The following is a 72089-nucleotide window of genomic DNA, read 5'->3' as shown; positions in this document are numbered from 1 at the left end:
TCAACGCTGTCTCTACCTTTTCAGTTATAGGAATAGACGAAAAAAGTCTAATTATTGACATTACGCAAGTTTGCAACATGTGACAGATCACGATCTGCTTTCAAAATTGCAGGATGAAGTACAGAAAGGATCAGATTAAGAAAGCTGGAGGTGTCAGCAATGCTGCGACCATCAACGCTGTCTCTACCTTTTCAATTCTAGGAAAAGGCAAAAAAGTACAATTACTGACATTACCTTTGTTTTCAGTATGTGACACATCACGATCTGCTTCCAGAATAACAGGAGGAAGTACCGAGAGGATCAGATTATAAAAGCTGGAGGTATCAGCAAGGATGCGACCATCAACGCTGTCTCTACCTTTTCAGTTATAGGAATAGACGAAAAAAGTCTAATTATTGACATTACGCAAGTTTGCAACATGTGACAGATCACGATCTGCTTTCAAAATTGCAGGATGAAGTACAGAAAGGATCAGATTAAGAAAGCTGGAGGTGTCAGCAATGCTGCGACCATCAACGCTGTCTCTACCTTTTCAATTCTAGGAAAAGGCAAAAAAGTACAATTACTGACATTACCTTTGTTTTCAGTATGTGACACATCACGATCTGCTTCCAGAATAACAGGAGGAAGTACCGAGAGGATCAGATTATAAAAGCTGGAGGTATCAGCAAGGATGCGACCATCAACGCTGTCCCTACCTTTTCAGTTATAGGAATAGACGAAAAAAGTCTAATTATTGACATTACGCAAGTTTGCAACATGTGACAGATCACGATCTGCTTTCAAAATTGCAGGATGAAGTACAGAAAGGATCAGATTAAGAAAGCTGGAGGTGTCAGCAATGCTGCGACCATCAACGCTGTCTCTACCTTTTCAATTCTAGGAAAAGGCAAAAAAAGTACAATTACTGACATTACCTTTGTTTTCAGCATGTGACACATCACGATCTGCTTCCAGAGTAACAGGAGGAAGTACCGAGAGGATCAGATTATAAAAGCTGGAGGTATCAGCAAGGATGCGACCATCAACGCTGTCTCTACCTTTTCAGTTTTAGGAATAGACAAAAATAGTTTAATTATTGACATTACGCAAGTTTGCAACATGTGACAGATCACGATCTGCTTTCAAAATTGCAGGATGAAGTACAGAAAGGATCAGATTAAGAAAGCTGGAGGTGTCAGCAAGGCTACGACCATCAACGCTGTCTCTACCTTTTCAGTTTTAGGAATAGACAAAAATAGTTTAATTATTGACATTACGCAAGTTTGCAACATGTGACAGATCACGATCTGCTTTCAAAATTGCAGGATGAAGTACAGAAAGGATCAGATTAAGAAAGCTGGAGGTGTCTGCAATGCTGCGACCATCAACGCTGTCTCTACCTTTTCAATTCTAGGAAAAGGCAAAAAAAGTACAATTACTGACATTACCTTTGTTTTCAGCATGTGACACATCACGATCTGCTTCCAGAATAACAGGAGGAAGTACCGAGAGGATCAGATTATAAAAGCTGGAGGTATCAGCAAGGATGCGACCATCAACGCTGTCTCTACCTTTTCAGTTTTAGGAATAGACAAAAATAGTTTAATTATTGACATTACGCAAGTTTGCAACATGTGACAGATCACGATCTGCTTTCAAAATTGCAGGATGAAGTACAGAAAGGATCAGATTAAGAAAGCTGGAGGTGTCAGCAAGGCTGCGACCATCAACGCTGTCTCTACCTTTTCAGTTATAGGAATAGACAAAAAAAGTCTAATTATTGACATTACGCAAGTTTGCAACTTGTGACAGATCACGATCTGCTTTCAAAATTGTAGAATAAAGTACAGAAAGGATCAGATTAAGAAAGCTGGAGGTTTCAGCAATGCTGCGACCATCAACGCTGTCTCTACCTTTCCAGTTTTAGGAATAGACAAAAATAGTTTAATTATTGACATTACGCAAGTTTGCAACATGTGACAGATCACGATCTGCTTTCAAAATTGCAGGATGAAGTACAGAAAGGATCAGATTAAGAAAGCTGGAGGTGTCAGCAAGGCTGCGGCCATCAACGCTGTCTCTACCTTTTCAGTTATAGCAATAGAGAAAAAAAGTCTAATTATTGACATTACGCAAGTTTGCAACATGTGACAGATCACGATCTGCTTTCAAAATTGCAGGATGAAGTACAGAAAGGATCAGATTAAGAAAGCTGGAGGTTTCAGCAATGCTGCGACCATCAACGCTGTCTCTACCTTTTCAGTTTTAGGAATAGACAAAAATAGTTTAATTATTGACATTACGCTTGTTTTCAGCATGTGACACATCACGATCTGCTTCCAGAAGAACAGGAGGAAGTACCGAAAGGATCAGATTATAAAAGCTGGGGGTGTCAGCAAGCCTGCGACCATCAACGCTCTTTCTACCTCTAAAAGATGGTTACAGCATCGTCCGGGCATTGGAATACTGAAAACATCCGCATATTCAATAGTATCCAAAGTGGCGATCAACAGGCATTTGTTTCTCAGGGAACGAATTTCTATGTCGATCAAGGAGCGTATTAACCAACACAATAGGAACTTCTAAATCAATATTTGCTGCAAACATACGTACGTATACCAGCAATAATGTGAAAACTAATTACCAAAAGAAGAACATTCGTGCATAAGCACACACGCATGCGCGCTCATACAAGTAAGGAATGCTTATATTACTGATATGCAATACAGTTCAGGTGTTTATTGCGTAGAATAGCTTGCCTGTGTGTTATTCGAATGCGAATGTGCGATAATGAACATTACCAACTATGTATGATATGTGCACACATCTATTATATATGTGAAAAATATCCATCGAAACTCAAGCAAGACCATCTGCTACCATCTCGACCATTGCCGGCAGCAGTCGTTCATACGTTTCTCGAGAAACATTTACTACATCGATCAAGCAGTGTATTAGCCAACGTAATTGCCAAAATTCCCAAATCAATATTTACAATAAACATTCATTTATATTTATGGATTATCAGTAACAACATGAAAATTAATTACGAAAAGGTATTCGCGTGCGCGCGCAGACACACAAAGAACGGGACACTTATAAATAACGAAATTCACGTATGTATGCAGACAATAACGTGTGTTGCATCGTGATGTAAAAGATTCTTGGTCTGTCGTAAAGTCCCGCTTGATTGCAAATGGACGGCGAAACGACGTTTATTTATTTAATGTTACTATAGTTAATGTCACGTCACGCGCTCCACACGAGCCGTAACGTAAGACAGGAAAAGAAATATGTCGTAACTCGCGGATAACGCAAGCGACGACTCTAAGCAAATGGAATTAGAAACAGGAAGCTTACAGGAAATAGAAGATACGGCGCGTACGAATACTTTAGTATCGCAATAAATCAAGAAAAAATATAAAACAATATTATTGAACAAAATTAAAACCTGAACTAGGAATATCGAAATCGAGACAAGGAACAATGAGACACCCGCTGATTCTCACCACCTTGTGCGCGCTCTGGGTTTGATTGCGATTTCGACTTTAGTGCTGGCTGTGGGTGGTTTAAACGATTCAAGAATCGTTACTCGTCACATAATGTGAAAGTGAGTAGTGTCTATTTGTGATAATGTAAAGGCAGCTGAAGAATTTTTGGATGCTCTAAATAAACTGATTATAGACGAAAATTCTTTACTAAAGCAAATTTTCAATATGAATAAAACTGCCCTATATTGGAAACGCATGTCTGGAAGGACTTTCATCTATAAGGAGGCCATCTCAATTCCAGATTTTAAAACTTTTAAAGACCGAATATCAGTATCGCTTGTGGTTATTGTCGCAAGTCACAAACTAAAACCCTTTGTGATTTGGCATAGCGAGAATTCCACTGCCTTCAGGCATGTTAAGAAGGATACGTTGCCAAAGTAGTACAGGAACAATAAGAAGTCATGTATGTACCTTTACCATGATACTTTGTTAAATTGCTAGCGAAACGGATAAGTACTATTTGAAATACCGTCCAAAATTTTGCTTACTATTGATAATGCTTCTGATCATTCTCTTCTTATTGGTGATCTTTATTCAAATATCAAACTTATGTTTCTGCCTCTAAACACTACCTCTTTTATTCAACCGGTGAATCAAGGAGTTACAGCATTTTCTAAGGCTTACTACCTAAGGCTTACTTACCTAGAATATTCTTGCAACTGAGGAAGATACAGAGATGACACTGCTGCTGAGAGAATTTCAATATCTATGACTACATAAAGAATCTTGCTTGGCCTTGGAGTGATGCCAAATTTTGAAGGGATGATGTTAAAGGAATGTATGATTAGCATCTAGAAAAAGACACACAGAAGGTTCGTTCATGACTTCGCAGTATTTGCTCAGGATGTGGAAGTTGCGAGAATCAACAGTAGTGTGGTTGAAGCGGCAAATAACTTTAATTTAGATGTGGATAGGATGATTTCGAGGAGCTTCTAGATGTGGTTTCTTAGGAACTGACTGATGAAGAGAGCTCTTGCAATTGGAACAGCAACGCATGCATAAAGGACAGACAAGACAGAAGGAAGCTGCAAGAGAAAAAACAGGAGAAGAAAATTTATTTAGCAGAAGCTTTTATAGAGCCTTAAAAAATTTGAAAACATGGACTCCAATACCGAAAGGCTTTCATTAGTAGAAAGGAATGCTCGTGGTGCACTATCTGCTTTTAAGTAAATCTATGATGAAAAAAGGCAAACTAAGTAAACCAGCATGGAATGGTTTTTGTTGGAAGGCTTAGATAGCTTCTTCAGCACGCATTCTAAAAGTTATTAACTCTGAAGATCTTTCAGTTGAACGAAGTATGGAATTTAACGATATTAATGATCCTGTATCTGTATAGGCCTAGATTAATATGTTTGTATTTTATAATGTAATATTTGTCTTTTACTAATAAATTTAAAAAGTAAGAATAATACCTTTTTCTTTCTTATGCCCTATTTTTATTTTACTTTTTTGTGTGTCCTAGATATATGTTTATGTATATCATTAGAGAAAAAGTGCGATTAATTATTATAATAACAAAGTAACATAATTAAATAATTTAATTAGAAACAATAATTAATAAATAAATAATAGATAAATAATAAATGGCCGGATACACAATGAGTAATTAGGATTAATATTCAACTGTTGTTTTCTTCATACAAATTTTATTATTTTCTATTTCTAATAAAAAAGAAGTAATTATAAAAATTAAATTAACATAAACGACAGTAACTGTATGCGTAGAATCATAGTATTACAAAAAGTGGCATTGTCTAAAGACTCAAATAATAATATCAGGACAAAAATGAGTCATCGGATGAAAAAAGGTTATTTTTCTATTTCTTATTAAATAAATTAAAATTGCTTATCTATTAATGTTAATAAATGGGTAGCAATTATTTTATAAAATAGCGCAACATGTAAAATATGAATTAATACATTATTAATACATTAAAATATGAATTATTATACATTATTATTATATTATGAATTAATAGTATGAGAATATACATTATCTACAAACATATGATAATAATAAAATAAAATAATTTGAAATAAAACCAAAAGGGATGATATTTATGTTTAAATCATGGAAATCACAATTACGTAAATTACACCTGAACGATATCAAGCTGAAAAACGCACATATAAAGTGAGCACATCCAAGAGGTAAAGAGCGTATAGAATTAACAAAATGGTCATCGACCTAGTTATATTGGAAGGCGATTGGCTGTCCTTAAGAGAGCTGCTGCGATGATAAAATTATGGGATTATATAATGACGACCATGGTAACTGGCTAACGAATGTAACTGGCTAACGAAAATGGAACATTGATTTTATAACAAACCGGGCAATGTATATGGACAACGAGTATGGACCAACGATTTATGACGACTACGGCTATGAATCTGGACAATGCAAAAAAGATTAAAAACCAATATGGATAAGATGAATGAAGGTAAAAAGATTACGGCGCAGGGACTTTCGGAGCCCCCAGGCCCCGTCGGTGTTTCGAATAATTTTTCAGGCTCATCCCGACGGTTATCGTGCAACTGGAAAAACGACGGAAGAAAGGCCCCGTGGGTCAATAGCGATCGAGGATTATTCATTTCACGAGAGTGACGTGGATGCAGGACATAGCCGTTCCAGAATAATTAGACCCACTGGAAACACGTCAGACAAAAAAGCGAAGAAAGGGGAGAAAAAGATAGACCTTCAGACGGATAGTACGTTAGAGGAAATATCGATTATCCGGATAACTAGAAAGTATAATGTATAGGATGTGGAACCCAGTTGGAAAAACTAAAATGGGACACGAGAGCGAAATGGACGTTCACTCGCCGGCTGAGCTAACGGATCGATCAGAGTAGTTACCTTACTCCATACACAAAGAGAAACAAGAAATACTCTCAATTGACAAAATGGCACCGAAGAGGAAGGTGACATCGTCTCTGGGAGGGAAGAAGATAGTTCAAAGGAAAAAAGCCTAGATAGGGCGAGCCCATATGTGTTTGTGAGAGTGGTTCTCCAGGTTCACACCGATGGTTATCATACAATTGGAAAAACGACGGGAGGAAGGTCCTAGGGCCTCCTCTCGTACGGTAAAAGCGACCAGGCACCACTTACATGGAGATAGCGACATGGACCCAAATAAGTCTCGTAGTAGAGGAAGCAAACCTGCAGGAGATGTCAGAAAATATAAGCAAAAGGGCGATAGGCCTAGAAACGGAAAGTAAATTAGAAGAAATTTCGATAATACCTATAAGTAGAAAAGGTATTACGAGGATGGGAGACCCGTTCAAGTCGGGACGAAGGTTGGTGAGGAGTCCAATTGGGAGAGAAAAAAGGGGCAGAAAAGCGAAATGGAAGTAGATTCTCCAGCAGAATCAACGGGCTACCTGCTACCAGCTACCTGAACCCAGTTCGTCGCGTAACTCGGTAGATAACTCGTGATAACACTTGGATCGCTCGTTGGTACAGAAAGATGCTCGTAGATACTCGTGGAGCTAGGGATCATACGATCAAAAACTGCACCAATGAGCCTAGGTGCGCAATGTACGCGGAGGCAAATAGGACGAACCTACGGTACGTGACAGGATCGCTGACCTGCCCATTAATCAGAGATAAAATAAACGAAACCAAACAAAGAAGAACATATTAACCCAAATAAGAATAGGGTGGCACAAGAACTAATGTATCAGTATGCCTGCGAAACCAAAGTGGATGTGGTTTTCATCTCAAAAACATACCAACAGTAGGCATACTGGTACAACGACGATAAGAGAAATACGTGTATTTGGGTGATGTTATTCAAAGGGAAATATCCGGACGGAAACAACTTGGATAAAAGAAACGGGCTGATACGAATAGGTGTCAATGATAAATTTTGCATAAATGGATATTGTTCCCTAATATGAACATACAGCAATTTAATATATATCTAAACGAATTGGACTCTATGATAAAGACAACAAAGAGGATTCACCCTACGATAATGATCACAAGGGACTTCAATGCTAAGTCTACCGCATGGGGTGGTAATAAAACCGATCGCAGAGGAACATATCAATTAGATATTGTAGTAAAAAATGAAATGGTACCCAATAGGGTACATAAGAAATATACGTTTTACAAGAACGGGAGAACCAGCTTTCCAAATATAATTAGCACAAACAGAGGACTGACTAAGAAACACAAAGTAAGTAAGATACCGAATGTGTTTTTAGTCTCTGATCATTTGTACGTCTTACATGGATTTCAAAGAAATAAGACGAGACGCGCTATCGAAAATTTTAAATATTCAATGAAGGGAATAGATCCCGATAATTTTATTTTAGGGTTTGATGATAATTTTGATAAATTATTTATACAAAATTCGAATGACGAGAAGGCACATGGAAAACGTTTGCAAAAAGCTATGGAAATGACATGTGTCTCCAAATTGAGAAAGACATATCCCCCGACTGGAAAGAACAATACCAACTACTGGTGCAATGAAGAGCTAAAAAGGAATTGAAAAATCGGATCTTCAAAAATAAAGAGAAAGGATCTGAACCCTTGATGGAGGCCTTATCGGGTTATTATATCCAAAATAGCCCGAAAAATTTCAACAGACGGCCTTCAAAAGGCTAAAAGGATTCTGAACTAAACTCTGGACAACTCTTCCAGACTAAACCGATCAATCAAGTATAAGAACAACAAGCGAATTATATCCAAAATTATGGTGCCCGTAACGCTATAATATTAGACGAAGATCTGGAAGCAGCAATGATAAAGATAAACCCCAATAAAACCGTTGGGGTAGATAATACCATATACCGGGGACAATTGTAAAATTAATAGTGGAAAAGAGAACAAGGAGACTCCTTACCATAACGAAAGAAGTAAACAAAACAGATAAGATCACAGCGATATGGAAGATGGCGAGGGTAGTTCTCGTATCGAAACCGGGAAAAACCCGGGAGTGCTTTCAGCACTCAGCAGTCTGGGAGCACACATTTAACTCCTTAACTTACAACGTCGAGTTAGACTCGTGGTACGTCTTTCGGGCCAAACACAAAGAACATGTGCGAGAAACGTGGTACGTCCTTCGAGCCGATTATAAACAACACTTTTTTTGTCTTGGTCGCACTCGGACGTGCAAATATATTTTCTTGAAAAATATTAGAAAGATACCCTTAAAAATGTCTTCAATGTCGCGGCCGAGGATAGAAGGCTGCCTCATCAATTACTAGTACTACTGAGAAACTACCTTTTAAACAGGAGAATAACAATAAATAACAAAGGTGGAACAGTTAAAAGAGGAGTCTACGCTGGGTTCCCACAAGGATCAATTGTCGGTCAACTCCACTGGAATATAGTTTACGATGGCTTCTTACGTAAACTACAGACCATTAAGAATCTAAATGCGTCGACGAGCTTGCATTGAGCAGTAATACTGTAAGCAGTAATAGAGGCGGTAACCCGACGATGTAACGAGACGGGACTACATTTGGCCCACGATAAGACGGAGATTACCTTACTCACGGTGAAGCGAGCAACCAAAATATTCGATATAAATATTGGGGATTACTCGCTAACTACGAGAAAGGATATCACACATCTTGGAGTTCAATTGGGCAAATGGAAGAAGATACACTCGACATCTCGAAAAGGTTTGTGGTAAGGCAGCTGCCCTAGTGGAAACTTTGAGGACCTCTTTGCCGAACGTCAACGGGTCCACCGGCTCCATTACGGAACTTTATTACGGAGTGTGCGAGTCGGTGGTGCTTTATGCCGTGTCAATATGGGCCAGAGCCCTGGCGATAAAAAAAAAAAAAAAAAAAAAAAAAATAAAAATAAAAATATACTGAAGAGGACACAAAGAGTTGTGGTAATACGCACTTCTACCTCTTACAGAATCGTTTTCCACACAGCACTGTGTGTACTTACGGCCACAATGTCTTTACATCTAAAAGCAGAGCTGCGTACGGAAAATTATGAACTACAAAAGATAGGATACCAAGAGCGTTACAATACTTGCTCGAGAACAAGAGGTTCGACGAGTACGTCAACTGAGAGGGCTAGAAGAATCGAATACCTAATGGAAGAAAGATGGAAAGAAGAATGGCTCTATTACAGGGACGATAATTGGACAATGGGATTGATTGATAACCCCTGCATATACAAGGACAAGAGCGGCATGCAGATCACTATACCATACAAATCTTGAGTGGGCATGGTATCTTTAATTCATATCGTAAGACGATGAAGAAAGAGACCCACTCACGATGCTGGGTTTGTGATGCAGAATATGATGTAGAGCATGTTCTGTTCAATTGCCCAAGTAGACCTATGAAAGAACATTATTAGAAAATTACGTCAACGAGATATTGATAACCAACAACATTGTCGAAGTGGTTATCAATAAGGAGGAGTATTGGTCTAAATTCCAAGGACTATCCTAGAGAATTATGAAGGCCAGACAAGCTCAGAAGAACGCCGAGAGACAAAGAAGAGTACGAACAGGAAGATGAATATACAGGTAGATAAATATAAAACAGAGAGAAGACCCCGAAGTAATGCCGAGAGGTGGTTTCAGGATTGGTCTTCCAGTATCTGTGAAGGATCGGAAGAGAAGGGGTTTTTAGTGGGTAGAAACCTGAATACAACACCTCAATCTCTGCTGATGGGTATGTGTAAGTGCATTTTCCCTTCCTCGTACCAAAAAAGATATATGTTGATGTACACAAAAATATAAAGTGTCGATTGTGTTACTCATATACGTAAGTTGTGTTACATATTTAGTCTAAATTCACTCTGCGATGTTCGCTTAACGACGAACGTCTCCGAACTCATCGTTAAGAGATACATAATTGTATATACATAATATTATTTAATACGAAATGCCACCACGTTAGCTTCACTCAGACTATGTGAAAAGAAGAACCGAATTTCTATAATTAAATTTCTTGAACAGGAAATCGATCAAGGAAACAGCAGCAATCATTAAATGCAAAGTATCATCAGTTATTTAGAAAAGAAATATAGTATAACGGGTAACAGCGTATCTGAAAATTGTGTGCAGAAATATAAGATGTGTTACTTTTCATCAAATTAATGAGGTAGGCACAAAGCTCCCGCAATCACACCGTTAGTAATAAACTAAACGAGTGGGAGTTCTCCCAACACCTCTTAAAGTTATAAAAAATATGTTTTAACGAAAGTTGTTTTGAAGGAGGACATCATATGGTGCAAATTATTTTTTGGCAAATCCAGCAGCGAGGAAAATTTCAAGATCAACTTCATTTCTTTTTATGTTATTCCTTATTATGTTCATTTCTATTTATATTTTTTAATACATTAGTTAAGCCATCACGATATTCCTTATAGAAGGTCTTAATATATTAATGTCGAAAAACTATCAGTTTAGGAGATATTTTAACTTTCCTGTTCTGAATATAAACTATTAAGAAATAAAACATTTCCGTTCCCGATATTTTTTAAAATCAACAAGAAAAAAAACTAGTTTAGAAGGGATGCGTTAAACGATTGTAAAGTATTCAAAGTAATGAAGTATTCTATTATTTTTTATGCTCTATAAGAATTCTATTCTATTATTCCATTATATTGTGTTCTATGTGAATAAATATAATGGATTAAATAGTAAGTAAAGTATCATGCAAGCATGTTTTTTTTTATTTAGTTGTTTACATTAACGATTTGTCCGATTTGGACATTTGGTAGAATTTTTTGGCTGTTTGATTATCATGTGGGTGGCTACCCCCAGTGGGGTACCATCTCCGTGTTTGTTAGGTTATATCCTTTATGAGATCTGTTGGGTGTTTCCTTTTTAGTCTTCTTTCTATGCTTGAAGTGTTGATCGTTTCCACTGCCAGCCGGTTCGGGTGCGTTGCTATTCTTTCTCTGTACCTTCTTGCACATCTGCTAATCTCCTCCTTGACCGTTGGTATTCCCAGGTCTTTCGGAATGTCCTCGTTTCTAACGTACCATGGGGCGTTTACTATTATTCTAAGAATTTTAGCTTGCATTGTCTCTATTTTGCTTATGTGGCTCATTGCTGCTGTTCCCCATAGTGGTATTCCGTACGTCCAGATTGGTTTTATAATCGATTTGTTTATTTTTAATTTATTTTCTATACTTAGTTTGGATTTTCGACTTGTTAGCCAATGCATTTGTCTCCTTGCCGTCTATATTTTATCTGTTATTGATTTGATATGCTGTTTCCATGTGAGTTGTGTATCTATGTGGAGCCCTAGGTATTTCACTTGCCTTGTTTGTATCATGTGCGTGCCGTTAAGAAAGATGTTTGGTGGTATCTGTTTATTGGGGTTTGCTTTTATTTGTTTATCTTGCAGCCACTTTTCTATTTTTGTGATATGCTCTTGTAGTAATTTGACTGCTGTTACAGGGTTAGTGTGCCTGACTAGTACAGCTGTGTCGTCCACGAATGTCAGCATTTTGCTATTGGTAGTTGTTGGTATGTTGGCCGTGTATAGTGTGTATAGTATTGGTCCTAAGACGCTTCCTTGCGGAACCCCTGCCCTGATGTCTTTGACTTCGGAGTATGTGTCCTTGATTTTTATTGCGAAGGTTCTGCTGCTTAAGTAAGATTTTAATAAATGGTATATTTGTTCCGGGAATTGTTTCCTGATTGTTTGTAGAAGGCATTAGTGGTTTATTTTGTCGAATGCCTTCTCTATGTCCATAAAGAGGGCTGTACAGTATTGTTTGTATTCTAGTGCTAGTATAATTTCGTTGACTAGCCTGTGCATTTGCTCTATAGTGGAGTGTTTGTTTCTGAATCTGAATTGGTGATCCGGTATTAATTTTTCCTTCTCTATTATTGGTTTTATGCGGGCGAAAATTATTTTCTCTATCATTTTAGGGAACACAAGAAGTAATGATATTGGTCTGTATGGTGTAGTTTGATGTGGGTCTTTGCCTGGTTTAGGTAACATTATGATCTGTGCCAGTTTCCATAGTTTAGGAAAGTATTGAATTCTTAGTATTGCGTTAAATATTATTGTGATTTGTCTTATCGCTTTTGGCGGAAGGTTTTTCAAGATTTTGCCATAGATTAGGTGGATTCCTTGTGCTTTATTATTTTATGTTTTCTCGATTATGTTTCTAATTTCGTTGCTTCTTGCCCATGTGTTATCTGCTCTTCTGATTGCTGGGACCAGTTTTATTGTCTTCTTTATTTATTTTTTTTTTTTTTTTGTGGCTTTCTGTAGGGAGTAGTTGTAGTTCTCGTGTGCAGATAGTGACTCTGTGAACTTTGTGACTCGCTGTTTTTGTGTTCTTTTATTTTGTTTTTTATTTCCTTTGCAAGTTTGTTTAGGTGTTTTTTGTTTTCTTTTGTTCTATGTTTTTGCCATTTTGCTTTCGCTTTTCTTTTTCCCTAATTTTTTCGAGGATGTCTGGTGGAATTATTTTTATTTGTCTGTTGATTGATTCAGGTATAGTGGTTGCCCATGCTGCTTCTTGAATAGTTTCTGTAAATGTTGGTACTACTTGATCGATGTGTTCAGGTGTATTCAATGGGATGTTGCAGTTGATTTTGCTCTCGATTATTGCTTTGAATGTTTGCCATTTGGTGGTTTTATTGCATAGTGTCTCTGAATTGTTTTAAAGTATGGGTTTGTTTCTGTATGTAATTATTATGGGTGTATGATCGTAGGAAAGCTCGAGGCTGGGAGCTAATTTAGTTTATTTGCGTTTAGGCCCTTTGTAACTGCAAAATCAAGTAGGCCAGGTATTTTTCTCAGGTCTGTCGGCCAGTATGTCGGTCTTCCTGTGGATAATATATTGAGGTTATTGTTTCTAATGTATTTTTCCAAGGTTCTACCTCGAGGTGTAGTGATTTTTGATCCCCATAGTGTGTGCTTTGAATTGTAGTCTCCCGCTGCGATAAACTTGTCACCTCATTTTTGAAAGTACTCTTTCCACATTTGTGATATCATTTTGTGTCGCGGTGGTACATATACTGCTGACAACTGGAAGTGGTTGCTGCCAGTTTGTACTGTAACGGTGGTTGCTTGTATATATTCCTTACTATCTTGGCTGTGTAAGTGGTGTTTAATGTCGTTTCTTATTATTACTGCGGTCCCTCCGTGTGCTTTTCCTGAGGGATACTTGGTATCATATATGGTGTAGTAGGGTATTTTTATGTAACTTTTTTAGCGAAGTGTGTTTCTGATACGAGTAGTATGTCGATATTATTGTTATATTAATGTTATAGTTTCTAGGGTCCTTTGTTGTAGGCCGTTAGAGTTCCAGGCTGCTATTTTAAGCATTTTTATTTTTTGCTTAGCATGTTTGTAAGTAGTTGTAGCATGATTGTGATTTGTTGCGTTTGCTGTCTGAGGACTTCGTTTTGTTTGCTTATCATTTTTGTTAGGATTTCGGTGTTTTTGATGGATTGCTTTAGTAGTTCTTTGATTTCTGTAGCGTCATTCATGTTATTATTCTGGTTTTGGTTGTCTAAGGATGTTGATTGTTTGGTTATTTGCGCGTAGCTTCGGCTACCGATAGTGTTGGTATTATTGTGGTTGATATTTGTTACGTGCTGTACATTTGTTCATGTCTCAATTTCTGCGCTGTCTTGTTGTTTGTGATAGTTATTGTATATCCTGTTTCGAAGCGGCGGAGACAGTTTACGTTGAAGTTGTTTCTTGACTACACAGCCTTTGTAGTTGGCTGGTTTCCACTGCAGTTGTAATATTTTACATCGTTTGTTTTTCCCGTGTATGGGTAGTTCGTTGTTAGATGCACTTCTGCGCATTTGACACACGCCGGGTTTCAGTTGCAGTAATTTTTTGTATGTCCATATTTTTGACACCGCATACATTGCGGTATGTCTTTTTTGTGTCTGGGTGGCTCGACTGTAATTATTGTGTTTAGAACTTTTTTATCTTCGAAAATTTCCTTGTTATTGTTTTTAGGTTCACGTTCTATTAAAAATAGCGGTAATGGTTGTTTAGTATCATATCTGGTTATGTTATTTATCGCCCTTACCTGGTGTCCGATTTTAGCTAGTTCTTCGAATATGTTACTTGTATTTGTCTTTGGGTGTAATCCTCTGATTACTGCTTTGTAACTTTTATTAGTTTTAAGCTGGTAAGTATGATACCCGGGGCGTTAGTTTGGACTTAGTTTTCCTCACTTGTCGCACTTACGGAGGCACTGATTCACACGTCCGCATAGCTCAAAATCTCGGACAGAACTGTGCATGCATGTTTTTTTTATTTTTTTTTTTTATTTATTAAAATTTACAATCAATTCTCGTATTGAGAATTTTCAGTAATTTTTTCTGGCGTGACGCAGTGACATGGCTAATTATTTATAATAAGTTAATACTTACTATAGATAAGTATAATTTATAAGTAAGTATTATAAATAAGTAAATATTACTTAATATAAATATTTAACTAAATCTAGTGTTTAGGTCTAGCGAGTAGTCCCTTCAGCCTGCGGATCTGGTTCGACATATCAAGTAGTCCAGTAATTAGGGGTTTCGATGTTTCTTGACTCTTTTGCAATATCTGCCGCTATATTTTGCTATTTCCTCTTTGACTGTTGGTATCTTGAGATCGCGATGTATTAGTTCGTTGGTGACATACCAGGGTGCATTTATAATGGATCATAGCGTTTTCGATTGGAAGCGTTGAAGTATTTCAATGTTGGAATTACTTGCTGTTCCCCATAGTTGGATTCCGTAGGTCCAGACAGGTTTTATTACGGTCTTGTAGAGGGTAATTTTATTCTGTGTCTTTAGTTTGGAGCATGAGCCAATAGAATTTTTTTGGTTTGTCCTTTAGTTGCTTCGTTTTATCTGTGATGTGGTTTTTTCAGGTTAGTCTCCTGTCCAGGGTCATGCCCAGGTATCTGACTGTGTCCTTGCTAGGAATTGTTGTATTGTCGATGGTGACCTGGGGGCAGGTTTGTTTTCGGAGCGTGAAAGTTACATGTGAGGATTTTTTTCATTGATTTTGAAGCCCCATTTATGAAACCACTTTTCCATAGAGTCGAGACATCGCTGGAGAGTGCATGAAGCAATTACCGGGTCTGCGTGGGAAGATAATAGCGCTGTGTCGTCAGCAAATGTTGCTATTGTTATCTCTGTTGATATAGGTAAATCGACAGTGTAGATGGAGAACAGCAGGGATTCGAGGAAACTACCTTCGGTTATGCCAGATTCTATTGGGAATGTTGTGGAAGTGGCGTCTAAGCATTTAACCATGAATTGTCTATTGGTTAGGTAGGACTTTAGGACGGAGTAGTACGTGTGTGATAGGATTTTTTTAAGTTTGTATAGTAGCCCTCCATGCCATAGTTTGTCGAATGCCTGTTGAATGTCTAGGAATACCGCTGCGCAATATTTTTTCTTTTCTAAGTTTTGGCTGATATTATGTGTTATGCGATGGATTTGCTCTATTGTCGAATGTTGCTTCCGAAAACCAAATTGATGATCTGGCAGTGTTTTCAAGTCCTCTAAGAGTGTATGGATTCGATTCGTTAGCATCTTCTCGAACAGTTTAGACAGGGTAGGTAAAAGACTAATTGGGCGATAAAAGCTAGTTTCATATATCGGTTTTCCGGGTTTGGGGATGAGAGTAATCAGTGAGATTTTCCAGGCCTTAGGAAAGTATTCAAGGCGAAGAATAGCGTTAAAAATCGATGTGATGAGTGCAATCCCTTTTGTGGGAAGTTCCTCGATTGCTTTATTGCCTATTAGGTCGTGCCCTACTGCTTTCTTGGGATTTAGGCTACTAATTGATTCTATAATCTCTGCAGAAGTGAAGGGTTCAATAGGAGGAGACATTTGGAAGGGAGAGTGCAGGTATTCAGTAATGTTCGCGGCAGCTTTGGAGGAATGGGGTTTAAATACTTTAGACAAGTATTTAGCAAACAGGTTGGCTTTATCTATAGGGAGACGCGCTCATCCATCTTGCGGATGGCGGACTGGAGGGATTATTTGCGGGAGGCGCGTGAGTTTCCTGGAAGCCTTCCATAATGAGTAGTTGGAGTCAGCTGTGGGGGACAAATTGGCGAGATATTTATGAAAACAGTCATTTTTATAATTTTTGATTTTGGTTAATTTTCTAGTTGCGTTGTTTAGTTTGCGTTTGTCATCCGGTGTTCTATGGGTCTGCCATACTCTTCTTAGTCTACGTTTTTCTGCTATTTTTTTTAATTTGTAATGGGGATATTCACGTTTGCTTTAATATGCTCGCGTTTAATATGCTCGTGTTTAAGTATTCCTTGGCTGATTCGATATCTTCATTAGTTTTTAGTAAAATTAAGGCTGAAGTTGAGTGATTAAAGACTTCTCTAAAGAGCTGCCAGTTGGTAAGTTGGTTGTGAATAAAGACATCAGGTGTATTCTCGATAATTGTTGAACTGACTGTTGCTATCACGGGGAGTGATCAGAAGAGAGATCAGCCGAGGAGTTGATTTGGACGTATCTTGGCGAGTTATTTTTAGTTATGAAGAAGTCAAGTAAGTCCGGTATTTTGTTAGTGTCGGTGGGCCAGTGTGTGAGTTCATATTTGGTGAGGTAGTTGAGATTGTTGGTGATTATGCTATTTAAGAGATTTTTGCCTCGTACTGTGATCAGTCTGCTGCCCCATTGGGTATGTTTGGCGTTATAGTCTTCTCCGGCTATGAATCTATTGCCCAAAACGTCAAGGAAGTTATCAAAGTCTTCTTTAGAAATGGAGTGTCTAGAAGGACAATATACTGCTGAAGTGGTGATTGTACCATGGCAGTATTCTATTGCTACGTTTGTTGCTTGGAGGTAGTCTTCCTGGAATGATGGAAGTCCGTAGTGCCTAATGCTGGATTTGATTATGATTCCGGTGTCGCCGTGGGCTTTTCCATTGGGATGTTGGGTATGGTAGAAGTTGTAACTATTTATCTTCAGATAGTTTTTGTCGGTGAAGTGGGTTTCAGATACGAGCATTACGTCGATTTGCTGCTGTTTAAGGAAAAATTCTAATTCAAATTTGTGTTGAGCTAGACCGTTGACATTCCAAAGAGCTATGCGTCTTGGTTTTATTTTGCGTCGGGGCGTATTAATTTATCCATGATGAGTGTTAATAGTGATAGCAAATTATTTATTTGTTCAGATTGTTTTTCTATTAGCTTTTTAAGTCTAGAGGCGTTGTCTGTGTTTTGTGAATTGGGGACACTATTTTGAGAATGCTCCCTGTGGCTATTCGGATTATTTTTGTTTCCTTGTACTGCATAGGAGGGCATAGGAGATTGAAGTAGTAGTGAATTTAGGAGGACTGGGTATTTGATTGGTTGTCTCTTTGGCTCTGAGTTTAGGATACTTATTTATATATAAGGTTTTGTAGGCTGAGCAGCCTTTGTAGTTAGCAGGATGGTCACCTTGACAGTGGATGCACTTCGCTGGGGTTTCCGGTGATTTAGTGCTCTGGTCAGTGGGGTGTGTACCTACACATTTAACGCAGCGGAAGGTATGGTTGCAGTATTTCCGTGACCGTACCTTTGGCACCTTTTACATTGCACTATCTCTTTTTTAACAAGCCGTGGTTGTTATTTTACTATTGAGTTCATTAGACGACTGATGTTGTATATTTCCTTATTGTTCGGCTTTTGTTTTATGTCAATAAAAAATAAGGATAACGGGTCTTTCGAGACTCTATGCCTTATGTTACTAACATTGATAACTTCGTGGCCGTGTTTTAAGAGTTCGAATTTGAGTTCATCTATGTCTGTTGAGTGGTGGATGTTGCGTAGAACCACTCGGAAAGGTCTTTCGTGTTTGAGCTGGTATGTATGAAAGTTGGCGTTCATGGTCTTTAGTAGTTTGGTGAGTTTTCTATATGCATCAGGGTTTGTCGGCAGGATTTTTACTTTGTTATTGTTTGATTTTAGGTCCTCTTTGGAGATATCTCTCTCTATGGACTTAATCATCGTTTGTATGTCGATGACGTCATCAACAAATATTGGTAGTGAAGGGGAATTTCTTTAGGTGTGTTGGTTTGTTGGTGGGTCTGCAATTTCCATGGAGTCGTTTGTGGATTCCAATATGGCATATCTGTTGTATGTGGTTACTTGGTTTGTTGACTGTTCGTTCTGGGTGGCGTTTGTGTTTATTTTTGATGCTTCTATTTTTCGCTTCTTAGAGTTTTTGGGAGCAATTGTGGATTTGCTCAGGAGAGCCTGGTCGTGATTCCTGGGCCATCATCGAGCTAGTTAATTCACGTTGAATAACTAGTCGAGAGGCTATGAGGCTAGGATTCGGGTAGAGTTTAGGAGCGTAGGAATTTTTCTCCAAAAAACAGGAAACACTTGGCTGTGTTCACTTTCGACGGATAGGCGATACGTGTTGTTTTACGAACTTCACAGAGCACTAGAAACACGTCTGCACGCTTCGGCACTCAACAGCGAACTGAGGACTACGGCTTGACACGGGAAAGTTAGTTTTTCTCACGTACGATGCTTCCCACTAGCAACTTTCTATCGAGGGCGGCTAAGACCCTTCCTAGTTCACCGACCTTCGTTTATCCAATCAGAAGCAGTGTATACTGCCCTCATTTTCCTGACCAAAAATGTCATCAATCTAATGGTCCCGTGCACTAGACACACCCATCGCTAGCTTTCCTCCGACACAGCGTCGGCACTCAACTTTACTTCTTCTACAGCGCTAGAAAAGTCAACTTTACTTATTCTACAACGTTAGAATAGTCAACATATCAGTAACGGGTTAGTTCAGCTCTGTCTTTACCCTTATTGCTACGTCAACTATAACAAAAACTCTACGAGCCTTGCACTATCACCAAGGAATAGTGTGCCATTGTATCGCGTCTCTATACGCTAAATCATTGTCGACGATATATATCATAAGCAACGATGTAACTTAAGTGTTAAAATATAAATTTTATAACCCTGTGAATCACAGTGTTATACCCTCTTAACCACCCCTATTATCTTAACGGAAATCAGGGGATCGATCAACTCGTAGTGTCGATTATTATAATCGTAACGGGAATTTACGACTCCCGTTGACGTTTTTCCTTGCTATTGCGTCTTCCCGCGATTGGTCGAAAATACACAGAGAATTAAAAATAAAGAAGAAAAAAACAGGTAAATACACAAACGGGGGCAATTTTGTTTCTCTTGCGTAATTTTTAATTAGTATTAATGATCAGATATGCTTCAAAATGTTGGTAAAATCGAATATTTAAAAAAAGAATACACATAATGTAATAGAACATATGTCAGAAATGTAAATGAATTACATTTTTATAAAGAATGGTTAATTTTTTCACAAATCACCAAACCAGTTAACTGCTTTATTTATAAATTGTTTTCTAGGTTAAATAATACCTTACTTGAAGGTTTCAATAACTGGGAAAATATAACACAAACCTTATGGTATCACGAGCGTTCTACTGTGCTTACACAAACGACGTGCCCGTATCGTAAAAGGAAATTAAGTTTTGTAAATAATCAAATTGATTCTGAATTATAGGACAAACACAATTTAAAGAAAAAAATTCGAGATAGATTGTAATAAGAATAATAATAATAGCTACTATTAAGTTATTCAGTAATCTGGAGCTAGCATTTAGAAGTAGTACGAATGACATTTTCTCTGATTCTTGTGGAGATTACTGCCATTAATTATTTATCATATTTACATTATTTAAATGAATTTGATGATTTTTTAAAATATCACATTAAAATAAATACCAATTGTGGTTTTAATAGATCAAATTATCTTTCTTATCAGACTTGTTGACACAGTACGCATTGTACAGAACGTTATTTTCCATTCACACTCGATTCAACTCCTTTTATGAAAAGAATACAAGTTTACAAGTTAGGCTAAAAAAATATAGTTCCTCTGCGCATTATATGTGTATCACGCTGTCGTCATTCCTTTTATAATTATTTCCTAAATATTTAGAAAAAAAATACTTAACAATTAAAAACTGCTAAAAAACAATTAAAACAATTTAAAAATTCGCAAAAACTGCTTTGAAACGTGGATATAAACAGATTGAAGAGGGATTACTTCATCTATCCATTTCTCCTCATGAAAAACATATTCCTAAATTAGAGAGCTCATCATTGCCTGAACATTTTGAGAACAAGTTTAACAATTGTGTGGGACAAATTTGTACAAAGATTAAACGCTACTATAATATGGATTTGTCGCTAACTAATAATTTATTAGTCTTTATTTGGTTTTATTTTAAATGTAAGAGATTGTTCTGTTGCTCTAAATGAAGAAGCGAATTTATTAATAACTGGACAGAATTTAAAGATAACAATAAGAGTGGTGAACATCTAATAATGAAATTATATTACATTGAAAAGAATCATTGTTAGTACTTTCAATGTCATCTGCAATAAGCTAATTTTGGAAATTAGATAAAAAAGATAAAAAGATATTCAGACATATTAAACATGTTTGATATATTTTTTACGAAAGATATATATAGAGATCAAGATAAGAAAAACAACTAATATTGACAAAATTTTACAAACTTATGAGACTATTAGGGGACTAATATTGGTTTAGAAAAATTTATTGACCAAATTAAGCTATTTCTAAAAATAATAAAATTAGAAAATTTTTCAATTGAAAATATGTACGAATTTATATACAATGGATTAAGATCTAACGTAGAAATAAATGAGAGAAACGTAAAAATAATTGTGAAAGTAGTTTTGACAATACCTATTTGAAATACAATTGCTGAACGCTCATTAACTAACGTTAATAACGTGTCCTATTAAGAACAATAATGTAACGCTAATGTCACATTAAGAAGTAATTTGCATCAAAATAAGTAACCAGTATATATATATGTCGGGTTATGGTTGGAATTTTGGGCGCGTAACAACTCTTCATTGTTTTACACAATCGAGATTATATTTACACGTATATACAAGTCTATTACAAAGATTAACAAATAATATGTCTAGTGAATAATAAGCTTAACGAATAATAAAGTTAGTGAATAATAAGTTGAACGAATAATAAGTCTAACAACTAATAAGTCTAATGAATAATCAGATTAACGAATAGTAAGTTTAATGAATAGTATGATTTACGAATAATAAGTTTAATGATTGCTATTAACAATATTTTTGGGTTCAAACGAATCCACGGTCAGCGGGATAACTCTCTACTAAGCGTAAACTGATCTTAGGCACAGAAATACGATTGTTGAAAATGCTCGATGTGTCACTCTCCAAGGCAATCGCAAGAATGCCAGCCTCGTGGAGATTTTTCTCGCTGTACGCTTGCATTTGTTTTCTATACTCGATTGGAAGCATCGAGAAGGTTCCAAACGCCGTTGCTAGGCAGACTGATTGGAAGCATCGAGAAAGTTCCAAACGCCGTTGCTAGGCAGTTTCTGCCTGGAGTTTGATTATTAATACAATGTATGTCCCATTGTATCAGCACCTCCAAGGTAACATCACACGTGGTTAGGCCCGCTCCCGAGGCTGCATGCCGCCACAACCACATTTCTCAGAAAATCCATACAACCACTCCAGACATCCGTTAGGCAAAACGTCCATCCCGTGACCGTGGCTACGTTTAGAGACCAATTGTCACCTCGAACCCAATCTCGCTATCACAAATCTCGAACAATTACAGCTATGATAAAATCTAGGCTAGAATACTAGATGTTCCTCTAAAGTTTCCAAGGAACGGCTTCGGCTTTCCTTTCATCGGAGAAAGGTTGGAATTTAGAGATAGGGGCGAGAAACGAATCTTCGTTTGGATACACAGTGTCGTTATGCAATAGAGAAGACATTGACTAGTGCAAATACGATTATTATAGAATTGGACAAGTAACCGTGGTAATTAGATACTCGAGAAACTAATGACAATGATCCTAGGTTCAATAACGAATCCGCGGTCAACGGGATGATGGATGGACATGCTCACAAAATCTAAGTCGGACTTTTGCACATTTTTTGCACATTTAACACATGCCGGGCTTCTATTACAATAGTTTTTTGTGTGACCGTATTGTTGGCACCGCATGAATTGAGGTATTTCTTTTTTGTAGCGTGGTGGTTCCACTGTTACTATTGTGTTTAGAATTTTTTAACTTCGTATATTTCTTTATTATTGGTTCTCGGTTCTTGTTCAATTAGGAATAATGGTAGTGGTTGCTTCGTGTCATATCTGGTCATATTGTTAACTGATATTGTTTTATGGCCAATTTTTGCTAGTTCTTCGCTTAATTTTTCTGTGTTAATTTTAGGATGTAATCCTCTTATAACTATTTTGTAGCTCCTTTCCGTTTTGAGCTGGTACGTGTGGTATATAGCATTTTTTTTCCTTTAGTTCATTTATCACTTTCCTATAACTGTTTGGGGAGTTTGTTTGGATTTTTACTTGTTCTAATTTTGTTTGTTTTATTGTGTAATTATCCTTCCCACCTATATTGTTTAGTAGATCAATAAGCGGGTCTATTATTTGCGCCTCAACAAATACTGGAGGTGGTTTTGTAATGTGTGTTGGTTGAGTTGTGGTTTTGCTTGTTGGGTCATCGTCTTCCGTTAGCGAGCTAAAGGCGTTTCTTAATGGTAACTCTTGCAGCTATCGCTGCTTTTCTCAATCTAGATTACCTATTATTTTTCTTTTTTTATTGTAACTCGCTACCTTGCAGCTTCCATCCTGTTGAGTTGTTTCTTTATTGGTTTCCATATCGACTTCAATTGTAACTGAGCAGTCCTGTTCTTGATTTATTTGTTGACTTGGTTTTGTTATATCTGTTGTTTTATTTATGTAGTATTGTTCGTTTGTGTTGATTATCTTTATCGGTGTTTTTTTCATTTTATGTTTCCTTATAGTCTTCTTAATAGAAGACACGGGTTTCCAACATTTAGCTACGGGCGTAGCCGTTTGTGTCTTTATCTTACTCACTTGCCGCACTTTTTCTGACGCACTGTAGCACTGCTGTTTCACGTCCTCTTAGTTCGGCTGCTCGAGCAAAACTGACTCTTTATATGGATGTAGAAAATGTGAACCTTTTTTCCAAGGTATTTGCTTTTCAATAGCGATTTATTCAATGTGGTGATTATTGGTCAAAAAGCGATCAATAATTTTTTCTCCAAATTGTAAAATATTAATGTTTATTACCCCATCTTTGATGTATATACCATGTATTTATGAAGCATGTCCCACATATTAATTGTATAATAATTTTTCTGAACCATTTAACAGTTTTACGTAAATAACTATAGTACAATGATCTATACGATTTCTTTTTTTTTTTTTTTATTTAATTCTTTACATTCACAATTTGTCCAATTTGGACATTGTTAGAATTTATACGATTTGATCGTATAAATCAACACCCTGTTTTGCATTATTATAAAGGAAACAGCATCAGGCTCTAGTTTATCATTTTTTCCTTGAATTCCTTGATTGTACACATGTAATTCTTGGAAGTAGTTAATATACAAGCTGGTCTTTTTGTCAGTCGATCTCAAAAATTTAACTCCGCTACGATTTTTAATACTCATAATCTCACCCTGCTTTGTTTTTGTTTTGTTTCTCTATGCAAAAGTTCTTCAGCCAAAGGAACACTCATATAATAGCTATCTATAAATTAGTATGCGATCCTCAAAAAATAATTCGTATGAGCGCCGTCCCACGGCGAGAAACACAAATAGCAGCACCGATGTGAACGTGTTAATGAGAAGAGACCTGTATCTTACGTTGCCACATTATTATTCAATGTACATTACTAAACGTGTTTCGCTCACATAGCGCGCAAAATGCAACAATCGCTGCAATCTGTAACAATGTTCGGAATGCGTTAAACTTAAAACAATGTAATTTTTATACTGTATAAGATCTAGTATAAAATTGTTCTTACGCAATAAAGTGTTTTATTTGCAAAAACGCTTCCAACCGATTGAAAATGTAAAATTATAATAATTACGATACACTTGACCCGTGATTCAAGGACTGATTTTTACCGCAAGACCGACAAGGTACCGCTATTGCTATATTGCCAACATAGGCGATTTTTATATAATACAATAAAGTCTTCCTGAAAAGCATGATTTCCTTCGAAACTCATTTTGGTTTGTACATACTTTTATCACGATGCAAATTGTTATTATTATATATGTATATGTATATATATATATATCGCCGAAGCGAAGTGCCTAATGAACCATCAATATCCCAACGGTGTTTCCGCCGAATGTTCGAGAAGAAGGCGTGAGTGGCAACAGTCGCGGACGCCTAACAAACTCGAGGACAGTGGGGATATTGAGGAGTGACAAAAGAAAAATAACCGAATCCGATCGGAAGTCGAGTTGTAAGAGTCAGTCTTGAAAATTCACGCTTAGAGCTCGGAAGCAAATTGTAAACCAAGTGTTAGAAAAAAAAATAAAGTTCCTTTTTTATTTTTCATCTTAAATTTGTTTTTTTATTTTTTTGTGTTATTTTACGTGACATCGCCCTCGACTATGGTCAAGAATTGAGGGTGTCATAAATTAAGTTCTCCCCTGTATGGTGTGTGGACTAGAGGACCCCGATGGTTTGTGACTGCGACGCCTGGTATTCTCAAGTATTCTTTGTACAATAATTAACGTGGACAAATGTCGAAGGAAAACCACGCGAGTTCGGCATTTCCGAATCTACAGAAGGTGCTGCAAATGACTACCCTGAACTTGTTTGTACTATTTTCGTACATATCAGAAGTGGCATACGCTCACATATAATAATGCGAAACATTCAATAGTAATCGTGTGAAAAGAAAGAAGAAAAGAAAAAGAAATAGAAAAGGGAAAAATGAATGAGCCTGTATCTTGCGGTGTGTCTACTACGATTTCGACGAGGGGACATGATTGTTCCGGACGTTCCCGATTGTCGGTGCACTCGTGTTTACGCTCACTAGTAGGATTCTAGGACTCTAAGACTAATAGACTCGTAGGACTCTGGTGAACAACAATCGATTACACCACCTGAAGCGAATGCACGCGAGCCTGAGCCACCTCTCACACTCGCGGACGCGCACACAGACGCATGCCTGGCCCAACGACGACCTGTTCAGCTGGCACAATTTATTGGTGATGCATTTGATCGCGTCCCGAATACGAAAATAAGCTAGGCAGTGGTGTTAACATATCACCACCACCTGTCCGCAAACATAAGTACTGCAGGTGGCTCAGTTCTGGAAGACGGTACCATTTAGTCGTTTATTCAAGGAGGCAGCGTTGTATGAGGCACGGTATGGGCAGGATTTTGGAGATTACTGTTTCCAGAAATTATACAAATTACGGAAGCTGGACATCGATATGGTAGTTCAGATTTTAGCAAGAAATCGACATGAAGTTTAAAAAAATACCATCCTATATACTGCATATATTATTTTGTTGTATTATTGTATTATATTGTATTATTTTGTATATCATTTACTATTATGAAACTTTGTAACTATACTCAATTGTAGTCATTTCAAGAGTCCTATCCAGAAAAGTGCCCAATGCCCGAAAGTTGTGATTACACACCTGGTTGTGACTGAAGCTGACAAAACTGATATGACGACAACTGCTGAAGATTCAGAATAGAGAAAAGAAGAAATTGCGTTATTAATAAAGTAATTTGATAGTGAGGTGTAATAACGCCATTTTTTTCTACTATTAATAATGCATTTACTTTAATTGTTTTCTTAATTGTGAAAGTATTTTTTAAATTTCATAACTTCATTAACTACCTATAAAAAGAACGCTCGAAATACAATGATTTGTTAAAATTAAAATTCAAAATATGATTTTTATCCTCATATTTTATTCGTCTTCATCGAGCAATAATTAACGCAGCGTCGTTGCACAGTGATCTAGATCATACAACGAGGAGAAACAAAAATCCAAAATTCAGCGTAAAAAAATATAAATAGTAGTGCATGTTTTATCTATGTACAATATGCATACTATACATCTTACTGAAATGCAGAGTGATCTTTGGTACTAGTTAATCAACAATGAAATAAATTAGAAAGACGACTGATGCGACACATTATTGTTTCATTTTATTTGTTCGTTTATTGCAAAATGCATAGTGTAACATTAAAGAGTGTTTATTGATTATTTGACTGTTATAAAAAACCTTCACATTCATAATAATATAAATTCAGTGATTGAAAGTAAGTATAAAACCACAGATTTATTTCGATTTGGTGGTTCAGATTATGGTTCATATTTCAGAACATCTTAACCTTCAGGGTACTCGTTTTTTAAAAGCTATTTCACGTTTGGTGCGAATCCCAAGTTACTTAATGTTACAGATTGAAGTTACTTTTAGGCAATAGTAACACTCCTATACTTAATATAAATTAAGTAGTCCTTTGTTGTTAGTTGCCATTTTATAAGAAATAATTCTTTTAAGCGAACATGCTTATGCTCGGCGAGACGTTAAACCTAAAAGAATTGGGATTCATGCAATCGACTATGACTAACAATGGTTAAATTCTCGTAAATTATTTAAACAATAAATTAAAAGGTAGTGGCGGTCAATATTTTTCAACTGCTGCTATCAACAAATATATCTAATTTCACAATAGTTTTAGAAAACGTACTTTGCCCCCATATGTCAAAGAAAGTAATGCACTTCTCGCGTACCGTGAAAGGTGTTATCTTCTTCGCAATTAGATCTCTACAGACAAACCAGGTCGTTATTCCTTTTCCATAGCATCTAGTCTTGAAACAATCTTATGTTGCAGCAAATCAATTTTGTCATACAAAATATCAAAAAATCAAGTTTTAATAGTTTATTTATCTAATTTTAGAAAACTTTTTTTGTGTATATAGATATTACATAATTGTCTTCATTTGTAGAGAATATAGTTATTGTACTGTCTATGTAATGCATTATACTTCTGTAAATTCTGTTTTTCGTAGATTTTAATAGTATAAAGATATCTTTTTTCACACAATACATGGACATTTTATCCTTATTTCGTTACGGATGTGAACGACAGAGATATTGAAGCGAATATCTTAACATCGAACGATGGTGGTTCCGCGAGTGACAAAAGTGACAAAAGTATCATGAATTTATCTCTGTAATATAAAGAGGAATTGAAAAAGACATGTTATGGTCAGAGACTGTTACAGCATTATCAAGAGAAAAATTTTTAGGGTATGAAGATTTGACATTTCAGTTTACACCCTCCGGTTCAAAAACAGATATGTTTTCAATTTTTTCACCTATAATTGATCACACAGTCTTAGAGTTGATGTTGCACAATATTTATGCCATTGAAGCCAAGGAAAATATTCTATCCCACTGTCAATCTCGAATGAGTAGCTGAATGGATAGAAATACAAACGAAATGACGACATTCCTTAATGTGCTATCACTAACTGGAATATTCAATTTTCCTGCTTTGGAATTCCAGTGGAAAACAGATTCACTATATTATTGTTCATTTATACACAATATAGAAATGCCATATAATAAATTTTCTATTTCTAGGTATTTTGTTAAAAAATCTATATTTTCGTTAATAATTCTGCATCGAACAACGACCATACATATAAAATTCAACACCTAATTGATGTGATTATTGTTAATTGCGGAAAAATATATAATTCAGGAGCAGTAATGGTTGTTGATGAATCCATAATTCCTTTCTGTAGCAGATTATTTTTTCGATACCACAAAAAAAGCTGTGTACGGCAAAAGAATATATTTGGTCATACAAAATTCACAGTAGCCAGGACAAAACTGTTTTTGATTTGGCAAACCGGGTACCACGATAGCAAAATTATGCGAGTCGTTATCAAATTAGAGAAAGATCATTATAACAGACAATTATTACACAAGTATTTCGCTAGCAAAATATTTGAAAGGTAAGGAGTGCGAATTATATGGCACAATATGCAAAAATAAGAAACATACCTACAATAATAACAAACGGAAAGCGAAAGTCCTGTGAACGTATTGTTAGGCAGGGAAATAGCATAACAATTTTGATAATAATGATATAAATAGATAATATGCTGCTGAGAATATAACTGCACCCAAATAAAACGAAGTCAATTTTACAATCTGAGGAAGAAATAATCAGACACTTGTTAGCCACATCAAATGAAAACGAAGAAAGAGATACACAGTTAATGTAATTTCGACCAATCGCGGGGAGACGCAATCGCGAGGAGAGACGTCAACGGGAGTCGTAAATTCCCGTTACGATTATACTAATCGACACCACGAGTTGATCGATCCCCTGATTTCCGTTAAGATAATAGGGGTGATTAAGTTTATATAACACTGTGATTCACAGAATTATAAAATATATATTTCCAACACTTAAACTACACTGTTGAGTAGATACAAATCGTCGATAACAGCTTGTCGTACGAATATGAGATAGATATGAATAGTAGAGCAAGGTTCGTACAGTCGAATGTCGTATGTTAGTGGACGTAGCACTTGAGGATACTTGATAGACGTGAGATTGTGATGTTAGACTTCGACGTTGTAGTATGTAGAAGAAGTAAGTTGACTTGACCTAGCGATGTTGACGAAATAAGTTGACTTGACCCTCCTGATGTAGCAGGAGAAGTCTGCGACTTGACCCTCCTAGAGTTGTAGGAGAAGTATTCGACTTGACTCTCTTAGAGTCGTAGGAGAAGTGATGAGTAGGAAGCCTCCGATCAACGTGGTTCGTGAGTGACCTTGTGCATGGGAAAACCCAGCCTGTTCTATTAGACAGATGTTCGGTTTTTCCTAATGGGCGCGTACCCGCTTTCTCCGTGTTTTTAATTGCGCCTAATAAACCCAAGGACCTTTCTAAAAATCTGATGTGCGTCGCAAATATTTTTAGCCTTAAGAAATCTTTCAGGACAATGGATTGAATGAAGATACATGTGTACACAATGAAAGAGAAAAGTTATGGTTGGTCCTTAGGTTTATTGAGGGTCGAAATGACGTTACGCAGGCCATCGGCTGCCCGGTCGCGAGAGTTGCAGCGCCGATATTTTAGGCGACGTAACAGTTAACATGAATATCCACACATTTCTTATCCAGAATTAAACACACGTCCGTGAGCACGCACATCAACGATTCTCTCTAACATTGAGCACGGCCAGGGAAAAACTGAACCATACATCACTGCTCCATGTACACTAGTGACATTAACCCCTTAAGCTACATCCTCGAGTTAAACTCGTAGTACGTTCTTCAGGCCAGACATAAAGAACACGAGCATAAAACGTAGCACGTTCTTCCGTCAATTATAAACAACACGTGCGATAAACATGGTACGTCCTTCGGGTCAAACATAAACAACACGTGCGAGAAACATGGTATGTCCTTCAGGCCAAACATAATGAACACTAGCATAAAACGCAATACGTTTTTCTGGTCAATTATGTATAACACGAGCATGAAACGTTGTACGTCCTTCGGGATAATCATAAACAACATTTTTTTCTTGGCCACATTCCGACAGACAGATATATTTTCTTGAAAAATATTAGAAAGATACCCTTAAAAATGTTTTCAAAAAGAATGTTAAGCGTTGTTGAAGACAGTGAAAGTTCTGCTAACATCGCAAAAAGTGATTTGATAAATATTTTAAATAAAGTGACAGTAGTGATATTTTAATTCCTTTACCAAAACGTTCAAAGCGACTAGTTAATGAAGATGATACCGAAGATGAAAATCACAGTAATCATCAACAATCAGAGCTATGGATTTAGAAAGAGGAAACTAATGAACCAACAATCTGGAACTATACGGAGATTCCTGGCATAAAAGTGGCAACTTTAAGTCAGTTAGGTGAAGACAGAAAAGAATTAGACATTTTTAATATAATATCTGATAATATATATTGGGAAAATATTGTCACAGAGACGAATCTATACGCAAATAATAAACAATAACAATAAAAGACTAAAAATAGATGGGAACTTGGTTTCCTGTAGACTGTGATGGAAAATATATTTTGCATTATGTATCATAATGTATAAATTTTTGCAAATTTTATCAAGACGTTAATAATGTAAAATATGTGTTTATTTAGAAATTCTAATAAAGATGTTATTGAAATATTATTTATCATTCACTTTAAGATAATAAATGTTTCTTGTTCAATGATCAATTTGTAGTAATTATTTATCAAACATCTTGCAACATAAAATTAGTTGTACCTTATACATCAAAAGAGCGGTGCGACTTGTACAACTTCGAACGCTCAGCTAGATCGTGAAATAGCTCGATGTCTGACCGATCCTGCAGAGGAAATAGGTTATATTTTCTTTCCTTACTGCGGTGCGAATTTCGACAAAAGAATCGGCAATCGTTGCACAGCAACCTCATCATTTCTCAGTCAATCAGTCCTATCAAGCGTTCGGCCGCAAAGTGATCTCAAAAGAATTCTAAACGTTACTTCTGCAATTCTGTCTACTTGTATATTTATTGTCTTAGTGTGTGATGATAAATACACTAAATGTCGTGTAGTAAGCGTAAGCGAAATATGTTAATTATTTGCAATAAAATTAAAAGCATTGGAATGTTTGGATAATGGTAAACATGCAAATTTGATATGTAATGATTCGTATATCAGGAAGAGTACATCGAATGACCGGCGGAGAAACCGGAGAGATTTAGAGCTCCATGACTTTAGCGTAAAAAGAATAATGAATGCGTTGTAGATATGGCTCGTCTAGGAACCGCGAAGAGGAACAGCTCTTGGTGGGCCAATTTTAGAAAAGAAGGCAATGCAATCACACAAGAAATTCAGCGACGGAGTATTCTTGGCGAGCGAAGGTTGGTTGACTTTCACGATGGACATCATCCGCGTCCATTGCGACACGGTGTGCCTTATTTGAATGTGTGCGGTAAAATATAATCAACAAATCAAAACGCTGCAAATAAATTTTCAAAAAAATTTGCAGACGTCCGGATTTTTCACCCTTCCGACTTTTTTTATTGATCCGACTAGCCAACCAGATCAAATTTGAGTGAGAGTGTAAGAAAATTGACTTTCGAGCTCAGTTTGAATAACAAACATAGCAAAAAAAAAAAAAAAACTAAAAATGAAGAAAGCAAATGTCGTAATATAAAGTTCGTAAACCACCAGAGAATCAATGAGAAATGCAAACTATTGACTTTAATCGAAAATTAGAAAGAGTTCCGCGAAATGACATGTTTAATTAACTTATCAGATTCACATGAAATTACAAATACAATTTACATAATGTACTTACTCACACCCAGCAAAGCCCCAAGAAGAAGCCAAGAAAGTCAAATTTACTCCATCACACACGTGGTTCCGCGTTCGCATCCCGTCCGGGAATAATCACTCCGCAAAATAACGCAATATCCGATCCTCGCTGAGGGTAAAAACAAAAATCCACTTTAATTACAAAAGAACATAGCCAGAAAGACTAAAAGAAAATCGCTGTCGCGAATCGCTTTGCACCTCATGCCAAGACGGTCAGACACGTTCTGTCTTCAAGATGGCCGTTCTTCCTTCTTTTCGCGATCGGCGACAGTGTCTTCCAACATGGAAGTTTGTTCGGCCCTTCGATTGGTGATCGATTACAGACCTTTCTAGCCGACGCGCGGCGCTTCCTTCGGCTCGCCGACTTTCGAGATTAGGTTTCGCTTCTTATTCAAAAAGCGTGCGTGTAGTTGCGTGCGGCTCTCTTATCTATTTTGTAATAAAGGAAATCCACACGCACTCCATATTCAAGAAACTCTTGATAGTCCTCCACTGTCATAAACACTAAACACAGAAATTATTTCATTCCGTCTAACTTATTGTTCATTAACCTTTTGTTTTGTTTTATGAGTGGACTTGTTGTTTATTAATTTAATCTTTTGCGTTGCATTTTCTACAATTTTAACTTTTCCATCGAAAATACTTTCTTTACAACGCTATCCAACCGTTAAAGTAGGCGCTTTCCCGGATGGGAAGCTCGAGGACTCCAGGTTGCATTCTAGGATGTAACATAATACAAGAGATACAAGAAAACATGCCGGATGCTACATGGATCATCGAAATAGTGACATCGATTGGAGAATTGCAGCAAAGAAGACGAACAAAGTAAATACTGAATGTAAGATATGCAATTATGTATTGAGTACTTCCAGAAACAGTATTCATGAAAATTTCAGAGTGTGAGTCAAGAACACGCGACTCATACCTGGGACAGCGGTCTGTGAACGTGATTGGATTCGATGACGTGGACCTTCAAATTATTAGAAATGAATTATGTCTAATGGATAGACATTAAAAGCTATTAGACATAAAAGGTTATTTTAGAATATTTTAAAATAGAAAAGACAGCTGATGTAGTGGTATTATATATATATATATATATATATATATATATATATATATGATATAGTTTATACGAATCTTCATTAAAGGCAAAAGAAATGTGCTATCTGAATATCATTTAAATATCTGTAACTATAAGCACCATTGCAGAAGATATTAGATCATACAGAAAAATATCTACGTTTAGCGCAAAAAGAAATTCTACTAAATGTTGATCGGAAAAAATGTAGATTGGTTTCTTTTTGGTAGATTTTAGATTGATCTCAAAATAAAATCAAGAATGTGTGAGAATACAAAATTTAGAAACTCTACAAAATCTGATAGTAATGTATTCGTGTCTTCTCTCGTACCAATACCTACAACTTGGATCTATTTCTGAAAAAACGCGATAGAATAAAATTATATTGTAAAATACTCAAAAATCTTCCCCTAGATATTGTCGCCCTATTTATTTTATGTTATATTACAACCAATAATTATTACAAAATAACATACAATATATAATATACAACAATATAATTATACAATAATAAATATTACAATAATAGCTAGAAGTGGCGAAGACAAAAAACAAGTCAATGAGATGAAAAACAAAATCCAGGTCGAGTTTAAATTACAACTAGGATTTTTGATAGACAAACCAAAAACAAATTATAGAAATTGAAATGGTGGCAATACTGCCCGTCGATTGTCGAAAACTATGATATTTCGGCACCCGTAACTGAAATAAATGCAGATTTAATCAAGAGATTCTATTACTTTTTATTTATTCTTTCTAGCAGATGTAACATAGATGTCTCGTTTTTTGAATTAAAATATTAATCCATAGTCCATAAATTATTTCTCAAGCAATTCTACCTATATAGGTCAATTTGGAGAAATAGCTCATGAAGCAAGGAATAAGGATTTGAAGAAATTAAGAAAATTCAGTTCCGGGTAATTTTCTTGCGTCCAGAGTCTTTTGACGTGTTTTAATAAATTTTTTATTTTTCCAGATCCATATGTATTAAGTTTAAAAATGATAAAACCAAAAGATCTGAAACAATATCCCAATGACGCACTTCGGTTTTTTAAGGAACTGGATGATTAATAAAATAATCTTTTCTTTTTTGTGCGAAGAAAGGAAAATGCTGTTACGCATGCCCAGACTGGGCTATGTGGGACTCAGCCGATGGCGTTGCCATACCCACTAAAATCTCCGCTCCTCTTCTATGCAAGCATCAACCCCGGAACCGCCTTACGGCATTACTCCAGAGTTGGGTTTAACCACGCACCGCTCCCTCATACTTGAGTCCCGTTTCTTCTTTTTCTTTCCATAGTTCTCCTCCTCCCTTCGAATTTCTCTTGCGTCATTCTTGCTAACATGATTTTTCTGCACAAGGCCTGAAACCTTGCCCAGTCGTCTTTCTTCTTCACCACTAGCTCCGACGTAATTTTCAAGTTCCGTCCTCTCACGCATCCACCTTGGGCAGTGGAAAAGGGCATGTTCAGCATCATCGCCTTCGCCATTGCAGTCCCAACATCTGAAGTGGTCCTCGTTATTAATCATTTTACGATACACATTAAAAATCCCATGCCCTGCCAGGATTTGCATGGTGAAGTGATCAATATTCCTCCTATATCTTCTAAATAAACATACATTCGCTATCAGTCGCTTCGTCCAATTGTATTCTCTGTAAAATCGCCACTCCTCCTTCCATTTTTCCATGATGCCATAATCCATTTCCACTGCCATAATCCTCTCTTGTTAGACTGAGGCGGCCCTAGCTCTTGAACGGGTGTTGTACTGCTCCTGCTGATCCTCCTTTTTAATACGATATTTTTTGGTCCGAAGCTCCGCAGTGAAATAAATGGGCATAATGCCTATAAACACGCACAGTGCTGCACGGGATATTGTACGGTAGGCCGTCGAAAATCTTGTCAATGCTGCTCTTTGGGCCCTCTTCAAGATGTTCCTATTCTTTTTAATTTCTACTACCTTGACCCATACAGACGCCGCATATAACACCATCGACTCCCAGACCCCATTATAGAGTCTTGTAACAGAGCCGGTGGGCCCGTTGACATGGGGGAGCAAAGATTTAAATGCTCCTATGAGGGCGTCGGCCGCACACCTTTTCCAAGTGAGCTCTGAACCTTCTTCTGCAATCCAGCTGGACCCCCAGGTATCTCACTTCCTGTCTTGTCATTAGGAGGTATTCCTCCACCTTCATCTCGATTACCTTGGGGATTCGTTTGCCCGTCAAGAATTGATATTCTGAGGTGATCGTCAGTCTTCTCACGAGCAATCCCTAATCCACAATGGGCACACCACTGCGAAATCACATCCATCGCACCGGATAACTTCGTGGTCGGCTCTTCCTGCTTAGCCACGTCAAGTATGACCGCTAAGTCGTCGGCAAATACCACCGCGTACAGGTGAGGAATCGCCTTTAACTCCTTTAATAACTCATCGTACACCAGGTTCTAAAGCAGCGGCCCCAATGTTGATTCCCGACGGACACCCGCGTACACGTTCCTCCTAACTGTACCTCTCGTCGTTCTGACTATAATCCTTCTGTCCTCGAAATAATTTTCGAGAAACGTCAACAGTTTCTTGGGTATCCCTCTAACATCCACTTCCCTCAAAATTACGCTCCAACTGAGGGTATTAAACGCGTTCTTCACTGCTACCAACACAGTTATCCTGTTTCTTCTTCTGGTCCAGTCGGCAAGATCAACCACACGGCGCAGAGCGTCCACAGTACTTCTTCTTCTTCTGAACCCATATTGGTCTTCATGAAATGGGTCCAGCCCCAGACTTTCCTCGATCAGACCCTTAAACGAGTACTCCCAGACTTTACTCAGTATTGGGAGCACGCTGATCGGCCGGAATGATGAAGTTAGTGCTGGGTCCCTACCCGGTTTGGGAATGACGACCACCCTCGCCTCCTTCGATTTTGCCGGAATCTTGCCTTCAGCGTTCACTGCGTTCAATGCCCTCAGTACTTCCTCCACTCTTTCTTCTATCAATACTATGACCGCCATCCCTAGTATACTGTAGGATCGCACATTTTACACTGTAGATGGCGCTGCTGGGCCGCTTCTCTCCTAATTTTTGTATCGAAGAATGTAGAAATTTTGTATGGAAGAAAAATCGGACTCCGGTTGCCGGGATTCGAACCCGGGTCCCGAACGTTCGCAACCTAAGGCGCTAACCACTGCCTTTTTAAATTTAATAATAACGTTTATTTAAACCAAGATACAATTTTTAATACATATTGGGCATTCACAATAAACTATGAATTTCGATAAGATGTGTTAGGCAAAAGTACCGATACGCGACGGTACGACGTAGCTATACTATATTATGTGTCGGCGTTTTACATTTTTGTGTTTTGAATCTATTTTTGGATTTAAGCCACTGGGGAGCGGAGCTTTTATATAATTTTGTTTTTAGTTGATTTTTCTGTCCTGAAAACTTGGTCGCAAAACAGGAAACATTTTGGGTGCTGTATAACTTTGGGGAGAGGCGGGATGATAGTGAGGGGGCGGGGAAGGGGGATGTCAAATAGGTTTATTTAAAATATTTACAAATATTTACAGTTTACACCTGTGTTATACGGTGTCAGAGTTGAGTTCTGTCGGTTTAATGGTTTGCTCTCTTGTTTTATTATGGATTTGGAATCCACCAATATTTCTTTGTGTTTTTTCTGTGTTTGTCTTTAGTGTCTTTCAGAGGGAGGGCCATGTTGTATCTCCACCTAGTGTCTGCGGTTTGTCCGTTTAAGTTTTCTTCGTAGAGTATAGTTTTGGTCCCTATTTTTCTTTTTATGTGATAAATTATTGGAATGTTATTTTAGTCTTGGAGGTAGATTTTCTCGTCTAGGTATATGAACGCTTCTGGGGGGATGTAGCCTGTTGCCAGAGTGTTTTTGTAATATGCGTCATTTGGGAATAAGCAACTGAAGATCAAGCTATTTTCTTGTATCTTTGCCGCTTGCGCGAAGTGGTTTCTTATTAATTTTAAGATGTGACAGTCTATGCGGTGAATGTTGGCTAGGTCGTAGATTATTTTGTTTTTGACATATTTTTATCGGATCTGTAAGTGCTCAAGCAAGCTCTGATGCATTTTCTTTCGAATCTGCGAATTTTTTCCATTTGGGAGGCTGATATGTTGTACCAGATTGGGCAGCCGTAGGTTATGATCGGTCTGATTAGTGCTTGGTAGCACAGGATTTTTACTTGGCTGTTGAGATGTTGGAGTAGAATAATCTTTTTGTTCTCCAGAATGCTTTGCTGGCTTTGGAGAGTTGGATTTCGATGTGCTGCTTATAGTTTAATTTTTCGTTTATGTTTATGCCTAGGTATTTTACGCAGTTTTTGTGTGGTATGAGCTCCCCTTCGTTTGCTTTTTCCCTTAGCTGAAATTTTCTAGTGTTCCCTTTCTATTGGACCGATTTTGCCTGACTTGGGTCTAAACAGTATGGTTTCGCATTTGCTTGTGTTGGTTTTTAGTTTCCATGTGTTGTAATAATCGTTAATTTTCTCAAAAAGTTCTTGCAGTTCCGTTTTTATTGTTTTGGTTTTGCAGCCTGTTACGTAGATGATTAGGTCATCTGCGAAGGCTATGGAGCGTTTATGGGTGGATGTATTGAGATTAAAGAGGTTTAGTAAGTCACTATTGTAAATACTGAAAAGTAACGGGGAATTTACTGTACCTTGTTGCAGACCGTTTTTTGTGGAGAATTCTTTGCTTGATGTGTGTGGACCTTCAATCATTACGAATGTTCTACTTGTGATCATGTCCCAAACTATTTTGATTAGATATTTGGGAACGTTTTTCATGATTAATTTGTATATGAGCCCTGGGATCCAGACTGTGTCGAAAGCTTTTTCGAGGTCTATTAAGCAGGCGGCTACTCGTTGTTTTGTGTTTAGCGCCCAGCAGATGTCCGACGTAAGTTTGTTTATTGCGTGAATTGTGGAGTGTTTGTGTCGGAAGCCAAATTGATTTTCTGGGATTATGTCATTTTTTGAGCAGAAGGAGGTGAGGGGGTTGTTTATGATTATTTCAAATACTTTGCTTATGTTGGGGAGGAGACTTATGGGTCGTAGGTTTGCGGGTGATGAGCCGTCTTTATCTTTTTTTGTTATAGCTATCAGTTTGGCTTTTTTCCATTTTTGGGGGAAATATGTGCTGTTTAGTGCATTGTTGAAGAGTACTGTGTAGTACTATTTTATTTTGTTCGGTAGGCGCTTGAGTAGGATGTTTGGGATGCCGTCGAAGCCGGAGGATTTTTTGTTGTTTAGTTTGGAGAAGATTTTGTTTAGTTGATTGTAGTTTGTGAAGTAGTTTATTTCTGGTTCCGGTTGTTTGGGATTGTCTGCGGTGTTTTCGTTTGAGAATGTGCTGACTGTTTTGTTTAGCGTTATGTCTTGTCCCATTTCATTTTTGAGTTTGTTTGTTTCCGCGATGATAATTCTGTTTAGATGTTCTCGGCCCAGGTGTTCGTTTTGTGTGTGTGTTTTGGAAATGTGGGTGCCGATAATGTCTAGTTTTTCTGTTGTTTTAGCTATTATGAAGTTACCCTCGGTGTCTTTGATGGTGTTGTGTGTCGTTATACCTGCTTCTTGGATGAGGGAGGCTTTTTCTGGGGGCAATTTGAGAGGTGAGATGGGGTTTTGTCCTTTTGACCTGAAGATTTGATTTATTTGTGGGAACATGTTGACTGTGTCGTTTTTGGAGATGTTTTTTATTTTGTTTGTCCAGTAATGGTTTATGAAGCTTGCGAATTCTTGTTTCAGATGTGCTTTTATTTTGTATAGAAGGTACTTTAGGAATTCTAATTCTTCTCTTTTGTCGTAAGAATAGTTGTATTTTATATCGTTTATTTTGGAGAGTATGTAGCTTTTGTCTCGTTGTAGTTCTTTTATTTTACTGTTGATGTAGGGCTCGCATGAATTTTTTTGTTTTATGATTGGCACGGATTTTTGGAGAGCGATTTGTGTATGTTTTTCTATTTCGTCTATGAATGAGTCGATTTGACTGTTTGTTAGGTTGGCGTTGTTGTACATTTTTAGGTCGCAGTTCTGTTCGAGTATGTTTTGGAATTTTTTCCAGTCTGTCTTTTTGTAATTGTACCTGGGTGCCTCGGTCTGTGTTTCGAGTGTTAGGAGGTCCGATGTATTCTTTTTTATGTGAAATACTAGGGCGTTATGGTCACTGTCATAGGCTAAGGTTTTAAGGGTGTTATTTGGACGTAGGTTTTGAAATTTTAGTCGCGCATCTGCTAAGTATATGTCCAGGTATGGGCCTCCTTTTGGGTAAGAGGGTAGCTCGGAGCTGTATAAGTTTGTTTTGAAGTGAATGCTTTTATTGTCTAGCCAGTTTCTAATGAAGTTGCCTCTCGTGTTGTTTATTTCGTTTTTCCAGCTTGTATGTTTTGCGTTAAGGGCACCTGCTATTATATAGTAGTTTTCCGGTTTGTTGAGCTGTAAGAGTTCGGGAAGTTTATTGAATTCGTCGCTAAATTCTTTCCGGTTTCCGTAGGTTGCGTAGGCTGCAGTGACAAATAAGTTTTCCTTATTGCTTATTTTTATTTTTATGATCGTTGTTTCTAGGATTTTGAAACTTGTTATTTTGTCATTTAGAATTGTTTTGTGTTTTATAGGGATTTTTATGAGGATTGCTGTTCCTCCTCCTTGGCTGGCGTTCGGTCTGTCTTGTCTTATCATGGAGTAGTTTTTGAAGTGTACTTTGTGTCTTTTATTTAGTTTTGTTTCGGAGATGAGTACGATGTCAGGGGTTTCTTTATTTATTAGGGTTAGCATACTGTATCTTTTTTGGTTTGAAATTAGAGAGTTGGCATTTATTGCAATTATTTTCAGATGTTTTAAGTTTAATTTATATGTTTTTTGCTATACTTGTTGATTTAGTGGTTTTTGGTTATTTGTCATATATACTATTGAAAGTGTTGAAGATGGCGTCGAATCTTTCTTCATGCGTTGATGGTGTTGTTTTTATATCATTTAATTGCATTTGATGTTCTTTTAAAGCTTGGAGTATGCTTTTTTTAAAGTCTTCAATAATGTTTATTATGTTTATTTGGGGGGTGTTATCGGTTGTAATTGGGCTTTGGCCTGAGCGCGGATCTAAGTTTGTTATTTGTGGTGTGTTTTCGGTTATTTGATTTGTTTTTGTTTGCTGTTTCACTCACGTCAGAGAACTTTAGTTCTGGGGCGTATTTACGGCTAATTTGGGCAATTCGTTTTGTTTTTGTTTCTTTGCCTTTTTTGATTTTTTCGGCTAGATTTTTGCGTAGTTCTACGAGTTTGGGGCACCCCTTGTATGATGCAGGGTGTCCGTAGTTTTTGCAGATTACGCAGAATATTTTGTCCTTAGTGACTGCGTCTTCTTTTTTTATTTTGCAGCCGTCTGGGCCATGGGGCTCTATGCATTTTACACAGCGATAGTTTAAGTTGCAGTTTTGTGCAGTGTGACCTAGTCGCTGGCATTTATGGCATTGAGTTATGTCATCATTCCTTTTTATTATTTTTCCCATTTTATCTTAAAATAGTTAAAATGGTTAATTTTTAATAGATTGCTTATATTGCTGTGGGGGGATAATTGTATTATATAAATTGGGAGCAATATATTGTGCTCCCTTGATCTTTTTGTCGTAAACCGTGAGACTTTCGTAAATTGGACGTCGTCTATTTGTAAGGATTGTATGTCTGTGAGTATTTCTGTTTCAGTGTAACTGTTGTCCAAGCCTTTTAGCAAGTATGTGTGGTGTTTTTCTGTTTTGGGTGTATAGGTATAGAAGGTTGTGTTTGCTGCAAGGAGTGTTTCTTTGGCTTTGTGAAAGTCGGGTATGTTTCGGAGGTAGAGCGCATGTTTACCTGTGTGTATTCTTTTAATGTGGAAGTTGTTGATGTTTGACACTTTTTCTATGAGTGTTATTGTGTCCTTTGGGTCTTGTACTGTTATGATGATGGGTGGCGGTTTGATTTCCCTTGTAGTGGTAGGGGCGTTCGTACACTCATCCGCGGTGTGTCTGGTGGGGTGTCCGTCCGGTGTCCGCCCCCCCCCCCCGTGGCAATGATAGTGGCGCTGGGCCTCCAGGGTTGTTCGATGAGGCCTGTCGTCCCTCCGGTGATGAATGTTTTGGCGATGTGGTGGGACTGTGTATATCCATTTTGCCTCGTAATGTATCATTTTTTTTTATTTGCTCTAACGTTGAGCTCGGCGTTGAGTAGTTTGCTGGTCCCTGTTGAGGTTGAGGTTCTGGTTCTGTTTGTAGTATACCGACTCTATTGCTTGTTACAAACGCTGGAGGTGACGTTGCTCTTATGGGCCTCATGATTTTGAATTCTATAGCTTTTTCTTCCTGTGTAGAGTGAAGTTCCTCGTCTGTCTTTTCGTCCTAGCAATCAGATTTGGTTGTGGGTTGAGTTTCCGCGTCTTTTGCGCGGAAAGTCTTAAGCTATTGTTGATTTCTACGGCTGCTTTTTGCGCGTTAATTTTTCTTTTTGTTGTTTTTTTTGTTAAGTCTAAGGCGGGTTCCGTTTTCTTGCTTTTTGCTTCATTATCGATGACTCCTATATTTTTATATACTTTAATTTTGTTTTTTTTTATAATTTTGTTTTTTATTTTTATTTTATGGCGATGATGTCACTGCAATGTTTTTCACTTTTTGATACTTTTTGTCACTTTTTCCTTTTCCTATTTGAGAGTGCTAGTTTACTTTGATGCGCACACTGTCAGGACCTACGCCTGATGTCCCTTTCTGGGCTGAGAGGTCCGTCCTGTTCGGAGGTTTATGGTCAAGTGGCTCTAACCACTGCGCTACCGTCATCCGACACTAGTTAGTGTCGATTGGTGGTATTTGTTATCGAGTGCCACCACAGGCCCTTTTTCCACGATACTACAATACCATCTACACCGACCGCTTTCTTCGGATCAATCTTCTTGCCGGCGTCCCGCAAGTCTTCCACCATAATCCTGCAGCCATCGTTATCCACATCACCATCTTCGTTCAAATATCTAAATCTAGCGTCATTACTTCCCGTCGGTCTCGTCAGAAACAGTTCGTCAACTATGTCACGTACCCCATCCACGTGGAGGCCTTCCGTCCTCGTTCTCCTAGCCGTCCTGGACATGATAGGCCTGTACGGCCTCCCCCATGGATCCCGATTCAGAGTCGCACAGAATTTCTTTCAACACCGCTCCTTGACATTCTTAATCATCCTCGCCAACTTCTTCTTGTTCGCCTTAAATTCTTCGCTCAATCGGGCCGCGTCGTTTGTACCTCCCACCCAGGCTCTCTGCGCCTTTCTCCTGCTCTTCATCGTCATTCTTCTAAAATTACCGATTTCATCATTCCACCAATAGTTGATGCATCTCTTACCTATCGGTTATTAAACCTTTTTCTATTCCGAGGTACATGTCATCTCCAGTACCTTCTGCAAACGATCACCATGTGCCTCATTGTCGCCCTTTCTGTCTTCCAATAAATTGTTCTAATTATCGTCAAATGTAAAAAGAAATTTCTCCATGTCAGTGTCCTTTGTTGAGTATTTAAAATTCCCGGTATTACGCCTCGTCCTTGCAGTCTTAAAATTATGTAGTATCTTCCCACCGACATACTTCCTCGCCAGTCTCTTGCTCACGCTGATGACGTCAATGAAACTTGCTCCCCCGTTTCTAGAGAACGTGTAATCCGCGCGTGTTATCCTAATTGGTACAATTCCATTCTTCACTGTCATATCCAGGAGGCAAGTTCCCTGTGGTCATTCACCCTGCCACCCCGCGCGGTGGCCTTTGAATTGAAGTCACCGACGATCATCATCGCTGGATAATTCCTCTTAGCTGCACGTATCAATGTGTCCAGTTCGTTAATAAAATAATCTACTTTATTGAAAAAGATATAAGAAGCAATAATCTGTTTAACTTGTTTATCTCTTTCCCTTAATTAATTTTTTCTATTTATACATTACATTTTATATTAAAAGCCGCAAAATATTATACCTTTTACGATATAAATATTTTTTTATTTTTTTCTACGTTTTGGAGATTTTGCATCAATGTGCGACATGCATGTAGAACCAAACTGTGCTCTTTCTCTCTCTCTTCCTTTCTCTCTTATTTTATTTTTCTCTAGATTGGCAAACAATAGCTAGAGAGTAAACTTGAAGAAATTCTACACAACGATTCTCTAATATTAAATGAGTTGAAGACAAAGCTGTATCTATCAATATATAGCAAATGAGATACTGATATCTAAATGGAAATTAGAACGAGGAAAAGGAGAGATTATTGAAAAAATACCTACGCCTCACGCAATTGGAAGTGCCGAAGGTTAACCTGCAGATTGCACTAAAACTACTAAAATATTTGTAAGCCAGAGCCCATCGTATGAGCAGAAGACAACAGCTTGTAGATTCTGCTCTGAGCATCATTGGGTGGACCATGTCTACCTTAATAGAAGAGAAAGAAAGCATCCATAAGGTTTTAATTGAGAGGTTGGGCGATGCGGGAAAGTTGATCGCAGATTTGTATCTGCGCACAAACAAACAAAATCAAGGATTGCATTGATTACTGCTGGAGGTAACCAAAGAAACAAGAAGCATCTTAAAAAACAACAAAACTTGGGAGTTGCATTTCAAAATGAAAGATATAAGAACGGCAGAGAAATTAATTCTCCTATGTTGTTACACGAGTACAATTGATATATATGACGCTTACTATGCAATCCTATTAATTTGCGGTTCAGGTGGTAAAGTCGCCTTTTCAGGTTTTTTGCTTACTTTTCGGTTTAAACATAAAATTATTAAAACTTGTCGTCAATTACTTACAGTCGTAGGGACTAATCTCAGTGATCTTTTTGGATGACATTCTATGCATTGGGGATAATTTCGAGGCGTGTAAAAGGAATATTACAAAGACGGAAAAAATATTCCGGTTATTAGGCCTCCGGATTAATAAGAAAGAAAGTACAATGATCTCTAACATTAGATGTAAATCTGTGGATCTGATTATCGAGTAGGTATAGTACTGTATCGAATTACTGGAAAAAAGGTCGAAACGGATCTATGATTGCTTTCAACAAAGAAGATGTGGCAAATCAAAGAATATGAACAAACAATAAGCAAGTGAATTGCAGATTATCAAAGGCGTAAGAGGATCGGTAAGAATATCTTATAGGAGCGTAAAAAGAGCAAAAAACAAGAGGTTATTAGATACTGAAATTGTGAGTAAAATATAACAGGCATCCGTATTTGCACTAACCAATCATCACCTATCATTTACATTTAGAATAATGATTTCTTTTCAGCTATCGACTTCCACAAATGAGACGTTTTAGTCAGAAATTGTCAGACCATTCCCTGAAGCAAGTATTCGTAAGATAACCACCAGGAAATGCCTTAAAGCTACTATTTTAATAGATAGTTTAATAGATAGACTGTTTGCAAAAAACAAGAAAAATAAAAAAGGATATAGGTAAAAAAACTGAAGTTAAAAGAAACAAGGTGCTCAAGAAGGAAATTGTACAAAATAAATAGGCTGAATCCTTTTCTTTTGAAGATGAAGACTCATTTTGTACAAGTTCTTTCGAGGCCTTCTGACTTATATTTTTATCTATTTTTTAAAGATACCAGGATTATCGTGCAATTTTTTTGTTCAAACTGAATCTCTGTTCCATATTTTCATTCTTTTGTTTAAAAAATGATGCCGTAGTATTTCCTCTCAATATTGTATATTAAGTAGGATTTCATAAATATTTATTAATTTGGAAGGGTTATTTCGTTATTTAATTTTACATTATGCGAAAAGTCGATTATAAGGTATTAGCGACTTTCTATCCCAAGCAATGGATTTTTCCCCCCAGCATGGGACTCGATTTCTGTACTAAATTGACAAACATTTTGTGATATAATTCAACAAAACACAAAAGTATTAACTAAAAATCTTTGTAAAAGTAAAATATAATAGCTATAGTTTGTACAAAATGAAGGAGTATATCTGTAAATCGTTGTTTCTAAATTGTACATAAGATTGTGCGAAAAACGAGACTTTTAGCTTTACTCTACATAAATAGAATGAGGGAAGGGTATACGCTTTTCCACATATAACAAACTAATGAAAGAGATAAGGGAAAGATATCTCGCCTTTCTCTTCGTATCATACATTACGTCAAAAAATAATAAGCAAGCGAATACTTCATCGTGGATAAAGAATAAGACATCGAGTGGGAACTTAACAACAGAGGTTTTCAGAACATTATTAGATCTTTAAGCAAATCGCTAATGATTTTATTCGCGAATAAGTTCAATACAAATTGCAAACTTTCTTTCTTTCTAGATATCTGATCCGGAGGCTCCACAAACTTATACATTTTCAGTAAGTTAGTCGAACCTTTGAAGCATGTGGAGAGGATTTGTATAGAGGATGTCTGATCGTGAGATTTATTAAATGTTATTGCTTGTTGTTGAAACCGTCGAATATATTTAAAAATAATAAGTTAGTAAACAGGCTATATTCGCTAAGTACAGTTTATAAATCGCAAAGTAAGATTGCTAATTAATACTTGATAGTTGCTCGCTAGATACTCGTCGATAACTCGGTAGATAACTCTTGATAACTCTTAGATAACACGTAGATACTGTCGCGAACGCGTCTGTTTATTTATATTGGTCGGAGGAGAGTCGGAAAATTCAAACTCGCCTTCATTCGACGGTTGTATGTAGCGGCGACATTGTTTTGCCCGGAGTTTATTTATTCTTACATTACTTGTAATCTAACGGTCTTGATACTCCGAGGCAAAACAACAACATGATTTGAAATGTCCTCTGACTCATGTGCCGCTACACGCATTTCCCCTACATTTCAGACTAAGTCTCAAAACATTAGTTAAAATAAAGTAGAATATATATGTCGGAGATGAAAGGACACCAGAGCCTCCCCTTTGGAACTTTAGGAAAAACCCTTAAAATTATAATCCAGATACTTTAGTCAATCCGATTGCATTTGTTCAATATTTGTAATAGTGTAAGGCGACAACCAGTCGCCGAACGTAGCCGCGGTCAAGGGGATAAACGTTTTGTCTAACAAAGATATGGGGAAATAGTATAGCTCTCCTTAAAAAGAAATAGTTGTAGCGGCGCTCGACAGTAAATATTCCAACGGTTTCTGTCTCATGGCTCGCCACATACAGACCCTATTCTTCGGGCAAGATGATCACCAGATGTCGATGCATCTCCACAGTACATGTTCAGCTAGCCTGAGGACCCGCTATAAATCTTTAAGATTTTGTTAACTAAAGTCCTTTAAACAGACAAACAGTCTTTGTGCAACTACGGGAAGATAAGGAAAATCTATTTTTCTCGCGAACGACGCTTCGCGCTAGTAAATTTCCTTCAAGGGCGGTTAGCATCCTTCTCTAACCACCAACATGGAAATTGTCGAAATAATAGCTACGTCAATTTCCCTCACTTTCCGAACGAAGGCTTTCCTCGACGAATCCTCTCGACGAATGATCTCGTGTTCTTAGACACACTCCATAGTTTTTTACTGCAGCATCATCGCGACGGAAATCATTTTCTCGTGAGGTCGCATTAGCGAGTTACATAGCGTTTTTACGCTCGGTGAATAATCTACGTTTCAACAAAGAGTTAGTTTAGTAATACTTATACCGTAGACAAGCAAGTTGAGTACAGCTTGGGCTTCGGAAGAAAGTGCATTTTGTTATCCCGTTGACCGCGGATTCTTTATTGGACCTAGGATCATTGTCATTAGCATCTCGAGTAACTAATTACCATGGTTACTTGTCAAATTCTGCAATAATCGTATTTGCACTAGTCAATATCTTCTCTATTGCATAACAACAATGTCTAATCCAAACGAAAATTCGTTTCACGCCCTTAACCCTAATCATAATGTGAACTCGATGTTACGTCGCCTGAAATGGTCCGTGCGACGTCCTTCATTGTCTGGCCGTCAGGGCCCAAGCTCCATTAGACAAACCCTCAATAAATCTAAGGTCCCACTTAATGGTTAATACCGAATGTTATTAGCTTGCAGGAACCTTTAATACTGCAAGTATTTTCAGTTTACAGCTGGTACTTAAAACTGTCATTAGGTCTGTTACGTCGCCTAAAACATCGGCGCTGCAGCTCTCGCGACCGGGCAGCCGACGGCCTGCGTAACGTCATTTCGACCCTCAATAAACCTAAGGACCCACCATAACTTGTCTGTTTCTTTGTATTGTGTCAACATGGGTCTTCAGGCGATCCGTTGTCTCGAAAGATTTCTTAAGGCTAAAAATATTTTCGACGCACATCTGGTTTTTAGAGAGGTCCTTGGGTTTATTAGGCGCAATTAAAAACACGGAGAAAGCGGGTACCCACCCATTAGGAAAAACCGAATAGCTATCTATTAAAACAGGCTGGGTTTTCCCATGTACAAGGTCATTCATGAACCACGTCGGTAGGAGGCCTCCGACTCATTCCTTCAGGTATCAGCATGGGTCACAACCAATCGACATCGCGGATCCTTGCCCTCACTTTTCCTGACGAACAGCGTGAATAACGAATCCGCGTTCTTCATGCAAAGGGCACACCCACACCGAGCTTTCTTCCGTGCTAGCCTAAGGGCGACAAGTAGTAAGAAAAATAACGTCGAAGTCTAGCATCTAACTCTCCCGTCCACTAACATACGAAATTCGACTGTACGAACCTTGCTCTACTATTCATATCTATCTCGTCTTCGTGCGACAAGTTGTTATCGACGATTTGTATCTACTCAACAGTGTAGTTTAAGTGTTGGAAATATATATTTTATAATTCTGTGAATCACAGTGTTATATAAACTTAATCACCCCTATTATCCTAACGGAAATCAGGGGATCGATCAACTCGTGGTGTCGATTAGTATAATCGTAACGGGAATTTACGACTCCCGTTGACGTCTCTCCTCGCGATTGCGTCTCCCCGCGATTGGTCGAAATTACAAGGTCTATTGCACGTTCTTACAAATTACGGAGAAAGCAGGTAGTTACTTAATGGGAAAAACGAATAGTTGTCTAACGGAAAAGCTGGTTTTTCCCATAAACAATGTCGCCCATAAGCCACGTTGGTAGGAGGCTTCTTCCTCCTATCTTCATTCCTAACGTTGGTCATAACCAATCGACATCGCGGATCGTTACCCTCACTTTCCCGACGAAAAGTGTGAGCAACGAATCTTCGTCCAAAGGGCACACCCTTACCGAGCTTTCTTCCCTAATCACATAAGAACGAACTTCACTTCTTCTACGACATCAGGAGGGTCAACACAACTTCTTCTACTTGTGCCCTAGACTTGTTCCACAATAACATTCAAGTAACAGTTAAAGCTCATCCGTCAGTCTACATCAACTCGAGTCAGAGGACAGTGCAAGGAACAGCAAGAATCTCCAAGTCGAATACAGTCAATCGACATAAGATATATCATCACCGTCGTCAACACGAAAGAGTCTCAGGTCGTACACGTTCGTAGTTGTCATTTCACATACGCAATTTTGTATTACATTCAAGATGTTGCATCATTCAAATATATAATAACCTGTTAATAGCAACGTTATATTCAATCAACCACCCTTTTTATCCCACAAGAAACAAGAGATCGAACGATTCGTGGCGTCGATTAGTCAAATCGTAACGGGAATTTACGACTCCTGTAGGCGCGCTTCTTCGAGATCGCGTCTCCCTGCGAACGTCTGAAAGTTCACCCGACATATATAATCATCTTTAACAACTGGTTCGCACTCCAGCTTTTACGTGAACACTGTTGACTGCTTCATATAAGAATTTTCGTGACCTTTCTTTGATATCACGTTGAATTCTCTCTCGCATATTGTTTTTTCTAGATTAACGTTTAATTGGACGTTTCAATTGTTTAACAGATGTAAATTGTCAAGCGAAACCTTAAACAATATTTTTCACTGTATACCAAACAAAAGAATGGTGCTAAATCCGATAAACAAGAAGACCACAAGTGTGAAACTGTCTACGTCCTATCCATTTTGTCCAAATCAGTTCTGCCCGAGCAGCCGAGCTAAACGGACCTGTAAAACGGTGCTTCAGACAAAGTGCGGCAAGTGGGGAAGAGAAAGTTACGAACGGCAACGCCCATAGCTAAATGGTGGAAACCCGTGTCTTCTACTAAGAAGACTATAAGCAAAACTAAAATGCAAAAGCATATCCCACCGATAAAAATAATTAGTAAAGACGAACAATACTACATAAAAAAAACAACAAACATATCAAAACTAAGCCAACCAATAAACCAAGTACAGGAATGCTCAGTTACAAACGAAGATGATATGGAAATGAATAAAGAAATAACCCAACAGGATGAAAGCTGGAGGGTGGCGAGTTATAACAAGAAACGAAAAATAACAGAAAATCCAGATACAGAAAAGCAGCGATGGCAGCAAGAATTACCACTAAGAAATTCCTTCAGCTCACTTACGAAAAAAATAGACAACGACCCAGCAACCAAAAACACAACTAAATCAACGCACACTACAAAACCATCACCAATATTTGTCGAGGCCCAGATAAGAGACCCGCTTATTGATCGACTAAAAGATATAGTTGGGAAGGAAAACTACATAATAAAACAAACAAAACTAGAACAAGTAAAAATACAAACAAACACCCCAAAAAGTTATAGAAAAGTGATAAAAGAATTAAAAGAAAAAAATGCTATATACCACACGTACCGGCTTAAAACGGAAAGGAGCTACAAAGTAGTTATAATAGGACTACATTCAAAAACTGACACAAAAAAACTAAGTGACGAATTAGCAAAAATTGGTCACCAAACAAGAGCAGTTAACAACATGACAAGATACGATAGAAAGCAACCACTACCTTTATTCATAATAGAGTTGGAACCTAGCACCAACAACAAGGAAATCTACGAAATCAAACGAATTCTAAATACAATAGTAACTGTGGAACCACCACGCTACAAAAAGATACACCACAATGCATGCGGTGTCAACAATACGAACACACTAAAAATTATTGTAACAGAAGCCCGGCATGTGTTAAATGTGCTAAAAACCATCTAACAACACACAGTCCCTACATAGGGAAAATAAACGAAGTTAAATGTTACAACTGTAATGGAAACCACCCAGCCAGCAATAAAGGATGTGAAATCAGGAAACAACTAAAACGTAAACTGTTTCCACCACTTCGCAATAGATCAGTCGATAACTACCAATCAAAACAAAATGTAACGGATAATGAAGCAACATTGAAAGCACAAAATGAACAAAAAGCTATAAACAGTAACACAGATCCCCAAGGAAACCGATGTTACGCGCAAGTAACCCAAAACATTAGACAAGCAACGCCCACAAACAACCGGAATCAAAGCAACAACACCGAAGACGCTACAGAAATCAAAGAACTACTAAAACAATCCATCAAAAACATCGAAATGCTAACGAAAATGATAAGCGAACAAAAGGCAGTCCTCAGACAGCAAACGGAACAAATCACAGTCATGCTACAACTACTTACAAACATGCTGAGCAAAAAATAAGAAATAGAAATGGTCATGCTTAAAATAGCAGCCTGGAACTCTAACGGCCTACAACAAAGGACCCTAGAAACTGAAACATTCCTGTACAACAATAATATCGACATACTACTCGTATCAGAAACACACTTCACTACAAAAAGTTACATAAAAATACCCTACTACACCATATATGATACCAAGTATCCCTCAGGAAAAGCACACGGAGGGACCGCAGTAATAATAAGAAACGACATTAAACACCATTTACACAGCCAAGTTAGTAAGGAATATATCCAAGCAACCACCGATACAGTACAAACTAGCAGCAACCAGTACCGCTGTGTCGTCCGCGAATGTCAGTATTTTGCTATTGGTATAGTTGTTGGTATGTTGGCCGTGTATAGTGTGTATAGTATTGATCCAAAGACGCTTCCTTGCGGAACCCCTGCCTTGATGTCTTTGACTTCGGAGTATGTGTCCTTGATTTTTATTGCGAAAGTTCTGCTGCTTAAGTAGGATTTTATTAATTGGTATATTTGCTCCGGGAATTGTTTCCTGATTGTTCGTAGAAGGCTTTCGTGGTTTATTTTGTCGAATGCTTTCTCTATGTCCATAGAGAGGGCTGTACAGTATTCTTATTTATTATTTCTTTATTCATTTCCATATCATCTTCGTTTGTAACTGAGCATTCCTGTACTTGGTTTATTGGTTGGCTTAGTTTTGATATGTTTGTTGTTTTTTTTATGTAGTATTGTTCGTCTTTACTAATTATTTTTATCGGTGGGATGTGCTTTTGCATTTTAGTTTTGCTTATAGTCTTCTTAGTAGAAGACACGGGTTTCCACCATTTAGCTATGGGCGTTGCCGTTCGTAACTTTCTCTTCCCCACTTGCCGCACTTTGTCTGAAGCACCGTTTTACAAGTCCGTTTAGCTCGGCTGCTCGGGCAGAACTGAGGTTTTATTAGTGATAGGGATGCCTGCAGTGTATAGCGTGCACTTAGTGTACAGTTTCCCCTCGGACACTACCTTGCGGTACACCTGCTTCAATGTTGCAGATTTCTAAAATCGAGTCTTGTATTTTGACAAAAAACGTTCTATTTTCAAGCTACGATCTTAAAAGTTGGTGGTAAGGTGAGGGGAAGTTTTGTACAATTTTATATGGGAGGCCTTCGTGCCATACTTCATCGAAGGCTTTTTCTATGTCCAAAAAAAACAGAAGTGCGTGTTGCGAATTCTCAAGTAAGTGGCGATCAGTCAGGTTGCAACTGATCGGTTGATCTCGCGAACCGTGAACAGTCAAATAAAATTAAAGGTATAAAAAAATATAGGTAAAATTAAAAACATTGAAGATGACTAAAGATAAATAACACGACTTGTGCTTGAAATTAAAAATCACAAAGCATTTTAATATATTTTTACAGTATGGTACCGTTCGATTATAACTTTATTTAGTCATAACTGATAGTGTAGCTTTTTAATTAATTTTAACACCACTAAATTGGTGTGTGGCGGCACGGGCCACGGAACTTTCCGACGGCTCCGGATACAAAGCACTACGCCGTCAAAGCGCAACACCGACGTGCCCAATGTGCCATCGATATCTTCACGCTCTTTCCGCCGAATTCTCGGAAGAGCATACACGACGGCACATCTAATGAACGCACGCTAGTGGGGGGATATCGATAGGCTACGAAGGGAAGAATTCGTTCGATCCGGAACAAAAGGACAAGCAGTCTGTCTTGAGCCATTAAATAATAAAGTCCTCAGTGCCATTGCATAGCAAACGCGTCGTTTGAACTCTCGGTGTCAGTTGTTAATTGTTAACCGTTAATAGTTATTTGTTGATCGTATCTGTTAATTGTTATTTGTTGACTCTTCTGTTAAATTGTTTTTTAATAAACTATTGTTCGTTAAACATCTGAGTATTCCTAACACACCTATTACAACATACCACCTCAAATTGGTGACCTCCGACGTGATTTAACGTGATATATAGTGAAAGAGGTGAACCATCGATTTTTCGTGCGGCGCGACGATGGAAAATAATACTCAGGGAACTTTAGCCAGGCAGGTGGTCAGCATGTCTCCACTGCTGCCCACGAACACGGCGGCATAGTTCGCCCTTCTGGAGAGACAATTCGAGGCAGCCCGGATTACGGAGGACAACATAAAGTATGTGACGCTAGCAAAATGCCTCAATGATCAACAGCTTCAGGACGTCGAAGACCTGGTGACTAACCCCTCAGAGACCGGACGCTACGAAAAACTGAAACACGCGCTCATTCGCATATTATCCGATACGGACGCGACTCGGATAAGGAAGTTGGTGGAAAGCGAAGAGATGGGAGATAGAAAGCCATCTCAGTTTTACGTGGTGCAATTAATTGGGGACAATTCCAGGTAAATAATAACTAATAATAAAAACAACAAAAAAGAAAACGCGTTGCTAAAGTCAAAAAGAGAGATCTCCTCGTTCGGTCACGCAGCGATGTTCTTCATAGACGGGAGATCTCCCCGTTCTGTTGGCTAAGTGTCAAGATGCAGAGTAATGTTATGTTTAGTTATTATATTTTTACTGTTTAGTATACATGTAGAGAATCAGTAGCAAGTTAAGATGTTGACCAATTAAAGTGTAACAGCATATGAGCTAGAGGACAATTCGGATCATGTTGTTGTTTTGCCTCGGAGTATCAACACCGATGGGATATACAAAATGTAATAATAAACAAACTCTGGGCAAAACAATGTCGCCGCTATGTGCAACTGTCAACCGAAGTTGAATTTAAATTTTTCTGTACTCCCCCGACCAGTATAAATATACGAACGCGATCGTTAACAGGGGAGTTTGTTGTCACGTAAATTTTAAGGGTTGGTTGATGAAATAAAATAGCTGAGTCGTAACACAACTATTAATTTTGTTTTAATTAAACTTTATTATGTATTCAGCAAGCACAATGTAATACACACTGAATTTTAACATAAATCACAATTCACTCCAACCACGTTATGTAAGATTTAGTTACAATGATACGTTAAGTACGCGACTGTTATAAGGGTAGAGACCGGTAAGGATATGTTGATTATTCTAAGGATACAGAATAAGTGAAGTTTTACTGACGATACTATGTCTGAGGAAAGCCAGGGGTGGGTGTGTCTAAGGACACGGGACTATCGGATTTGTTGATGACAATTTTGGTTAAGGATGTGAGGGCAGTAGACACCGTCTCCAATTGGATAATAAGACGGTTGGTGGACCAGGAAGGATTTTAGCCGCCCTCGCGAGAAAGTTGCTAACAAAACATTCCAGATGTGAAGAAAGCCAACTTTCTATGCTAACACGTGGTAGACAATAAACGTAAAGGAAATCTAAGACAAGAAATTCTCGCTTGGTCCGAAGGACCTTAACTATGAAAATTCCAAGACCCTGTTATTTAATAAGGTTTTGGGTTTATAAAATAACGATTCACTTAGATTCGTTTTCTCCAATATATTTCAGTCTGATAATTCAGTCTTATAACACGTCTTACCACACAGGAATCTCCAAGTCAATAGAACAACGTGGTCGACTTCTAAGACAAAAGAGCGTCGTTAGAAGTCGTACCAACTTAGCTTGTAGCAACCAGTGATCATACCAACTTAACATTTCTCAACAGACCCCTGGTGGGTACTTAAGACTATTGAAGGTACGCGCCAAGGATGTGCAGACAACTGGGTGCCATCCTGTCCGCGATGTGTGGCCTGGTCTCTGATGTGAATTGGTGTTACACTGTCTTTGGAGTTTTCAGACTAGTTGTCAGTCAATTTTATCAACGATCAATACGCAGTCCGTAGCGAGTCAGTTCTGATTGAACATTCTTATAACGACCAGTCTCGAGCGATCTACGGTTGACTCTGTATTTTGTATTATATTTATAAATATTTTAAAAATACATTTTACGGCTTCAGCATCAAGTAGTTTCGTCATTTAAAACAACAACGACCAACCATTCTCCACAGAAGATTGAAAAACTACCGTTGTTCGATGATGGTGCGTCGCGGAGGAAAATTAGTGATAGGTGTGTCTAAAGCACGGAACCAGCGGATTCGTTGATGGCAAGTTTAGTTGGGAAAGTGAGGGCAACGGTCATTGTTGCTAATTAGATAAGAAAAAGGCTGGTGGGTAAGGATGGGTGCTATTCCCGTGTATTCTCCGAATGGACAATAACTCAACGGAATGCTTCACTTAAAAGATACTTGTGTGGTCTTAAGGACCTTAACTATAAAAGAGGCTAAAATTTGTGATGGGTCTTCAAGATTCTTGAGGGTCCACAATAAGGGTGTTTAGACATCTGGTGGTCATCTTACCCGAGGGATAGAGGCTGGTTTATGTAGAGAGTCACGGGAAGTAACCGACGGCCATTCCAAACACCGAACAGTTCAAATATCGGCAATATTCCGATCAAAATTTAATTATCAGATGAGATAAAGATAATTGTAATATTAAGATAAGTATCTAGAATAACATAACTTTGAAATATTTCACCAGGATCATTATTCTTAGTAATTCTTTCCTGTACATATAATCGCCACTTGGGCTTAGTTTCTGAGATATTCACCAAAATCTTTAGCTAGATTAAAATTGCGAGTATACTTCAATCTAGCGTAGGCCACATTCCTATTCTGGATGTTGAGTGAAATGATGTACATTGATTTCTCAAGCACATCCAATAATATAACAAAGAAATATTTCTAACAAAACTTTTGATAAAAAGTCAAGGTGGCCTTGAGAAGCAATTTTTGATAATTTTATATGTCGGGTTCACATTATAGTTAAGGTTAGGGACGTGAAGCGAATTTTCATTTGGATTAGACATTGTTGTTATGCAATAGAGAAGATATTTAGTAACGCAAATGCGATTACTACAGAATTTGACAAGTAACCGTGATACTTAGATACTCGAGATGCTAATGACAATGATCTTAGGTTCAATAACGAATCCGCGGTTAACGGGATAACCAAATGCGCTTTCTTCCAAAGTCCAAGTTGTACTCCACTTGCTTGTCTACGGTACAAGTGTTACTAAACTAGCTCTTTGTTAAAACGTAAAATATTCACCGAGCGTAAAGACGCTATGTAACTCGCTAATGAGACCTCACGAGAGAATGACTTTCCGTCACGATGCTGCTGCAGAGGAGAACTATAATGGGGTGTGTCTAAGGATAAGAGATCATTCGTCGAGAGGATTCGTCGAGGAAAGCCTTCGTTCGGAAAGTGAGGGAAATGGACGTTCCTGTTAATTGGTTAATTTCTATGTTGGTGGTTGAAGAAGGATTCTAACCGCCCTTGAGAGAAAGTTGCTAGCGGGAAGCGTCGTTCGTGAGAAAAGCAGATTTTCTGTATCTTCTCGTAGTAGGTGGTAGATTTAGGGACTGTTATGATAAGGACTGTTTGTACGTTTGAAGGACTTACTTAACTAAATCCTAAGATTTATAGCGGCTCCTCAGGCTAGCTGAACACGTACTGTGAAGATACATCGACATCTGGTAACCATCTTGCCCGAAGAATAGGGTCTGTGTGTGGAAAGACACGGGACAGAAATCTTTGCAATGTTTACTGTCGCGTGCCGCTACAACTATTTCTTTTAAAGAGAGCTATAGAATTACTCCATCCCTATGTTAGATAAAAACGTTCATCCCATGATCGCGACTACGTTCAGCGACTTGTTGTCGCCTCAAGCCCAAGCTCTCTATCACAAATCTCGGACAATTATAATCGAGTTATATTATAGAGACTAAAATGTTAGGGGTTTTCCGAAGAATTCCAAGGGGAAGCCCCGGTGTCCTTTCGTCTCCTACATATATATTGTAATTTCTAATCGATTCAAAATTGATTCAGTTTTGTTAGAAATATTTGATGCTTACATTATCGGACGTGCTTGAAAAATTGTATACGCTACTTCACTGAACTCCTTGTATAGCGCAACCTAAACCTAACTCATTGATGATAATCATATTTAATATCAATACAAGAAAGAAGTTAATGGCTTAAGATTAAGATAACAAGATATATTTGCCTGACATGTGTTTCTGTCAACATGTCAATTCTGTCTGCTTACTCATATCGTGAATTATACTAAAGTACTCTAGAATATTGGTAAATTTGTAAACGGCAGCATGTGTAGTTTGTTTACACGACAAGAGCAGTATTCTAGCTCGAAGCAATCGTTGATTATTTAATATTAATTTAATAAGCCAGCGCTGATGGCTGTTAATTTAACCGTAATGATATAATCTTTCTCTTTTCTTGGCATTGAAAATAATAATCTTTAATGAGTTAGGTCTAGGTTGGGTTATACAAGGCAAAGATGTAAAAAGTTTTAAATGCAATTCTTCGAACCAAAATGAGACGAAAATCAAGAATGAAAAAATTGCATTTTCGGCTTTTTTCTTAATTATACGAAAGTAGGTTAGCCCAAGGAGCGAGTTGCACAAGGATTCTCAAATCGAACTGTTAAGATATTAGAGGGATTCGGAAATACAAATAGTTTACTTTATTCAGCACACAACAGTTATACACATATCTTATACTCCGAAGACCTCGTAACCCTACTCGCACGCACGCTTGTTGTCAACCGACTCTTCCAGATGCTTCTTAACGACTGCCAATCGTCTTTTGTCTCAACTAAGGCCTGGACGCCCTCTGACGCTTACACACACATTCACATGTACAGTGTAAATGTATCATCTTCCTAACACGAACGATATATGGGCAACAATTTAGAGAAGAAGATTATGAAACTTGAAGACGTAAAAAATCCTGTGCGATATTATGTAGGAAAAATCGTACCAAGGTTAGATTCATAGTCAAGATCCATAACAGCCTATCAAAAACCGTCTCATGGAATTTTCGAGTAGAGAGGATTAACATTTCCTCTAATTTTTTGTCTCCATAAATAATTAATAAATAATAGTACATATAAATAAACGTATTGATACAAATTTCAAACGCGCAACGCGATTGTTCCATCCACAGGTGCCCATAGAAAAATCACACACGTATCGGCAGTGTCCAGATTGTTCGCAGAAAAATCGTAACAAAAAAAGCAATAGTTTTATATTACAGTAAATGTTCAATTATTCACCGTTTTTTGCAAACAAACTACACCATGCGAATGATACACACAGCACGCATTATATACACTATACACACAATGCACTTAAATCACTCGTTGGAACTAAATAGAATAAAAAATGAAAATAAAATGGTTAAAAGCAAGAAAGTTCAAAAGACTAAAAAATAAAAACTCCTCAAAAAAATCTACGAAGAACTATCTTGAACCTATATTTTAATTACAATTAACTAGAATTTTATGTTTATGCAAATCTTCTAACGCTCCTCTTTGGCCGTCGAAGTGATTCTGTCTTTTCAGAACTGTTCTATCCTATAACCAAGTTTCTAAAATCGCTAAAACATGTGCAAGGTAGTGGAAAGTTCATTCCGAAAGAAAAGTTTACGATACTTCTCGCCAATGATTCTGTTTTCTTTGTATAACTCGATATTAACCAGGACAGTCAGAATATTGGAGTAGTTCTTTTTAAAGGTAAGAATATGATACTGAGAAAACGAAGGACGGCTGTTCTCACCAGATGTGCTTAAAAAGATTGGAACTGTCTTCCAAGTATAGAATCATTTCGGTAACAAAAGCGGAAACTTAAAAGAGCTATTTAATGCGGTAAATATAATTTTTCATTTGATTGTATATTGATTTATATTATTACACATTATTAGATAATTATACTTTACAAGAGTACATTGGTAGTCATACAGTAGCAGTAGTGTATGCGTGGACTTTATATAAGTATTTTCAATATGTACTTTCGTTTATTAATTATTTATGAAGGCAAAGGATTAGTAGAAACATTAATCTTCTGTATTTGGAAATTTCATGAGGCAGTTTTCGATATATTGTTATGGATTTCAATGATAAGTAGGTTTAATATTTAATCTACGAGTTTTGTTACAAAACGTCCTGTAGGATCGTTTACATCTCCGAATGTCACAGTTCTACGACTTCGCACTTGATGCATACTGGACGAGCGCCCTGCTGCACGAGCTGGCCTACTTTCGTTCGTGTTAGTCGTACATAGGATTATTTCGGGACATTATTTCCGAGACTTTTCCGACTACTTTTTTCCGAGACACGTCCGAATAATTACTGCCATTGCTGTATTTTTTAATATTTCCCCGTGAAAATTTTATACAATATTCGTCGAATGTCATACTCTAATGTACTATTGGTTTTAATAAAGAGATTTTAACTGTGTCATCACAAATAATTCACAAAAACATGCCTTATTTTTGTACGAATTAACCTTACCCCCCTTAAATAAGTATATATGTTTGTTAAGTTATTATTGTTAGTTACAATTTATGTTGATTATTATTTTCTTATTGTGCATGTGTTATTATTTCGTTCTTAAAATAAAACAATTTTTTTCTTGTTACACACTAAACCTCGTAAGATTTTTAATTATTTTCAACGAACCGCATATCCTGAGCTCATAATTTTTTGATATTAAACGTTACAGACGAAAAACTTTGGACGCGTCATTAAGAAATTAAAGATAACACGCCTGGGTTATTTTTTTTACGAGGAGTGTACGTAGTTCTAAACCTTGCACTCTATATGAAGTAAAGGAAAATAGTTGGACTCTATAATTCATGTGATTACTAAATATGATCTTCTAATTACATTTTTAGAAAGAAGTATACACAAGAAATTACTTTAAGTTGAAACAGTCATGATTCAGAATTTAATTCGGTATTATAAATAATGAGTTCACGTCACGATATGAGTATCAATTAGATATCAACCGATCTGTTTGTGGTACAGTGTCAGTTATACAAATGGGACTGTGTGGGAATTCAAACAGACGTGTCTTCAAGACGTTCCAATACACACGATGCTCTATTCATCGTTTCTTTAGCAGATAACTGAATGACCGAGAAAGCAGACAAGACGATACGTCTTTTATTGCACAATGCGTAATTATACGTCATAGAAGCGTGGTTACCATCATTCCGAAGGTGTTGAGGTTCCGCAAAATCACAACCACGTAAAGAGGCGTTAGGGGGACCACGCTTCAGTAGCAACGAAGAAATAGAACAAGTTCTGTACAAATGGCCTCTGACCCAGCTCTGCACTTTCTACGAAACTAGAATGGAAAAATTACAAGTCAGGTGACAAAGATGTATCCCTTGGCGAATAGGGAGACCTTGGAAATCAGGAATATCGACCCCATCGCCACAAAGGAAGAATTGGTGGAGGACATATCCACTAAACTGAACATAAAGGAAGAGAGATGGATAGAGACGAAGTCCTTAAGGATGATGCAGTGGGAAACCCAGCAGGCGGTGGTTGTGCTGCCTGCAAGCACCGTTACCAGGGACAGACCGACTATCGAAGTTAAAACGAGATTGACGATTGCGACGGCGAGGATTCTGCCCAATGTAGTGAAATGGTATAGGTGTCACATGCTGGGGCACAATGTGGCCAGGTGTACCATAGTGAGCACTGGCAAAGAATTGTGCAGAAGATGTGGAGACAGGGGCCACACCATGAACCAGTGCACGAAGGAACCAAGGTGTGCTATCTGCCTGAAAGAGAACACGAATATCTTGAGGCACATTACCGGATCCCTGGAGTGCCCTGCAGTAAAAGAGAGGATGTAGAGAGGTAATCCTAGCAGGAGATAATGATTTGAATAATTAACTTGAATAGGAGCAGGCTTGCAAGGAAATTGATATACCAGTATGCCTGCGAAGCGGGAGTACACGTTGTATTCATATCGAATGCCTTATAGGCAGCACACATACTAGTACAACGATGACGAGGGCTATGCGTCGTTGTGGATGACTCTCTTCGAAGGGAAAGAACCAGACGAGACTACCTTGGTCGCTTGAGATGGGATCGTAGGAGTCAGCGTGGATAACGTGTTTTACATTGGGAGTTGTTGCTCCCACAATGTGAATATGGAACAGTTTAACAGCTACGTCCAGGAGTTGGACACTCTGATTCAGGTGAACAAAAGGAGTTACTTAGTAGCGATGATCGCCGGGGATTTTAACTCAAAGGCCACCGCATGGGAAGGCCGTGTAAATGACCGCAGGAGAATCAGCCTCCTAAACGTGTTCGCGAAGAATGGGATCGTTCCGATCAGTATGAACGAAGATCATCATTTTGTAGGAACGGAAGGAAAAGTTTCCTCGACATTATTAGTACGAATAAGGGATTGGCTAAGAAGTATGCAGGTAAGAAGTTGTCGAAGGTCTGGTCGGCATCAGACCACAGATACGTCCTGCATAATTTTAGGATTAAGAAGACAAGACGTAACGCCGAGAATTTTAAGTATTCGACGAGAGACGCCGATATGGGCAAATTTGTTTTAACTTTTGACAACAATTATGAGAAATTATTTATTGATAATACGGGCGACGAAAAATGTTTAGACTATTCTGGAAACGATGTATGCCTCCGAACTTAAAAAGATGTACTCACCAATGGGTAAGAAGAGATATAACTACTGGTGGAATGATGAAATAAGCAAGTTAAGGAAGGAGATGATGAAGAGTAGAAGAAAAGCTCAGAGTGCAAGGACTAGGGGCATGAACGACACGACTCATTTGAGTGAACTTTACAAAGCTAGTAAGAGGAAACTTGCGAGGGCGATCAAAGCGAATAAGGAAAAATGCTGGAGAGAGTTCCTATTGGAGGAGGCCCTATAGGGCGGTCATGTCTAGGATGGCCCGCAGAGTCCAGACGGATGGCCTCCAATTGGGCAGGGTCCGATCTATAGTTGACGAGCTCTTCCTGACGAGGCCAACGCAGAGAAGGCAAGGTACATTGAGGAATACAACGGAGAAGAGGAAGGAGGTGTCGACTGCAGGATCTCAGAGGATGCCAGAGGAAGACCTGATGGATGCCTATAGGAAGATAAACCCGAACAAGGCGGCTGATGCAGACGGTATACCAGGGACGGCGGTCAAAGCATTGGTGGAGAGGAGAGCAGAGAAGGTACTGAGAGTGTTGAATGCCGTGAACGACACGAGCAAGATTCCGGCGAAATGGAAGATAGGGAGGGTGGTGCTCATACCTCAACCGGGCAGAGATTCCACGTTAACATCGTCTTTCCGACCGATCAGCGTGCTTCTAGCACGTTGTAAAGTCTGAGAGCACACGTTTAAGAACCTAATCGAGGAAATCCTGAGACTGGACCCATTTGGTCAGTATGGGTTCAGGAAAAGAGTGAGCACGGTGAAGCCCTGCGCCGAGTAATGGATCTTGCTGGCTGATCCAAGAGAAAAATAGGATTTGTGTGTTGGCGGCGGTTGACGTGAAGAACACGTTTAACACTCTCAGTTGGAATAAAATTTTGGAGGAAGCAGAATCTATAGGGATGGCTTGGAAATTGGTGATACTCCGTGAGAATTATCTCGAGATGTGATTGTGCGGTGATGTACCGATAAAGGATTGAAGATCGCACAGGAGAAGACCGTTGGTGATACTGCACAGGCAAGCGAATTCCCAAGGTAATTAAGATGAACGTGGAGGGGCACCTTCTGACCACGAAACAGGAGATTAGATAACTTGGGGTGCAGGTAGATAACTGCAGAAAGTTCGGGGCTCATTTGGAGAAAATGTGTGGTAAGGCAGATGCTCTTATGGGAGCATTGAGATCGTTGCTGTACAATATTAACGGACCCACCGTCTCTGCGAGGAAACTCTAGTATGGAGTCTTGGAGTCAGTGGTGCTCTATGCGGCGCCTGTATGGGCAGAGACAGCAGAAAAGAAAAAGAATAGGAAATACTCCTAAGAGGGCGTAAAAGGCCGCGCTGATAAAATCATCTACGGCGTACCGCGCAGTGTCCCACGCAACACTGTGCATGTTTACGGGCACCTTACCTATTTACTACACAATCGAGCTCCGGGCCGAGAAATATCGAATTTGAGAAGAATAGCTGCAGTCACATTCAAGAAAAGATACGACCTCGGTTTTTTATGAAAGGATCAAGGCAATGGAGGAGCGTATGGAGGATCAGTGGAAGGAAGGGTGGCGTGACTATCGCAACAACAATTGGACGAAGAGGCTGGTGGCGAACGTCTGCACGTTCAGGAGACATGGGAGGTACATTAACCTCTTTACTATGCAGATCCTGACCGGACACGGTATTTTTAACGTGTACCGAAGGATGATCAGGAAGGAAGTACACGCCCGCTGTTGTGACTGCGATAGTAAAATAAGTCACATAGAAAACTGGTATTATATACTATATATTATATACTATATTATATCTGAATATACATTATTGACTGCTTAGAATATCTCTGTGCATCAATAGTGTTCTGTACATTTATTTTCTCGGATATATTGTAAAAATACTTATAAATGCCAATATCAATTTTGTTTACAAAGAGATGGAATAAAAAATGAAGGTTCCAATGTAAGATATAATGCCATATGATCCTCTGATACTTCATTCATAGGTGGTGCTGGTAGTTATATCATATGATGGTGTAAACATCCTGAAAGAAAAGAGTTATAAATCGTTTCGATAAATAAACTTTACGACTTGTCAAGATAATTCCAGTTGCCGTACCTGTGAAACCGAGTACTTTACCGTCAAAGGTCTCTGCAAAACCAATTATCATTTAGTTTCTATTATTATCTTTTTATTTATACTAATTAATACTAATTATCATTTTTATCAATATCTACTAATTGTATATGATGGCCGGAGATAAGATCAAAGGCTGAAATAATTTACAATTTATATATATGTTGGGGAGACGTAGAGGATATGGTTGTGGGTGTTTGATGAATCTTCATTGAAATTAGCCATCGTTGCGGTATAACAAAGGTACGGTTTATTAACACAAGTATGAATACCACAGATTTGACAATCAACCACGGCGATTAGGCGCTCGCGACACTAGTGACAATGGTCTCAAGTTCGATAACGAATCCGGGGTCAACGGGATGATAGATCAACGTTCTCACAAAATCTAAGTCTGACTCTTTGTTGGTAAAACGTGAAATAATTACTGATCATAAAGACGTTACTCTTTAGTCGATGAGATCGCGAGAGAGAATGAATTTCCGTGTCGATGATGCCAAAAGCCTTCGTTCAGAAAGTAAAGGAAATTGACGTTGCTGCTAATTGGTCAATCTCCATGTCGATGGTTAGAAAAAGATGCTAGCCGCCCTCGAGGGAAAGTTACTATTGGGAGACGTCGTTCGTTGAAAAATAGGTCTCCTCTATCTTCTCGTAGTTGGGACAAAGACTGTTTATCTGTTTGAAAACTTTAGTTAACTAAATCTTAAGATTTATAACGGGCCCTCAGGCTAGCTGAACATGTACTGCGGAAATGCATCGACATCTGGCAATCATCTTACTCGAAGAAGAGGGTCTGCGTGTGGCGAGCCACAGACAGCGACAGAAACCGTTGGAATGTTTACTATCGAGTTTTACAACTATTTCCTTTTTAAGGCGAGCTATAGAATTATTCCATGCCTCTGCCAGACAAAGCGTTCATCCCTTGACCGCGGCTACGTTGGCCACTGACTGTCGCCTCGAGCCCAAGCTCATTATCACAAATCTCGGACAATTACAATCATATTGAACAACTACAATTGTTTAATTACAGCTATAGTAGACTCTAGATTACAATGTTGCGGGATTATCCGAAATTCCAAAGGCTCCGGTGTTCTTTCATCTCCGACATATACAAATATATTTGTTTCCGCAGCACTGTACATTAACGAACTTTACAAAAATATTTCTTATTCGTTACATGTTGGTCGAGTTCCTTTCTATAGGTGATTGATTTCTGTTCTTTATTAATTCTGTTCTTTATTAATATGCATGTACAAATAAGATCTAGTTAGATATATTTCTACCGATATGTTTACAAGAGTTGAGAATTCGCATTTTCATTTCTACAACCTTTGTTGGAACATTTCTGTTATACAATATTTTTGGCCATGTACCTTATTATTAAGTGTTTATATTCTTCCGTGAATACGTTTACCGCGAATCACTTATTTTATTAACATACAAATTGGAAATTATCGTCGATGTTCTTACTAGATAACAAATGAAGAAATATGGTAATTACTTTTCCAACTCTATTTGGATTTCCGCGAATGTTTTACCTTTTGTCTCTGGGGTAACATGCAAAATAATTGCTGTACAAACTGCTACGACTACAAAATACACAAAAAAAGGAAGCGAATGACCGTAATTCAAAGTTATTGCTATCCATAAATAAAGTTTACTTCCTAAGGTAGCAAGCAATCCGCTGATTACACCGACGAGACATGTGCTAATTGCTTTAATCTCAGTTGCAAAGATTTCTGACATTAGAATAATCTGTAAACATAATAAGCCGCAATTGAAAGTGAAAATTAATATAAGAGACGATATAAATGGGATCCATGAAACCGATAGCACATCTGCGTGCATATATTCTTTCGAAAAGAAATAAAAACCGATCACGAAATTGCAAATTGCAGCGCTGACGCCTGACGCAAGTATTAGCGGCTTGCGACCAAATTTGTCGACTAGCAGGGTTGTTACAAGAGCAGAAATAAGTTGTACTACACCAATTACAACATTTACGACATAATCTGACATTATATTGTTTATTGATTTAAAAATCAATTGACCATACGTCAGAATCGTAAAGAAACCTCCAAAATGTTGCGTCACTGCAAACAGCATTATACTAAGAAATGCACGAAAATTTGCTTTTGACGTAAAAACATCTTTCAAATTTCCACTTTTCGATGATTGCTTGTCCTTTTTCGAAAGGGAATCGACGATCGTTTGAAGTTCTTCGGAAATGTCACATTTGCCCCGCAGTTTTTCCAAAACTTCTTCCGCTTCGTCTATTCTATTCCTCATTACGAAAAAGTACGGCGATTCTGGCATAAACCAGAATATAATTACAAACCCGATGTTAATGATCAGGAAAACTCCTGCCATTGCAGATAATGAAAGATGCGGAGCAACTATGAAGGTTACAAGAATACCGATGTTATAGATGATAGTCATCAGAGAACCTCCAGCGCCTCGCGTATCTGGTGATGATATTTCACCTATGTATATTGGAGCGACACAGATAAATAATCCTAGTGTTATTCCAGCCAGAAATCTTGCCACATACAGTTCCTATAAGGAAAAATCTAAGAAGTTATTTCTGGATTATGATATAATGACGAAGGAGGAACAAAAAGAAAGAAACAGGAGTTAAAATTTAGTGGAACTGCAGAAAATCTAATTACCCTCCGATCTCGATGATTTTTGGATATATTGTAAAAATCGATATTCTGAATAAGATTTTCTTATATATAAGGTGCGACTCGTTTAGTTTCAAAGACATTCGTGATAAACTGCTGGTGCCACTATAGTGAATTCTGTCTATACTTGTGCATCTGTGGCAGCGTGTGCGTTAGTATTGGTTACCCGTTGCCGGTCGCTTATCTTCTGCTTATAAACTCTCGTCGGTCAAGCTTAAAGGCATCGCGCTTAAAAGTATAACGTGCATATATGAGGTTGTAAAAAACGTCTGTTAAAACTTATTGGTCGAGACGCTAGACCGATGTAAGATTTATTTGAAGTGTACTGTATATAAGCTGAATGTGTTTGATGTAAAATGGTTCTGTGTGTGAAAGCGAAATAAGCTTGAAAGTAAGTCTCAATGGACTGTATGAATGAACTGACTTGATAAACTGAGTCAATGAATTGGGTCAGTGAACTGTCCAATGAACTGACTCAATGAACTCAATCAATAAACTGATTCAATGAACTGGGTCAATGAACTGTGTCAAGTTGCCCGAGAAAAAGCTCTTATAATTTGTCTGAACAACGATAGGGGGCAAGACACGCGAGTTGGTTATGTGGTAATTTTCCTTCCGCAAGTGACCATCCCCACGTTACCGATTTTGCGGTTCGTGAGGGCTTACACGGGAATGTCGGCAACGCTTACATAAAATAATAACAAGTTAATTATAAAAACAGTATGCGAATAAATAATTGATATTGTTGTATTTATTGTATTGTATTGTAATTGATATTGTAAGTTCTAACAGATGTTTTCTACAAATTCGCATGTGCTTGTAGTGCACGGGACCTTCAAGCCAACCATCTTCGTTTATAAGCAAAAGATAAGCGGCCAGCGGACGGTAACCAATACTAACGATTTCACTGCCGCAAATGTACAACCATAGGCAGAATTTACTGTAGTGATACCGGCAATTTTTGGCGAATATGTCAGAAATTAAGTGCGTCCAGTATAGCAAAATATTGTAACATATCGAGTTTCGCAATATATCAAAAAGTCATCCAAATCGGAGGATCGTTAGCCTTTCTACAGTTTCACCTTGGAATTCTATAATTAAAGCTGTTGTGCCTATGTGTATAAATAGACATTTCATTTTTAACATATATTAATATAGATATAGAGAATGATTATTCAATTTTGTTTCGTTTTGAATTTATAACCTTTTTTATAATATGAAAAGGATAATTTTAAAGTGCGAAGATAATTATTTTGAAAGCTATGCGTAAAGTTTATGCCTTAAAACTGGAATTGTTGGACTTTATCTTGAAAGCTATTACATAAGATATTACATCATAAAAAAATAAGTCAGAAATTGCGCGTATTTCAAAAGTCAAAGTTTGACGAAAATAAATTTACGCAGTGAATGTAGGGAAAAAATGTAGCAAGATGGCAATATTAAAGGGAAAAGAGCACATAATAGTACAGAGATGTATAAAAAGTAAGCGTAAAAGCCACAATAGCGTAATTGTACAACTCGGGGACTGTGGAGATTTCTGAAAAGATTGACATTGAGTATGATTTTCAAGGCCAAGGTTTTTTTATTGCAACGTATTCTACACATCACGAGGAACAAAACTTACAGGAACCACATATCGCAAATGAAACCTTCTCTCGGAAAGAAATGTTAAAGTTTCTCAGATGCAGGCAAAACTAAGTAGCAATAATAACATAGTCGCTAAAAACCGCATTGTCACGGAATGTCTTCTGCACGTAGTAATGGTTCTTTTGAGACGTTGGTTCTTTCATCGTGGTGAGTGGAATATGTAGCAATAAAAAAGAGTTTTGCCCTTGAAAATGCTCCAATACTCAATTTTCCAAAAAATTTTTTTTACAGATCTCTAAAGATTCGGAGGTGTGGAATCACGCTGCGGTAGTTTTTATATCTACTCTTTATATACTTTGTGTACAACTGTGTATACATTTTGTGATCTATGTAGCACAGAGAAATACCATTCAGAAATTTCATTAAAGATATGATAATATGTAAGATACGACTATCATGATTAATATTGGTACATTTTAAAACAAAGCTAAAAATGTATTTAAAAATTACAAAATATTTATTGCAAATATATAGTACATTTCGCAAATGTTACAAAACTTTTGTATTCAGACGAGTATTGACGCTGCATAATAATTTCTTATCGATTATCTTGTAACTTTTTGTATATACGTCTATGCAATTTGATTTTAAATCTTACCAATATAATCACGCTAGTCAAATTTCATTACAGCGCTATTAAAATTTCAAAGAAATTTAACACGTAACATGTTAATTTTCTATCGTATGTGTTCAAGTATCTGGTATATATAATTTTACATTTGAAAACTTGTTAATTCGCGACCTTATTAGGTTCAGTAACTTCCGAGTACGACGATGAAGTATTTTTATGTAAAATAGTATATGAGAATAAATTATAAAAATATATACGAATATATTTCATATACATACATAAGTATGTATATAAAATCGACGTTTATTAAAATTAATGAACATTATTTGTTAATGAACATAATTTTTATTCATAACAATATTTAAGCTTAGATATTATTTAAATAAAATATTTGAAAAATGATTATTAAGAGAAGATACTATCTTGTTTGGTTAAATTTTGTCTTAAAATAATTACGAGTTAACTTGTTTGAATAGGTAAATGATTTTTCTTTGAATTATTTCATTATTTAACTATTAGATAGAATTTTATATTTGAATAAATGTTTTTTGAAACGATGTCTCAAATATTTCGATTTTATTATGTCAACAATTGCATCAAAAACACTGATTTCACTAGGTACTCATATTCCGATAGTACTGGTCGAAGACAATTGAAATAAAAATAATTCTGAGAACAAATGTTGTGAAATAATTTGGTTAGATTATACTTGAAACGTATGCAAAATGCAACAACTAAAACTCAAATTAATATTAAAATTCAAATTATTTATTATTTTATTTGAAAGTATTATCTAAAATGGAAAATTACTTGAAAATAATTTATTTGATCCTAAACACAAAATAACCTATATTATTTGTAAAATAAAAATGTGAATTAAAGTAATTAATCCAATACTTCAAATTGTGACTTTTCGTCATTGTCCCAAGTAAACTTTGCCCAAGCCTAATAATATTTAAAATCATGTATAAGTCGCAAATGAATTTTGATTAATTTTGGAATAATTGTTGGATAATTGTTGGAAATCTTATGTAGTGTTGAATGAAAGAGAAGAACGGGAAAACAGCAAAATGGAAGAGGGCGAGTGATTTGTCCAAAGGTCGCTTAAAGGATACAATACGACAGTTCCTTGGACATCTAACGAAAAGCATCACCTAAGCGTGACACGCCGATTTTTATGAAATTTCATAAATTCTTGTAAACTATAAATAACAATGCTACCAAAGACATTGGGCACACACAGTACACGAAATCTCCATAGTTCCACTAAATGTTTTATTTCTTCTGTGGTTATTGATTCAGTTCTGAACAGCTCCCGACTGTGATGGTTAAAGTCATCATTTTATATTTGTATTCTTTATCATTGTTTCTTGATTGTTACGTCTTGTTCTAATTAGTAATGTAACATTTGATTATATTGCAAATGTGATCGAAATTCCCATAGTTACAATTTTCTTTCTTATCATCTTTAGCTGTATAAGTAGCGAGAGCGCATTTGGAAAAGTATCAGTTTTGTTATATTTTAATTGAGTAAAGTACATTTTTAGGTTAATTTAGATTATTTTAAATATCCCAAGAGATATTTTGCTAAATCAAGAGGAGAAGGCTAAAATTATGGCGTACAAGGATGCAGGACTCTCCTAAAGAAATTGCCCTTAGAATAAAGAGATTACATCATTTCACAAATAATTTTATTAAATTATTGGGTGATCCTATGAAGAAAAGTATCCAAGAGTGAAAATAGAAAGCTTACGTGAAGTTACATTTCGTTAATGTTGCGAACTGAAACAAAGGAGAATCTAACAGCGAGTCAAATACGAGCAGATTAAAATCTACCGGTTAATAAAAGGCGTTTCCAATAAGTTTTGCGAAACATTAAACGATTCATATAGAACAAAATTTCGGAAATACCCCTAACGTAACATCATAAACAAGCAAGTCTCGCATTTGCGAAATATCATATGACTTGGGATGAAAAGTAGAAAAATGTAATTCTTTCGGACGAAAAAAAGTTTAACCATGACGGACCATATGGATTTTAATTTTATTGTCATGATTTAACTATTATGGTATAGGCTGCATTTATCTACACTGCAAAAACTCTAATGCGTTGGATATTAACAAAAATGAATTCCAAGAGACATAGAACTTGTAGAACATGTTTTAATTCCGTTTATGGAAGACATAGATTATGAAAACTGTATGTTGCAGCAAGACAATATAACCATTCATAATTGGAGATTGAATAAAGAACATTTTCAAACGAAAAATAAGCAGTGGCCCATGCATTATCCTGATTCCCTAATATTCTCCAACTGAAATCCTTCGGGGAATATAAGCTCCCAAAATATACGCAAATATAACGCAGTATGCTAAATGCTAGATCTTAAGGGTGGCATAAAACAAGCGTGTGCTACCAGAAATCGTGACTCTACAAATTTTAATCGAAAGTATGAAAGAAAGAAGTTTTGATGTTATCTACAGAAATGGAGCAAATACGTGTTTATTAACATGTAATTTTTAAACAAAACATTTTGTTCTATAGATTAAATATGGTACTATATTAAGTTGAACTATGGATATTTTACTCCATCCTCTTACTGTAAATATACATACATTTTTCAGGAATTGTGTACATAAAGACATATATTTACCTTATAATTGTTCAGTTGTCCTTTTTCTCACTCTAATATTACATATTGCATAAAATATTGCGCGGAACTATGGAAATTTCACGTATTGTATTTTTGTTAAAGCAATCACATTTTTTGGTGAAAATAAAACTTGGAACTCCTAGAGATAGAGTAATTGTATCAGTTAGAATTCTATGTTTATGAACAGAAAACATAGATGTGTAAACAAATTTTTAAAAAATTCATTTGTTTAGATAATATTTTAAAAATTATAACCTTTTTATTAATTCCTCTTTTAAATATTTATCGATTTTCACAAGCATTTGTATATGTGAACTACAAACTTATACTCGAAATAAATCAGAATTTTGTTTCTTTTGCAAATTAACGAATATGATTGTTATTTCAAAATGGACAAACAAAATGTTACTAGTTGGTTTGTGTATCATTCGGGAGTGGAAATGTAATCAATGTGTCTGTTTCTAGCGTGGTATAAACGAATAGAATTAAATACTGAAAAAGAGGAAATGAATTTGATATAATGAATTAATATTTTTTGATCAATACATACGGTGAATTATAAATACACGTCATATTTCAGAAGGCGTATCTACACAAAAATAAAATAAGTACAAATCTTATGAGTATATGTTCCTACATACCTTAATTTTCGAATTATGCACGATTAAAGATGTTCAAATTGTCCGCTTTGTGCCTCAACATCATCTAGGTACTGCGCGCCGAAACACTGAGCACCGTACTCGCTCGAAAATACTATTCTTCGAATAGTTCCAAATTTGTATTTTGTATCTGTTATATAGATTTTAGACGATTCCAAAAACAAAAACCTAATGGATCTATATCACAGTAGCCATGCAATGGGTCCATCTTACCCTATCTATTAGCTTGCGAAGGTACTATTAAAGAATGCTTTAAAAAGAAAACGAGTTGAAAACTTCGAACATTTTTTGTAATCGTTTATAACTCGAAAACTCAAATAAGTAGGACGTATGAATATATTCATATGACGCCTTTTACATATTTTAATATGCAAATTCACCCACTGTTGTAAGACATGACTCATCCTCTAATACAACTTACCCAAATAGACGTTGCAATAGTAATTAAACTCCAACTGACTAAGAGCGGTAAAGCAGTAAACAACAGAGTATTTTTTCTGCCAAACTTATCAACGATAAATATATTAATTGGTGGCGCTAACATATGTCCAATAGCCACAACTGCCACCAACGTAGAAACAGATGATGCTGTGACTGGAATAGGCGAGTCTTCGGACATTAATATTACAATACTTGGTGAATTCCATCCTATGACGAATCCAATGCAACCACTCATAATGGAACCTGACAGATCCATGTACGTAATGTACATGTACGGTATATTTATCAGTAAGGAAAAATAATACGACAATATTATTATAGATCATTATTATAGCTATTATATAATCAAAAATACAACTTTAACTTGCTGCGTTTTTTTTTTTTT

General features: G+C 37.3%; 2 protein-coding genes and 1 long non-coding RNA gene across 5 annotated transcripts in view; 1 reads left to right on the top strand and 2 right to left on the bottom strand.

Annotated features, from left to right (window-relative positions):
* Positions 1-27977: 27977 nt before the first annotated feature.
* Positions 27978-29988, top strand: LOC138187602 (uncharacterized). The gene is made up of 3 exons (XR_011175220.1): positions 27978-28661; positions 29693-29818; positions 29864-29988. It is a non-coding gene; the product is annotated as an uncharacterized LOC138187602 (long non-coding RNA).
* Positions 29989-38048: 8060 nt separating this feature from the next.
* Positions 38049-39647, bottom strand: LOC138187756 (uncharacterized). Its single transcript, XM_069128891.1, has one exon. The coding sequence runs from the start codon at positions 39645-39647 to the stop codon at positions 38049-38051; it is 1599 nt and encodes a 532-aa protein (XP_068984992.1).
* A 24655-nt stretch (positions 39648-64302) lies between these two features.
* The window catches only part of LOC138187584 (facilitated trehalose transporter Tret1-like), an 8151-nt gene continuing 364 nt past the window's right edge, over positions 64303-72089 (bottom strand). The window contains exons 2-4 of one of the 3 annotated variants that reach the window (XM_069128522.1): positions 71685-71947; positions 65466-65604; positions 64303-65357 (exon numbers count right to left, since the gene is read on the bottom strand). In XM_069128522.1, the coding sequence (XP_068984623.1) occupies positions 64546-65357; positions 65466-65604; positions 71685-71947 (1214 nt within the window). In that variant the 3' untranslated portion in view covers positions 64303-64545. Of the gene's footprint in view, positions 65605-69191; positions 69347-71684; positions 71948-72089 lie in introns of those variants that run through there. The other 2 variants (XM_069128521.1, XM_069128523.1) reach the window with 2 other exon arrangements.

Source organism: Bombus flavifrons, chromosome 15 (assembly GCF_040668555.2).
Source record: "Bombus flavifrons isolate JBK064 chromosome 15, iyBomFlav1_principal, whole genome shotgun sequence".
In the NCBI taxonomy this organism is placed as follows: domain Eukaryota; kingdom Metazoa; phylum Arthropoda; class Insecta; order Hymenoptera; family Apidae; genus Bombus; species Bombus flavifrons.
Note: the sequence above shows the minus strand (reverse complement) of the source record. Positions and strands in the feature narration are given on the sequence as shown.

Excerpts from the sequence above, each read along its gene's own strand:
- LOC138187756 (XM_069128891.1), bottom strand. The coding sequence starts at position 39,647 with ATGCTAACCCTAATAAATAAAGAAACCCCTGACATCGTACTCATCTCC.